A 72,089-nucleotide genomic window follows, 5' to 3' on the forward strand; every position below is an offset into this window, starting at 1 on the left:
TTGGTTGACCCATTTTCCCTTGCATAGGCCTTTGAGGAGCAAACTGTGGTTGATATTGATGTTGATGCATTGGTTGTTGAATAGGCCCTTGAAATTGAGGTTGCATGTTTTGAGGCCGCACTTGATGTAGCAGTGTAGGGCGTTGCAATTGCGGCCCTTGCGGTCTAATGTGTTGCACGCCAACTGGTAGTCTACTCATATTTTAAAATTGTTGAATTGGTTGACTTTGTTGACCCGCTTCGCCTTGTAATCCCAAATATCCTCCATCACCCCCATAGTAAAAATTTTCCTCTTCATATCCCCGAAACTCCTCTTCATACCCATCGTCGAATCCATCCCCTTGAATTCCCGAAGATTGCCCAAAGGGAAGAGTTGAATATTGAAAACCCGATTGGTTTTGTGGTATATAGGATGAAATAGCATGCACAATAGTTGAGTTTGGTGCGATTGTGAAGTTACAGGATGATTGACCCGTAGTTGGGGGAAAGAAATGGGAAAGTGGTGGGATTGTGGTAGAAGGGTTAAAGGTAATAGCGGGTTCAACTTGGGTAGTGATTGGTTGCGTGGCATTGGTTGGTGTGACTTCGGTAGTGGTGTTAGGTATAGTGGTGTTTGGTGATGGTTGTGTGACAGTAGGTGTGAAAGTTGAGGTCATTTGACCCGTTGTGGGTAGTACTTGAGATTCTTGCATGATGTTTCTTGGTGTAATAGGTGAGGTAGGTGAACCAACAATTCGATTTTCTCGTAATAAAAACCTGTTTTGCCTTCGCATTCTTTCAATTTCCGGATCGAACAATAGTGGTGACGACTTGTGAGAGCCTCTAGTATGCATACACCTATAGTACCTGCACACTAAACACAACCAGCGTAAACCCGAAAATAACAAAGCAAAACTATTAAACTAACACACGTTGCGCACTACTCCCCGGCAACGGCGCCAAAATTTGACGAGCTTGTCGTGGTACACGCAAATTTAATCCAAATAACAACTATAGATAGTGGTAAATGGGTATCGAACTCAGTGAGTATGTGGAAAATGTGTTGATTTTATAGCTTTGCACTTTAACTAAAATGAACCTAATTTGCAGAAAGTAAAGATCAATAACTTGGATTGTTTGGTTTTAAAACTAAAATTAACTAAATAACTTCAAATCAAAGGTTGGTTGTAAAGCAGATTAGGAGAAAGCGACCATCCTAAACTTCCGGTTTGCTTTTGACAATTGTGTTCAAATTCACTAGAAAGAATCACATAGACATGATTCATGTATGTATGATTGTTTGTTTGTGATAAAAGGGAACTAAGTACTCGGATTATGAAAACGCGAGGTTGTTACCCGATAACCAATTGACTAATATCCAACCCTAATCCCTCCCGTGATATCTCGATTGTCAGCGACACCAAGAACATACGGTTTAGAATATGATCATAACATCAATCAAAAATTTACAAACAAACATTCACACACCATAATAAACAAACAACATTGCAAGTCTATTATTCTAGAAATACGAATCCAAACACAAAAATCATAGACAAACCTTCAATTTAGGATGATCACCATAAGTTCAGCCGCACATAGCTTGGTGAATCATCACAGCAACAAGTTTAATGTTCATACCAATCAAAAACATAAACCAAATGTTTAGAAATTGTTTTGAACCAAGTAGAATCAGCCAAAATCGCCCCTAAGATGCCAGAGAAACGTCCAATGATGAGATAATGTGAAAAGACACCCAAAAACTGATTAAATGAGGCAGTTACGAATTTCCTCGCAGCTACCACTGTAAATGACGGTACCACCGTAATTTACGGTGGTCTTCAAAGTGTTACGGTAATTCTTTACTGAGTTACGGTGGAAGAAAATGAGCTTCAGGGCCACCGTAAATTACGATGGAGCCCTGAGTGTTGGGTTTTGTTTCTTCTTTTGTTCCATGCATGACCCGTTCCGTTCCATTCCAAACCGTCCAAAGCTGCGTTTTTTTCCATTTTAAGCTCCTGAACTGTACCTGAAACATATGTAACTGTAGTTATCTAATTCAAGACAATTACGCGATCAAGTGAAGGATAAATTCGTCTTTTAACATCATTAAGGGTTGTCCTATGGACCACCCGTCATAGGGTTGGGCTTTTGTGAATGAATAAAAAAGGTCTATTTTAGCAATAATAATAATAACAACAACAACAACAACAACAACAATAATAATAATAATAATCTATAATAAAAGAAACCAATGAAAGGACACGTATCATTCATTGAAGCCATCTATTTTTATAGATAATTAATATCAATTAAAAAATAATTATAAAATTAAATTTAATATAAATTTAAACAATTTGAATAGGAGATAATATAATATTTTATAATATTTATAACCTTGTTACAGTTTCCTTCTTACCTCAAAACTTTATCAAATTTTATCTTTACCTTTTCTTAGCCCCTAAGTTCAGGAAATGCAATTTTTAACCACTTAACTTTTTATGAACTTTGTAAATGTCACTTGACCCCCCTCGAGAGTTTTTGCCTTGACGATATAAATTCGAGTTAATCGGGTCGCGTATAATACGTTATGATTGTATGATATAAATTTGATTTACGTTATGTTTTGATCCACTCGCAGTGCAACTATAGGATATATTGTGTTCAATCGGATACGTCAAAACATGCGTTTTCATATGGTTAACACATCACATAACGCTGGGACTAATCCCTTCGATATAAATTACTATAATGTAAATGATTTATTATTTTATTAAACTAAAGTAGTTAAGGATAGAACCTATTTCGAAAATGTTTATAAGGGATAAAAAAAAATAGTAATCAATGTTTATTGGTTCTATACTTTTATTTCCCTGTTCAATTCTCAACTCAAATACGGTAATCACTATGTTTACGTGAAATTTATAAGAACCATCACCGCAATCACCCCATCCATCGTATATCGAGTATATCCGTTAGTTTTTTTTTAAGATATTACTACACAAAATTACATTTATGCCACTTGTGTAATACACGGGGTTTTTAAAAAATACAACTTTTTTATTATGTAGTATATAAAATTAGATTTATTCAATCCATATAATATAGAGGGTTTATAAAGATATAACTTTTTATTGCTTGCTCAACCCGTATAACACATGATATTCTTAAAAATATAAATCTTTTCATTATTTAATATGTAAAATTAAATTTACTCAACTCGTACAATACACAGGGGTCTCAAAGATATAACTTTTTATTATTTAATATATAAAATTACATTTATTTAACCCATGTAATACACGGGGTTCTAACCTAGTAAATTTATAAGAAACTAATGAAAGGACACATGTCATTCATTGAAGACATCTATTTTTTTAGATAATTAATATCAATTAAAAATAATTATAAAATTAAATTAAATTTAATATAAATTTAAACAATTTTTATAGGAGATAATATAATATTTTATAATATTTATAACTTTGTTACAGTTTACTTCTTACCTCAAAACTTTATCAAATTTTATCTTTACCTTTTCTTAGCCCCTATGTTCAGGAAATGCAATTTTTAACCACTTAACTTTTTATGAACTTTGTAAATGCCACTTTGACCCCCCCCCCTCGAGAATTTTTGCCTTGACGATATAAATTCGAGTTAATCGGGTCGCGTATAATACGTTATGATTGTATGATATAAATTTGATTTACGTTACGTTTTGATCCAATCGCAGTGCAACTATAGGATATATTGAGTTCGATCGGATACGTCAAAACATGTGTTTTCATATGGTTAACACACCACATAACGCTTGGACTAATCCCTTCGATATAAATTAATATAATGTAAATGATTTATTATTTTATTAAACTAAAGCAGTTAAGGATAGAACCTATTTCGAAAATGTTTATAAGGGATAAAAAAATATTAATCAATGTTTATTGGTTCTATACTTTTATTTCCGTGTTCAATTCTCAACTCAAATACGACAATAACTATGTTTACGTGACATTTATAAGAACCATCACCGCAATCACCCCATCCATCGTATATCGAGTATATCCGTTAGTTTTTTTTAAGATATTACTACACAAAATTACATTTATGCAACTTGTGTAATACACGGGGTTTTTAAAAAATACAACTTTTTTATTATGTAGTATATAAAACTAGATTTATTCAATCCATATAATATAGAGGGTTTATAAAGATATAACTTTTTATTGCTTGCTCAACCCGTATAACACATGATGTTATTAAAAAATGTAACTCTTTTCATTATTTAATATGTAAAATTAAATTTAATCAACCCGTACAATACACAGGGTTCTCAAAGATATAACTTTTTTATTATTTAATACATAAAATTACATTTATTCAACCCGTGTAATACACAGGGTTCTAACCTAGTAAATTTATAAGAACCCAGTGAAAGGGCACATGTCATTCATTGAAGACGTCTATTTTTATAGATAATTAATATCAATTAAAAAATAATTATAACATTAAATTTAATATAAATTTAAACAATTTGTATAGGAGATCATATAATATTTTATAATATTTATAACTTTGTTACAGTTTACTTCTTACCTCAAAACTTTATCAAATTTTATCTTTACCTTTTCTTAGCCCCTAAGTTCAGGAAAATGCAATTTTTAACCACTTAACTTTTTATGAACTTTGTAAATGCCACTTTGACCCCCCTCGAGAGTTTTTGCCTTGACGATATAAATTCGAGTTAATCGGGTCGCGTATAATACGTCATGATTGTATGATATAAATTTGATTTACGTAACGTTTTGATCCAATCACAGTGCAACTATAGGATATATTGAGTTCAATCGGATACGTCAAAACATGCGTTTATATATGGTAAACACATCACATAACGCTTGGACTAATCCCTTCGATATAAATTAATATAATGTAAATGATTTATTATTTTATTAAACTAAAGTAGTTAAGGATACAACCTATTTCAAAAATGTTTATAAGAAGTAAACAAAAATATTAATCAATGTTTATTGGCTCTATACTTTTATTTCCGTGTTCAATTCTCAACTCAAATACGGTAATCACTATGTTTACGTGACATTTATAAGAACCATCACCGCAATCACCCTATTCATCGTATATCGAGTATATCCGTTAGTTTTTTTAAAGATATCACTACACAAAATTACATTTATGCAACTTGTATAATACACGGGGTTTTTAAAAAATACAACTTTTTTATTATGTAGTATATAAAATTAAATTTATTCAATCCATATAATATAGAGGGTTTATAAATATATAACTTTTTATTGCTTGCTCAATCCGTATAACACATGATGTTCTTAAAATGTAATTTTTTTCATTATTTAATATGTAAAATTAAATTTTACTCAACCCGTACAATGCACAGGTTCTCAAAGATATAACTTTTTTTTATTTTTTAATATATAAAATTACATTTATTCAACTCGTGTAGTACACGGGGTTCTAACCTAGTAGTAATAATAATAAACCAAACATAAAATTTAACCGAACACCGAAATAAAAAAAGTTGACTTTAATGTAGATACAAAATTATTAACTAACAAGGTATTTATAAAATTATGATAACTCAACTTTATGAAATTGCAAAAGTACCCTCAACGTTTATAATTAAGTTAATGGTCATTTTCCATCACTACTTTTATTTTAATTCATTGGAAACTTATGACATCGAGCCACATATTCCGTGTTTAGTTATAAAACATGTCTTAAAAATAATTTTGAATGAGAATTCACTTATTGAAATTAATTATTTGCTCGTGCATTTTTCAATTCAATTATATCAGTCCACTCTCATATGGTTAAGCTATCTTGTCACAAATTAACCTATCGATTGATACGTTAAGATTATTTTATAATAATATTAAAACGGCATCCGAATAAAAGGTTACTTTGAGAGACCATTTTCTGATTGGATTAGTCATGTTTTCGGTTAACCTATGAACCATGTTACCTAAATACATATGACCATGATTGGTGAGTTCATAAGAAAAGGTTTTATATATAAATGCAATGTAAAAAAGTATGAGTCAAGACACTTAAACAGAAAATAGAATGGATTACTAGACTAAAAAGGGTTTTTTTTTTTTTTTTTTTTCACGCAAACATAACTAGAAGGTAGGTGATCTTCTTCTTATTAGATCACTAAAGTTTATGGATTAATTGGAATCATACAGACTTACGATACAAACTTATGATTAAATGAGTATAACTAACAATAGTAAACACATTTGGTTATGTAAAAACACATTAAGAAGCGGGGGTCAAGAAAAATATAGAAACCTTTACATAGATGTGGGAATCTTTGCTCCTTTTAGAGAGAGGTGCTGAGTTCAAATCCAGATAAGAGAGATTTAATACTAATTTGGTAATACTAACTACTAACCCGCTTAACAACATCCTAGCCGCACGTTGTCAAAAAAAAAAAAAAAAAAAAGGAGTTTACTTGGTGTAATAATACGATTGAAAAAGAGAAAAATGCCCGGATAGTCCCTGTGGTTTCACCTTTTTTCACCTATAGTCCCCAACTTTCTAAAACTACCTGAATAGTCCCCAAGTTTTCATTTTTTGTTCCCGGATAGTCCCTGGGTCTAACTTCAGTTACTTTTCTCTGTTAAAATGATGTGAAATGACAGAAATACCCTTTCCTTAAAAGGCCAAACCATAGGGACTATCCGGGCATCTTCTTCATTTTTTATTTATAAAACCCCACCACCACACTTCATCTTCAACCTCCACCCACCATCACTCTCCTCCACCCTTTCTCCTCTGCTATCCACCGCCCTCATCTGCCACCACCTTCCACCACCGTCCTCGTCTGCCATCAACCTCCACCATACTTTGAGACTAAGTCACTGATCTCATCAACCACAGTCTATCATCAAGCAATCTTAATTCAACAAAAACAATACATATCAGATCTGAATATGTGCCCAATCTAAATTCAAAACTTCAATTGACGGTAAACAAAACACAGTAAAGCTTTATCAGATTTCAGATTCAAATAAAAACATCATGTTCTTAAATCTTAATCAGTTAATCTCCAAATAAATAAATTAAACTATTAATTCATCAACAAACACAGATCTTAAACAAATCTACCGATTACAAGCATACGTCATCGATTAGTGTTCTAACTTCAACTACATGTTGTTTAACTACCTACCAGACTTTGTTATCATTGTAACTCCAACCACATGATGTTTAACCCCCAAACGATCATCATATTCCCACACAATTTCCAATCAAATCCCCAATTTACTACTTCTAGGGTTCTTGTTCATCAATTCGATTCACCAGATCACAATTCATAACAATGGCCACAGCAAGTTATCATCTACATACACCGTTCATAAATTCCAGTTGTTGTTACTCGACTGTTGCATGTTGGTGTGTCTTCAATCTACGGCACTTGTTTTACGGTTGCTAGTGTTCGGAACCCTAGGAAGAAGAAGGTTTCGACGGTTGTGAAGGCGGTGGCTGCTCCGCCGACTGGTGGTGCTCGTGGTGGTAGTAGCCGGAGTGGTGAGGAAGATTATGGGTGGTAAATGAAATTGCAGAAGGGAGAGAGGGGGGTTGGGGGATAGAGAGAGAATAATAATTCTGTTCATTGGAGGGTGGAGGAGAGTGATGGTGGGTGGAGGCGGTGATGGTGGAGGGTGGAGGGGAGTGATGGTGGATGGAGGTTGAAGATGAAGTGTGGTAGTGGGGTTTTATAAATAAAAAATGAAGAAGATACCCGGATAGTCCCTATGGTTTGGCCTTTTAAGAAAAGGGTATTTTTGTCATTTCACATCATTTTAACAGAGAAAAGTAACTGAAGTTAGACCCAGGGACTATCCGGGAACAAAAAATGAAAACTTGGGGACTATTCAGGTAATTTTAGAAAGTTGAGGACTATAGGTGAAAAAATGCGAAACCACAGGGACTATCCGAGCATTTTTCTCATTGAAAAATTGTTTACCACATGAATTTTGTTTTAAAAATATAGTAAAACGTTGACTTTGTTTAAAAAGTTATTCGTTTTAGATATATTTATAAGATTTTGATATCTCAAATTTGTTTATATTGCAAAAACTAGTATTAAGCCCCTGCATTGCAGCGGTTATTGTAAAACTGTGTCAAGTAGTACCAATGCTATATCACTGTCAGCGACCACCAACACCGGAAAAGTTCATAAAAACAAATTATATAAAAACGAAAAAAATAACGTCGAACGAAAAGAAGACGTAAAATCTTTGAATCACGAACGCTCGTTGCAGAGAAATTAAACCGAAAAGTAAAACATAAAAAAACTAAGTCAATCCATGACCCGCGCGTTGGTCAAACTTGTTAAACGGAGAAAAATAGATTTGCTGCGACGGGCCAATCAAATGGGAAAAAATATACGAAACAATTGTTGAACCCCACGCACGTTGCGGTGCATTAACTCACAAAATTTAGAACGAAACACAAAACTTGAGAAAGATGATAAGTATGGTGGACCAAAATTAAAAATAAAAAAGAGTTGGGGTTAAATTGTAAAAGATGAAAAACTTTGGGTTAAAAGTAAAAAAAACAAAGGATCTAATTTGCAAAATTAAAGTTATTTATTAATCTTAGATAAAGATAAGGATAAAAATAAATGATATCTATATATTAGTTATTAATATTAATATTAAGGCAAATTGGAAAATAATAATCCCAGCATTTTGAAATTGGCCAATAATAATCCCACCTCATCCATTTTTGGAAAATAATACTCCAAATGCTGATGTGGCACTTTTGTCGTTTAGTGACTGTGGAGTATTATTTTCCAAAAATGGACGAGGTGGGATTATTATTGGCTATTTCCTGACTTGGGATTATTATTGACCAATTTCAAAATGCTGGGATTATTATTTTCCAATTTGCCTAATATTAAAAGGAATTTATTAAATAATTATACATCTATCTATACTCTATAATAAAAGAAACTAACTTTGGGACACTTGTCGTTATTCTAGAGCATCCTTAATTGTAAATAATTATTATTTAATTTAAATTATTAAATACCAACTAAATTAATATAAATCTTATCAACCCTAAATTATTGGCATAAACTTAACTTCAAATCGTAAACCTTATCCTTCACATTGAGTATAAAATATTCAATTCAATATACTAAAGTCGCCTATATACTTTTTTTTCAACAAAATCTCTAACGTTTTTTTTTTTGAATATAAATATTAAATTTAATTAATATTAAAAGATTTCATAAGACACATGACATAATTAATTTTAGATTTTTATTTATTGTTTGTTAGTTTAATTTAAGAAACTGTATACATAATTAGGTTCTTAGTTTTTTTTTCCATTTTCTTAAATAATAGGCTATAATCTTGTGTATTGTACGGACGAAATCAGTAATAAAAAACTGTTTATTTACGTTTTTTTTAAACAACATTTCACTTGCTTCGGAAAGAACAGCGGATCTTATTAAAGAAATGACATACATCTGGATTACTAATAGATCAAGGTATAAGAAGATCAATTGGGATAGGTGGAAAGAGTTTAACATTCGTGATGTGATTTTGTAAGTTGTTTGTCGTCGTTTGTTTTGTTTCCTGTTTTGTTTTTGGGTTTCAGTTTCTAGCTGTCCCGCTCTTTCTTTAGTAATAAAGATTGCTGCTGTTCTAAAAAAAAGATAATCATGTTTAAATTGTAAAGTAATTTAAAGATATAATCATCATTATAAATCTAATATAACACTTTCGTAAAATCTATCTTTGGAAAGGTTTAAATAAAAAATATCCTTATAACTTATGAATTAAAATGTTTCATGTAAAAGTTGATTTTGTAGGATGATTTAGGATACCTAATCTAACAAAAAAATATTGGTTAGTTTAACATATATATTTAGAGGTCGAAAATTAAGGTAACTATTCTAAAATAAGAAATGTTGATAGTAACTAAATAAAATTTTATACCTTATTCTATTTTATTTTATTTCGGGTAGCTAAGACTTGAAGTTTAGTTATCGGAAGAAGTTACGTCTCAAGTGAAGTTATCTGATGGCAATCCTCGCCTCATAACAAGTAATGTCGACAGTATTCATAGAAGGATAGAGATGTTCCGGAAGCAGTCTTAAGGAAAGTTAGGGGTTGTTTGGGAACTTCTGAATGATTAACTTCTGAATCAGTAAAAGGTCTGAACCATTAAGAGTCAGTATAATGTTTAACCATTCAGAGGCAAATATCAGACCAATTCAAATTAGTGGTCTTAACCATTCAGACTATGTATTGCTTAACCATTCAGACATCTGTTCACAAAACAAACAGTCTGAACCATTAAGTTATGAACCAGTGAGAGGTAAGAGGTCTTAACCATTAAGAGCTAAACAAACAACCCTTTAGCCTGTCTATGCCAAGGCAGCGAGTAACTGGTTGGCAATGAGTAAGAGAACGAATTCCCCGCTGAGTCAGTTGACGAGAAAGTTTCTTAACTATTTATTATTTTTCTTTATAATATTTAATTTATGAATATTTCTTTTCTTCAGTATTTCCTTTTCAATGTTTTTATTATTTTTTGTTTATTTAATAATTTAATATTTTATTGACTTAATCCCGTGTAATACACGGGGTTCTAACCTAGTAAAATTTATGAGATTAAAGAAGAGAATGTCATGTGACATTATTTGGAGTCTTTTATTATAAGTTAGATTAGATACCCTCAATTTTGTAATAAGTTAATGGTCATTTTCCATCCGTACTTTTATTTAATTCATCGGAAATTTATGGCAACGAGCCACATATTCATTGTTTAGTTAATAACAGGTATAAGGAAACCAACGACCATTAAAAAAAGTTATATAAAACTTGTGTGCTCCTTCTTTTTTAACATCTGTTCATCTTTTATTCAACACGCCCTTATCAGTCACATCAGATATTGCTAACTACTTAAAAATAAATATTATTTTCTAGAGGGCATGTCTAAATATATCTTCTCTTTACCAGGGTTGTTCCTAGGTTTTTGGAGATTCTAAGCGAACTTCGAAATGGAGGCCTTTTTTTTTTTTTTTTTTTTTTGCAAAATTACCCTTTCAACGTATTTAGTAACAAAGCCCTCCTCCTTTACCCGGGCTTGGGACCGGCAATTATAAACTAAAAAGTTTATAGTTGACGAAGTAAAATTTTTTTTTTTTTGAAAGTTGTATGTTTTGTATAAATTAAGTATACATTTAAATAAAATTGATTTTTCTAGCTTTAACCGAGGCAAATTATTTGATGAAAGAATCGTAATCAAGTTCTTCTAAAAAATCTCTTTCAATTGACATAATAGCTAAACCGTTTAATCTTTCTTGTGACATTGTAGATCTTAAATAATTTTTTATTAGTTTTAATTTGGAAAAACTACGTTCTGCTAAAGCAACGGTCACAGGAATGGTTAACATAATTCTATACTATGCATTTGGAAAAGAATTAAAGTTTTTAATATAAGTTGTATATTAATAAGCGTGTCAGACTCTACATGTATTATGGTGGGGGGGGGGGGGGGCGCTTTGCGGGGAGTCTAAGCGGGGAGTGGTTACCGCACAGGGAGAGGTGCCGCCATCAAGGTTCACCGCATGAAGGGGATGGATTTGCGGTGAGAGGTTACCGCATGAGAGAGAGAGGAGAGAAAGAGAGGGTGATTGGTTGTTAATGTGGGTCCACTCTTTTTCCACCAATCATATTTTTTTCTTCTTTTTTTATAAAAAATAATTGTGTGAGTGGAGTGATGCCAACGTTTCAGTGCAAAATGGGGACTTAAGAGTGGAGTTGACGTGGTGCGTGCTAATTGGGTGTGTGTAAGAGAGGTCACTCCCCTAAGAGAGGAGTGCCCCTCTCACCCTTATATCTCTTAGCATTTTTAGTTCTTTAAATAAATCTAAACCATTAACATCCACATAATTATCATGTTTCCAAAACTTTTCAAGATCAATGCACTTCTTTTCTAAAGTTTCTTCATTAAAGGATTTTAACTTATTTATACTAAACAAAAAGCCAAAAATATTATCAAACTCTTTGAATTGCTCAAATCTACTTTCGAGTGAAACACAAGCTTGATCTACTATGTATAAAAAGTAATATGTTCTAAAAGAGTCTTTACTCAACATAATACATCTATCAATCAATTATATCAATCAACTGATTACTGATTTTTCTTAGGCGCTGGGTGTACCTTAACACATACATCTACGGTGTTAACGATGACATGACATGTTAACCGGCATTTGAAACCACTCCCTCCTTGTGTTAAATGATGTTAAAGGGATTATATGTTAACATGTTAATGTTATGTTATCAGATTGTCTTAATTTGTTTTCCTTTTTTACACCAAAACCATTAAAGTTTTTACACCCAAACCTTTAAATGAATAAAGTTAAGGGGATTAAACTATTTCCTTCATGTGAGGTAAAGTGAAATTGAGAAAAGCAAGTGATGTGACACCTATGTGGTGTTAAGAAAAGTTAAAGTATACCCCAACGCCTTAGTGATATAAAAATTGTTTTTTAAACATTGAAAACTTTTTTTTAGTTAATCATTAATTTAAGAGTTGCGGCGCATCTTGTTGTCTGTTTACCTATCATTCTTATGGTGGAAGAGGCATAAGCGGTAAGGTGTGCGGGGTGTGGGGGTTGCCGCTCGGGCACACCGCCGCCAGAACCCAAGGGGTTGCGGTGTGTGGTGAAAATCGGGGTGTAGTCAAAGATCCAAAAATTGAAAAGGTAGCCGTTTAACTAGCTAGCTGTTGAATAATGTATCCATTGAAATGTTTCTTATTTAACCATTTCCCACTTCTCTTACCACAATCCGAACTTCAATCAACCAAATCATTTCTTTCACAATACAAAAATCTCACCATATTTTTTAAAATGGCGGATGACATACCGCTGTTAATTCCATACGACATTAATGAAGACGATGATTCTTCCTCAAGCGATAGTAGCTTAATTTTTTTTTCAAAAATCTCATCGAGCAAGCCGAACTAGAAGACACGAGCACATCTAGTAAAAAAATTGTCCGTCATGATTGAGAGAAAGGCCACGAAACTCTTATGGCAGATAATTTTGTCGAGGAGCTTAAATTTAATGAAGAAGTTTTTCATCATAGGTTTCGTATGTCAAAAAGGCTGTTTTTAAAAATTGTGAGTGACGTGCAAGCGAATAACACGTAGTTTCAAGAGGGCGTGGATGGGAGAATGAAGAAGAGTTTTACGCCGTTGCAAAAGTTACGTCGGCAACTAAACAACTTGCAACCAGTAATCTTCCAGACGAGAACGACGAATATTTAAATATGGCCAAAAGGACTTCCCGTGAGTGTCTAGAATATTTTTTCCAAACGATGTGTAATTTATATGCTTCGGAGTTCTTACGTAGACCAACAAGCCACGAGGTTGTGCTTTTGTACCAAGCTCATGAGGAAAACATCACCTTCCTGTGATGTTGGGTAGCCTTGATTGAACACATCTTGTTTGGAGAATGTGTCCAACAGAGTTGCGGGGCCATTATATGAGAGGGGATCACAAGTACCCGACAGTTATGCTCAAAGCGGCGGCTTCTCAAGATTTGTGGATTTGGCATGCTTTTTGTGGTCCACCAGGTTCACAAAACGATATCAATGTGCTCCAACAATCTCCGTTATTTCTTATTCAACGAAATAGAACTACCCCAAAATGCCCATTTTACGTGAACAACCACTTGTACAAGCATGAATACTATTTTACCGATGGAATCTACCCTACTTGGTCCTTGTTTATGAAATCATTTTCATATCCTCACATTCCGAACGAAAAGAAGTTTAAGAGGCAACACGAGGCGGCAAGAAAAGACGAGGAACAGGCTTTTGGTGTTTTAAAGTCAAAGTGGGATATACTTAATTGAAGAATGCGTGCTATGAGTGTAAAAATGATTAGGTATGTCGTATATACGTGCATTATTATACATAACATGATTCTAAAAGACGACGAAAACACGATACCACCGGTATACATTCAGGATCCTCCAGTCAAGCCCGTTTTTTATGATACGGTTTTTAACGAGCTCATTGATGAAGATACGCATTGGAGACTAACAAATGATCTTGTGGAGCATCTTTGAGAACTAGATTTACCCTATCTTTTGCCGGATTCCTACGACAAATAGTTAAATTAGTTTTAGTGTTATTTTAATGCCATTTTATTTATTTTATTTTATTTTATTTTAATGTATCGTCTTATTTTTATTTTAATGTAATTTTATTTATTTTACTTTTATGTAATGTCTTTTTTAATTAAATGTAATTTGATTTTGTTTTATATATGTTTTATTTATTTTTAATGCATAATTTATAGAAAAAAAAAAGGATTCCCCATGTAAGGAGCACCCCTAATGTTTGAGTGCAAATGGGGAGTGAAGAGAGTGAGATGGAGAGGTTACCACTCACCACGTGAGGAGCACCCCTACCACCCCTATATAATCCTTAAATGAAAATTCTACCTATTATCATAAAAGAACTAATTTTAGATAATTGTATACTAATAAAAGATAAACTGAATGAACAGTACATTTCTTTTTAAACTTTTTTTATATGTGGTATTTAGTGGTTTTTTATATGTGTTATGGTTTTTTACATGTGTTATGTGGTTCTTTTATATATCTTAGACCGTGGCGTATGGTGGGGCGTGGGTTGGGGGCATGGTGCGACACGTGGAATATGTGGCACCCAAGACCAAAAGCCAATTTCAAAGGGGTATGGTGGGGCGTGGCTGGAGTGGCGTGGAAAAAAAACCAATTTCAAAGGGCTAGTGCTCTTGGCCAATGAGGTTCCGCAATGTCATGTTCGTAGCCCCGCCCAACGCCCGGGCTGAAACCCCACCTAAGGGGCCACGCCGAAACCCAAGCTCACCCGGGGTGGTGACGTGGGCGTTTGTACCCAACCTCCGCCCCATACCCCATAGTCTTATGTAGCTTGCGTTTGTTTTTTATCGATGTAATTCACGTGTCAGTATTTTTGATCATATCAAGATTTTTTTTCTCTATGGGTTGCTGTAACGAGTGTAGGTGACGTAACAAAATAAATCGATACCGATCAAATTCCCGCCGTGTTGGTATATTTTTAGTCATATCATGATTTTTTTCCTCTATTGGTTGCTATAACGAGTGTGAGTACCGTAATTAAACGAACTGATACCCACCCACCGCGCAACGCGCGAATTTAATAACACTAGTTTATGTAAAAAATCATGTATTCATTTTACATACATTTTTAATCAAAGCATATTTTATAAAATCGTTTACTTTGTCAAATCAATAAAATCATGATTTTACATTCAAAGTGATTTTAATCAACCATCAATAAAAAAATACCTCTATAAACAGTTTAACAATTATATATAAGTATATGGTACATTACGGTTTAACGTACTTCACGTACAACAACGTGCGTGATTTGTTCTATAACATGCGTGATTAACGTTTTCAATATACGTGATTATTGTGTTTTAACATGCGTGATTTTGGATTTTTCAATTATAACGTGCGTGATTTTAAAATGAACGTGCGTGATTTTAAAATGAACGTGCGTAATTACCTGTCGTACGTGATGTACGTTAAGCCGTAATGTACGTTAACCTTCCCCTCTCTCTCTCTCTCTCCCTCTCTCTCTCTCTCTCTCTCTATATATATATATATAGGAGAAGGATTATTTGGGAACCACTCTTTATTGCGAGAATCACGAGAACCAATGTGAACACAACCAAAAATACCTAAACAATAAAAAAAACACAAAAAAAATTTATGAAAAAATCGCTACTTTTCGTTATTATTTTTTTTTTAAATTTGGCTACTAAAAGTAGCGATTTAAATAAAAAATATTTAGAAAATTGTGTGTTTTTTAGATTTTTTGGAGGTTTTGTTTTTAACATTTAGCTTGGGGGGGGGGGGTAGGTTTTTTTAGGTTTTTGGTGGTGTAGTGGGTTTATTTTGTTGTGTTCACATTGGTTCTCGCAATAAAGGCGGTTCTCGCATGAACCCTACTCTATATGTGTGTGTATATATATATATATATGGGACCGCTAAAATGAGAACCACCTCGAGTTGTAAGAACCGTGAGAACTACACCGTACGGGGCGAGGTGGACCAAATTTTTTTTCATAAACGTAGATGCGTGTATTATAAACACATTTGTAAAAAAAATTCAAAAAAAAAAATGTCGTGTGTGTAGTTTTGAGCACCACAAGTTTGTGTTTACGGGTACCGTAAATCTTACCGGAAAATTTACGGTACCCGTAAACACAAACTTGTGGTGCTCAAAACTACGCACACGACATTTTTTTTTTGAATTTTTTTTACAAATGTGTTTATGATACACGCATCTACGTTTATGAAAAAAAAATTTGGTCCAACTCGCCCCGGATCAAGTAGTTCTCACGGTTCTTACAACTGGAGGTAGTTCTTATTTTAGCGCAATTCTATATATATAAAGAAAACCCTTATGAGTTTAAACAACTCAATCTTCACCATCCGTCTAGAAATTTTATGGTTGAGACTACATGTTACAAAAAGTAATTTTTCAGAAACATAAAACAGAATGACAAAAGTACATGTAACAGTTTTCTACTTTTTCACTTTTTTGTCTGACACACTAACATGTAACAAGTTTATATGTTACACTAATTTTTTTCTATGAAAACATGTAACATGTTTTTTACATGCACTACACATTGAAAACTTGTAAAATTTCAATTTGAAAATGTTACACTTCGTAAAACATGTGTCGAAATGTTGATGTACAATATTCCTTAACATGCGATAGCACAAATTGAAATTACACATGTTATAAAACTCAAAACCTTAATTACGCATGAACAAAACCATAATCACGCATGAACAAAACCATAAATCACGCATGAAAAAAAAATTATAACCATGCGTGATTATGGTTTTTCTTCATGCGTGATTATGGCTTTTTTGTTCATTCGTGATTAGGGTTTTGAGTTTTATAACATGCGTAATTTCATATTGTACCATCACACTTCAAGGAAAGGAACGTTGTTTTACACTTTCAATATATATATAAAGCATCGGAGAGAAGCTAGGTAGCAATATAAAACGTACATAAAACCTCACTGTGTAGGGGAATTTACAATTTTGAAACTACACCAATGGGTCCAATGTAGTTCAATTTGCCCGGTTGTTGACTCATAAAATCCTCTCGCCTTAATTTCTTGACAGGTGTTGTGATGTTTGCTTCTTTATTGTTGAACTAGCTTATAAACTCGTGTATTATACGGGTTAGCTATAAAAAATTAGATTAACTATTATTTTAATTTATAGATGTTATAAGTCTGATTATTACATGGGATGAATATCGAAAAAATGTAAATCATAAACTTCCATATAATCCTTATTACACAGTTAATGAAGGTAATAATATTATAACCTTATACATTCAAATTCATGAATTTTATCACACTGGTTGAGGAAATACAAAATATAATCTTATAAAAATGTGTAATATCGTTAATAAATGTAATAATATTATTACAATTTTATCACACAATTGAATATGTGCATTTTTTATGAGTATATTAGTTGTTTCATAAATTATAATATTATTTAAATCGTTCATGTGACAAATTCAATTGATTTTTGTTTATAAGATTTATGCGGAGGTGGGATATTATAAATTAAAATTATAACATTATTTGTATTTTTATATAACGCCTTTGTTATAATAATTATTATATTATTATATTAGGAAGTATGACTAATTTTCAAAACATATATATATATATATATATATATATATATATATATAGAGAGAGAGAGAGAGAGAGAGAGAAAGACTAGGGTTAAGTTCAAATGTGAACCTTCCTCTAATTGTGAACCACAAAAACCAATCTTGACCCTTGATATTTTTTTAGATCAAAATGGTAGGAATGTCAATTGCTAATTAAATATACTTTTTCTTTAATTTTAAACTATTTAATATTTAGATTTAGAAGAGAGAAAGTAATAATAAGGATAAAATTGGAGAAAAAATTAGTTAGTTAACTGGTGAGCGAAAAAAGGAAAGAGAAAGTAATAATAAGGATAAAATTGGAGAAATAATTATAATAAATAATGGAGATAAAATGTAATAATAAGGATAAAAGTAGGAAAAAAAAATTAGTTAATAATTTATCTTTATAACCTTTTCATTTATATTCTACACATAATAACAATCTAAAATTGAGAACTTTTATAATAAATAATAATAACTAGAATGTTCCCACCCCCGCTCTGTGGGGGGGGGGGGGAAACGAAATATCTTTACAAAAGTTTAGCAGATCCATCAAGCGTCCAAAATCACATGATTGTAGCTCTAGAGTATTATCTTACAGTTTACTTGTATGTTAAAAGTGCCGAGAGTACATCAAAATCATTCACCAAACCATCCTTATAATAAGGAGCAGAACAATAATTGTACATTGTGCATCAACCCTCTAGGATCGAATGCCAATTAATGACACAAATGATGTAAGACGTTGGTCCGAATTGAAGAAGACTAAACAGGTCTTTTCTCTGCCGTTGCCATTCAAATTAAGGTTCAAGCTTCTAAAATGGAAAACAATTGGTATAAAATAGACATAGTGTCGAATTTGTTCCATCCAAAACCAGAACATAGCAGTACAATATTCACTATAATATACCTTGGTTGTCCTCGTACGAACAAAACCAAACTTTGACATGTTTTTTTACCAACCAAAGAGAAAATTTATTCCATCCAAAACAACATCACCCTTAGCAAGCTACTAACGGGAGCCATATACAAAATGGTTTACCTTAACCTTCTTATCTTCTTCCATTGGTACGCCATTTTACATTGATTTTGTGTTATATTTGTTTCTATTTTTTTGTTATTCAGTTTTTTCCGACCTGAAACAGTTTACATGATTCAATGAAGTTTTTGAAGTAACAAAGCATAACATCACACTGATTGTGTGATGTATTAGGTCCCAATTTACGTTTTTCATTCACTTAATCGGTTTCTGAAATATTTTACATGAATCGATGAAGTTTTTGAAGTAGCAGTGTTGTTACAACAAATACGAGACCTTGAGTAGTGGACAGACTGGGTAGGCAAAAGGCTTCAAGGGTTGAAGTTTGCCTAACGCAGGTCGTGGGGTCCCCGTACGTTTGCTAGACGTAAAAGGAGGTTCACTAGTTATGTTTGTTATTTACTTAAGATCTTCGGTTGAAGGATGTTCAGCCTCGGATGCAGGGCAAGTAAATTGTGTGATTTGAAGTGAAGAAGTGAAACTTGCATGAAACAAGTTCTCGAGAGACAAGAAGAAAGATCATGGATCCAAGAAGATCTGAACTGATCCGGAATGTTTGAAATGAATGCAGTGAGATGTCTTTTATAGAGAAGGTTTTCTCCCAAAGGGGAAACCTTTGACTTAGTGAACCTTGCTGCAGTAGGAGGCTTACCCTTTTAGGGGTTGAAGGCTTTGGACCTGCGGATGAAAGGTTGTTCCCTTTTGCACACGTTTACTTTTTCGGCTGAGTTGGTGAGATATCAGTTGATGTAACTGATTACTGTGCATGGACTCTTTTGCTCACAATGCTTCGCGAGTTTTGAATCCTTTAACCGTTCAACCTCTTTAGTTGTTTTGTGTTTTAGTCATGTTATTGAAGCTTGGGGTACCCCCGTCATCAAGCAGAGTATAGCATCACGTTGATTTTGTGCTATATTTGCTTGTAATTTACGTATTTCATTCAGAATTTTCCGATCTGAAAATGATTCAATGAAAATTTTAACACAATCAATAACAAAAAGGGAAACATTTATATTTGAGCGGGGAAGCTGAGTTCGCAATGAACCCTAATAAGAGGCGTTCCTGTTCGTAAGATTTTTCGGGTGAAAAAGAAACAGAAAAACAACAAGCGGAGCTTGTAGACGAAGACGGTGGGAAGTAGGATTGAGACGTGGGAAAAGAGGAAGGGCACTCCACACGAAACCTACTTATGGGGTTTAAAAAATCAAGTTGGAAACGTAAAGGACTTAAATGTAAAGGACCATATATGCACAAATGTCACCCAAGTTTTATTTATGAATAGTATGGATAAAGATCAATTTTTTATTAAAATAAAATATAAATAAAATTGTGAAGTTGAAGGGGAGAGTGCTATGTGACATTAATTGAAATTCTTTATTAGAAGTTAGAGGGTTATCATCTCTTACTGAAGGGGTATGGTCCCAAAAACCCGCGCAAAATTTCCTCCAAGTCGCGCGAAGGACCATACTCCTTAATCAATTACATTTTCGATCTCAACCTCGCGCGGGTAGGGCAACACTCACCAACGCCGCGCGGGGTCTAAGCAAGACAAAGCAACAACTTAGCATCCTGAAGTCGAACCCCCAAGCGCCCATACCTTGCGCAGGCTAGTTCCATGTGCAGCAAGAGCCGTGCAGGGATGCGGCGTAAAAACGACTTAGAGTACAAAGGGTACAAGTGTCAGATGAAAAGAGCAATCCGCATCCTCCAGGCTCTGCTTAATCGTGCACCACGATCATCTGACGAGAAGGAGACAAAAAGTACTCAAGGACGCCTACGTGGCACCAATCACGGGGCAGAGACACCTGCCCCACGATCTCCACTAACTGGCTAATGACAGAGACCGACAACAGCGACACGTGGCTCCACTCATGGTGCGCCAGCACCGAGAAACGTCCAGAAGGCACTAACGGTCGACACCAGTGAAACAAAAGGCATATCTATTCCATTGTCGTCTTCGGGCCCAAGGCCCATCAGCCCACACCCTTTACACCACTCCGGCTATAAATAGAACACTTCATTCACAGGTTAATTCATTCTATTCCCTCGACTCTCACTCTTTACTCATTTTAATCTCATCGAGATAGTTACTTATTCTCACGTCGGAGCCTGGTTAAGAGGGAAACCCCCATATTCCCCTCTTAACGAGCTAACGGTGTTCTGTTTTACAGTATAATAAGTCATTAAGGAGCTCAAGAAATCAAAGAAGATTAACCCTTATGGTAGAAACATAAACCAAACTAATTATCCTTAAGATCAGTTACGTGTTTCTTCATTGGCGCCCACCGTGGGGCTCGAACCCACGACCACAAGGTTAAGAGCCATCCACCCAATCATAAGGTGCCATTTCAATTCCCTTTTCTTACACCACTCTTGCCCAAAAATCATAAGGGTGTTTCAACCAAACTATTAAAAAAAAAGAAAGAAAGGAAAATGCATAATTGGTTGAAAAGAGTGCCCCCCCCCCCCCCCTTATTGAACTCTCTCTCTCCTTCCCCTCATGCGGTGACTATCCACCGATTTTTGGGCTTGCCGCTCGGTGAAGGGGAACGGCGACGGTGTTTCCATGCGGTGAAGGGGTTCACCGCCCTTCACCCCGCTAATACCCCGTTCACCCTAAGAATGTCATGAAAATCATCTGCAAGGTTTACTTTTGCAAAGTTATGGCCGCTGTCTAATGGAGAACTTCTAAAATTTGTTCGACAATTTAGCATTGTTGTCGGTAGTTGCACCAAAACCAAATGCAAGACCATGCCATTCTTGCAAAATTAAAGTTCACAAGTGGATGATGGCACTTTTCAATGAACATTCACATTTTAATAAGATGAGTAAAAAAACATTTAAACTAAATTTACTAAATTAAACATAAAAATACAACCCAAAAAATTAAATTAAAATTCCTAAATTAAAATAAACAACTTATTTAGGTGGCTTAAGTACTCATCATGGATCGCGTCCCTTTTCATCTCAAACAACTCACGATTCTTTTATTATAGATGATTGGTTCTCATGGCAGTCAGCTTCATATCGGAATTTCTTTCCCGACGTTTCTTTAAATCAACGATGTTCGCGATACTTGCCGCTAATTTTTCCATGCCTTTCTTAACATGGTCGTCACCTCGCTTGTAAAATTTTCCACTTTACTGTTCCCTTTGTTGTTTTTTTTCCGGGTGAGTTTCCTCGTCATTATCAAGTTCATCATCGATGTTGTTGTTGAGATCGAAGCTTGCACAGACGTCAAAGCCATGTGATGGACTACCGTCATTAGACAAACTTGCTTTGCCCCTTTCATTGGACAAACTTGTACCGAACAGGTGTCATATCCTATAGTAACGATACTAAAGTTTAGCTAAATTCAAAATTGAATACCATATCCTATATTTTCGGTCAGTACCAATATGGTACAATTGTTAAAAGTCCTAAAGCGGTACCATACCTCATGGTACCGATACCAAGATTTAGCTAAATTCAAAACCGAATATCGTATCATATATGTTCAGTCATTACCTATACGGTATGAGACTTGCCATCCCTACCCTCATGGCCGCGGTTCCCCTCACAACAAGGCCCTGTGCCCCTAACTAAGCCTAGGTGTGATGGTGTTTGCGTCATGCGCACGTACCGAGGGCCTATAGACTAATGGTAACAAGGTGTTGAATGGTGCTCATCTCCCAAAATAGTGAAAGTTTAAATCCCATTGTAAGCAAATTGTGTAATTCAGGTGCAGTTGTATTGTTGTAAGCAGTGGTGGACACATAAATTATTTGTTGGGGGGTGCGGATGAGATGTTCAACTATATTTTCATTGGTGCGGTCGGATTTTTTTTACCTAAAATATACATTAGATTTTTTTTCAAGGGGTACGGCCGCTGTAACACCTCGAATTTTTGCGTCCAATAATGTGCTAACACGTGTCATTTGATTACACGTGACATTTATATTAAATAAAGGACAAATTTCGACAAACCTTGAAAGTATATAAATTCGAGGGTTATAAATGTCAACAAGGGTAAATATACTGTATAGTAACCCTAAATAATGCTTGAACCTTCAAACGAATAAATCATAGATCGTACGAAAGCGAAACACGAAAGAAAGTGAGAGATTACAAGCTACAGGGGTTAACTGTGTCAACATGTTTAATTATACCTCTGAATGACCCTTTAACGTTCCCAAGGCTTTGTAACGGTATTATACACTCACTAAAATATAACATATAAATTTCGCGAAGTTTCGTTATGAAACGAGAAAGTTACGATCGAATTCGTAGGAGAAGGGTTAAAAGCGTCAATAATGAAAGTGAAGGCTTTCTGAATAAATTAATAAACTAACCAGGGACTTAATAATGCGGGTAAATAACACGAGGCCCCTATCGGTAAATAACCGAGGGCCAAACCGCAAAGTTACCCCTTCAAACCCGAAAGGTCAGGTTAATAATTACGAAAGATTTCGTTATTAATTACCAGGATTTCGTAATCATTTCAAAAGATTTAAAATTTCTGGAAACCAAGCCTCTCGCGACCCGCGTGATGGTTAAGGTTAAGTTGAGGCGGGCCGCGAGCCTCCTGTTTTACGCGTCTGATATATGAATCTCAGGCGACCCGCATTAAAAATGCATGGAACTCCCATGCGGGCCGCGTGGGACGCCCAGATGCAGAAAGTTGTAACTACTTGCCTTTTGGAGCCTTTGAACGATCAAACACCAATGAATGAGGCATGGGCACCCTACACTTGACCCATATCACTTAGGGACACCTGCCCATGATCCATGATCAAATGTAGACTGAGTTGTGATGATCTTAGGTGCTTTCTTTGGCTATAAATAGCATACTTGTGAGCATATGTTCACCACACCTCAAACACACATCTCTGATCATTCTAAGAGCTCCCAAGCATCCATCTCTGCTCTATAAGCAAGAAACAACTTCTGTAAGTCGTTCACAATCAATATGGTCTTGCATTTCCATAGTTATAGCTTATAAACACAACCGTCGTAACTAACGGTTGTCATTACAATAACTTGCAAATGGTTCAGTCTTATGACGAATCAAAAGTGGTTTTGAGTTGGTATTTATGTGGGTAATAAACCTCTAAAAGGGTTCCCCCTGATCACCACTCTAACTATGTCAAATATCGAGTCAAACACGCACTTAAAAAGTCAACAGAAGGCCATTTTAGCGATTTATGCATAATCTGTAATGTACATACTAAGAAACCTGTTTTGACACTCATAAAATATGATATTAAGTATATAAACTTGTTTGCGCTCGTTTGAATCGATCATTTGCTATATTGAACCGGTTCGGAGCCGAATGTCGCAAAAGTTTGACTTTTGCATTGACTTCAGTTCTGACCCGTTTTAGTGAGCTATAGACATACCTTAGGACTCTCTTAGGACCAGGTTACATGATGGTATAAACCTCTGTGATCGGTTCATGAGTTATCCGAGTCTTTTACGCATTTCCGTTAATCGCCTAAAAGTTGACCGTAACGCCATTTTGAAAATAAAACGAGTATTTCGGACACGTGAACGGACCAGAACCTTGCTTATTAAATTATAAGCATGTCCTTAAAGTTTCACGTCAATCCGAGGTCTAGAATGAGAGTTATGCTAAATGGCGCATTTAAAGCAAACTTTAGTAATTAACGGCGCAATTAGCATAACACCTATCTAAACCAAGATTTCGTCACCAAAACTTTTACCCACTGTATTAAAATAATATTTTGGGAATTTTAAAGATTTTTAATAATTTTTACCTCGCTCATAACCTGCGGTTATGGCTACGGTTCGGTAAATACCGAATATGCCCTTTTCGGCCAAAACATGAGTTCTACAAGGTCTTTTGACCCGATTCCAGTTGCTACTGATTTTAAATAATAAATAAAGTATTTTAAGCTTTATAAGCTGTTCGGGAAACTCAGATTTCCAGTAGAACTCGAAAAGCTCTTTTAAAAGTCTTTAAAATGACCAAAAAGCCCCTACGGGGCATAATATTAACTTAAACTCATTACGGGCATCACGGAAGGTATCCTACTGATATGACAACCTCTTTAAGGCATATTGACTTAGGAAATAAGCATAAGACTCTCATGGTTAACCGTTTCGCCTATTGCGCGCACGGTTCGGCTTATGAAACTAGTTTTCATAATTTAGCCGATACGGGTCAAATTATATTATTTGAACCCCAAAATCCAGAGTGTGAACCTTAGACCTATATAAAACAAGTCTCTGAACTTGTTGGGTCAGAATCACACTCCATTCTCGGTTTTCGCCTTTTCGCGCGATTAAACCATATTCACATATCGGAACCAACCGGTCTAGGCTACGGCCATTATAAAGACTCGTTAGGATTCTAAGAGGTTAATTAAAACCTTCGTTCCAGATTAGGAGCCCCAGTAAAAGCTATCGGTGATTTAATCCAAATTAAAGGAATAATACTTGCAAAGGTAAATACTTTAACTTATTTCCCCTATATGGGCTTGGGTTACGGTATGTTAATACCGCTTGATTGAGCATTATATTTTTCCATCGCTTAGGTGGTTAATTAAATAATATGATCGGCTCATTTAAACAGTTTTGTTTCTTAAAAGCCTTTGGGGGGTTTAATGACCGTTGTCCCGGATATCCTTGGCATCATTTTACGAAATGGCCACGACCATCGACATCCCGGTGTAGGCGTACACCCGGTATATATTGTCGACATTAAATTAAAAGACGTAGCCGTTGGTTTTTATACTACGGTTTTACGCAATGTGGTGTGTCTATAAATCTTTAACCCGGCACGACCCGGGCTACTGAACGCATAAAAGAACATGTAAAACGTTCACAAGATTTTAATAATTTTCCCAAGTTATAAAAGAGTTTGTGCCTTGTGCATTCAAATCAATTTTAATAAACATTTTCAAATGTGTCAGTTGAATGTATTTACCAGTGTAAACTGACGTATTTTCCCCAAAAAGATTAAGTGCAGGTACTATACGAAATGGGCTGGTATAGGCGTCCTAAGCATCGTACATAGTCTCGCAAACTCGATGCTGCATCTGAATGAACAATAATTTATTATTATTTTGATCCGCTGTGGATATATTCGACTTCTGTAATACATTTGATATTACAACCAGAGGTTGAAGTATATATTTATCTTAAGCTTCCGCTGTGCATTTATATAATTGTGTGGTTTGACTATATTGTTGCCAACATCGTCACGGTAATCCCCCACCGGGCCCACTGGTGAGACACGTGGAAATCGGGGTGTGACAGCCGCCCACCCACGATTGTGGGTAGGTCTGGTTGTTGGTAGGGGTGTGAGTTTGAAGTAAAAAATGGCCAATGTAATTCAGGTGTAGTTGTAATTTACATGTCCAATGAGCTATAGCTCAATTGGCAAAGGAAGGAAATTGAAGATTTGGGATTGAGACAAGAGATCTAAAGTTTGAATCTGATCCCATCTAGGGTTTATCGCAGAGGATCTTTGGGGCGGTGGGGTTTCTCCGAAACTAGTGATGTTAGGCTTGGACTATGCAGCGTTGTCTGCCTGCGATCATAGAAGTATAGAATCACTTTTTACCATTGAGTTACCTCAAGCAGCCAATCTTTTATTTCGTTGTTTGTTAAAAAAAGGTTTATAGTAATTAAAAAATGAGTTTTTTTTTCCAAACTAGTGTTGGTGGAAAAACTATTTACCAAAATGGTGTTCCTTGAATACTATTTACCAAAATAGTGTTCCTTATTTATTTTGTATTTCCTCCTTTCTATTTTAACCAACAAATTAAACTTTTTTCTATATTTTCATTAAATTAAATAAATATCTATTCTTTTATTCTCGAAAGATTTATATATTTTTTTAATTAATCCAATATTTATTTATTTCTTTGATTTTAATTTTCCAACTAAGTCTGTATTTTTTTTTGCAATGATTCTTTGTAAATAGTAAAACTCTCATTATGATTTTGCTTATGTCTGATATTTCAATAATAAAATAAATTAGAACATGCTAATAAGTTATCATATATGTATCGTGTGTATGTGAATGTTCTTAGCAATAATTCTTTGTAAATAGTAAAACTCCCATTATCGTTTGCTTATATATGATATTGAATAATAAAATAAATTAAAAATGCTCATAGGAAATATGTATCGTGTGTATGTATATGTGGTATGGAACTATGTATGTATGTGTAATGAGAGATATATAAATTTTATGTAAACTATCAAAATAAAGAAGTAACCATAAAAACGATTACACCAAATCGATTCTAAAAAATAACAAATTCACAAAAGCTTAGTAATTTGCATAACATTGTTTTAGCACTTTTATAAGTTTTATTAACCATGGACTTCTTGATTTCTTTTGTTGTTCAATATGAATTGTGTATTCTTTTTAAATAGCTTTCGATTTATTTGAGCTAGTTGTTTCACTTTGGAATCAATACTCTTCTTTCAAGTGTGCACACATATAACTTTTAATTTAAAGTATAAACAGTTGAAAAAAACAATAATTATTGCTAAAAAATATAAATAGTTAGCCTGAGAATTAATTCAAAGAAATAAATAGATACTTGATTAATTTTAATAGAAATATAAAAGAAGTTTAATACGTTGGTTTAAAAAGAAAAGGGAAATACAAAATAAACAAGGAACACTATTTTGGTAAATACTTTTCAAGAAACACCATTTTGGTAAGGGTCTACATATTCACACACCCAATTGCCTATTTCCACACCCTTCAAGACGCCTCGTATAGACCTATACGAGGCGTATAACCTTTCTCAATTTCCAAGAGAATCTCTGATTATGTCATATTTTGTCTTATTTGCCTCGTATACGCCTCGTATAGGCCTATACTGGGCGTCTAGGCGAAAAAAGACTATTTAGCCCCTGATTTAGCCAATACTGGGGGTAAATTTGTCTTCTCTTATATGCCTCGTATAGGCCTATACTGGGCGTCTTGAAGGGTTTTTTTTTTTTTTTTTTTTTTTTTAACAAACATTTTATACAATATTAATCGTTTTAGCAAACTTTTATACAAAAACAAGTTTTTTTATTTTAAATAATTAATATTAGGACCCCTCGTTGGTGTTTTTTTAAGTTGAAAAATGGATGTTTTGGTAGGGTAATTTGATTGTTTTTTGAGGGTGGTGTTTTTTTGAGTAAAAAATGGGTGTTTTGGTGGGGTAATTTGAGTTGTTTTTTAATAAAAGTTTCATTTTTTTATAAAAATATTTTACCGTTTTCAAGATCGGCCTTTAAAAATATTCGATCGTAGAAATATTACATTGTTTTTAACATATAGTGTGGTATAGGTCTCGTATAGGTCCCTTATAGGTCTTGTATAGGCCTATCGACGTATACGGGCGTTGTATCATATCCTATATTATCGTATCGTATCGTATTGTATTGTGTCGTATAGTGTAGTATAAGTCTCGTATAGTTCTCGTATAGACCTATATGGGACCTATATGAGACTTATACTATACACTATACGATACAATACGATACCATACTATACGATACAATACGATACAATACAATACGATACTATCGTATCATATAGTGTAGTATAGGTCCCTTATAGGTCTTGTATAGGCATATCGACGTATACGGGCGTTGTATCATATCCTATAGTATCGTATCGTATTATATTGTATCGTATAGTGTAGTATAAGTCTCGTATAGCTCTCGTATAGACCTATATGGGACTTATACGAGACTTATACTATACACTATACGATACAATATGATACTATCGTATCATATAGTGTAGTATAGGTCCCTTATAGGTCTTGTATAGGCCTATCGACGTATACGGGCGTTGTATCATATCCTATAGTATCGTATCGTATTGTATTGTATTGTATCGTATAGGTCCCATATAGGTCTATACGAGAGCTATACGAGACTTATACTACACTATACGATACAATACAATACAATACAATACGATACTATAGGATATGATACAACGCCCGTATACGTCGATAGGCCTATACAAGACCTATAAGGGACCTATACTACAGTATATGATACGATAGTATCGTATTGTATCGTATAGTGTATAGTATAAGTCTCGTATAGGTCCCATATAGGTCTATACGAGAGCTATACGAGACTTATACTACACTATACGATACAATATAATACGATACGATACTATAGGATATGATACAACGCCCGTATACGTCGATATGCCTATACAAGACCTATAAGGGACCTATACTACACTATATGATACGATAGTATCGTATTGTATCGTATAGTGTATAGTATAAGTCTCATATAGGTCCCATATAGGTCTATACGAGAACTATACGAGACTTATACTACACTATACGACACAATACAATACGATACGATACTATAGGATATGATACAACGCCCGTATACGTCGATAGGCCTATACAAGACCTATAAGGGACCTATACGAGACCTATACTACACTATATGTTAAAAACAATGTAATATTTCTACGATCGAATATTTTTAAAGGCCGATCTTGAAAACGGTAAAATATTTTTATAAAAAAATAAAACTTTTCTTAAAAAACAACTCAAATTACCCCACCAAAACACCCATTTTTTTACTCAAAAAACATCACCCTCAAAAAACAATCAAATTACCATACCAAAACATCCATTTTTCAACTAAAAAAAACCCAACGAGGGGTCCTAATATTAATTATTTAAAATAAAAAAACTTGTTTTTGTATAAAAGTTTGCTAAAACGATTAATATTGTATAAAATGTTTGTTAAAAAAAAAACCCCTTCAAGACGCCCAGTATAGGTCTATACGAGGCATATAAGGGGCAAATGGTCATATATGAGGCCTATACGAAGGGTCCTATACGCCCAGTATAGGTCTATACGAGGCGTATTGAGGCAGTCAAACCAGAAGTGACATGAGTCAGACACTGATTTTGATGTAACCCTATACGCTTCGTATAGGCCTATACGAGGCAAAGGGTGTCTAAATAAGCAGATAAGGTGTCTGGATAGTTTGAGCCTTTGGTAAATAGTTTTTTCACCGACACTAGAATGGTAAAAAACTCTTAAAAAATACCTTGTTGAGTACATGTTGTGGTGCGCCGCCAAGCGCATCAAAAAGAAACGAGAGTGAAGTAGACGCACCAATTAGGATTAATTGCGTATTAAGATGTGTTTAGTTTAGTTTAATGGAAAATTCCATAGGCGTTGGGATTGTTTATTTGTTTCTAGTTCCCATCAAAATCTAATGAGGTGGCACTATTCATATTCTAAAATTATATGAAATGAAGTTGAAACTTCTTTTCTTTTTAATTTGTTTGGTTGATGATTAAGACTCTCCACTTATAATTATAATGTGTGGTTATCACACCTTTCTATTATTCTTATCAAATCAATTTAATTGCAGCTTATTTGTTATTGACTGATTAGCTGACTCATTATCAAAACATAATTTAGTTAGAACATTTGTAGTGGGGTTTTTTGGCCTTTTTTTTTTCCTAAAAAAGCCCAAGAACCGCCCGGGGGGGGGGGGGGGGTCAGAAAAAAAAAAAGGTCCGGAGTGTGCTTTTTTAAACGCTTTCTTCTTTTTGTTTGGCCAATAGCATTTTTTTGATGGCTTTTTTATTTAATTCTATTACACTTTTTTTTAACATAATGCCCCACAATACCTACATCCCCACTACACCCCTTTTGAACATAATGTCTCACAATGCTCACATGCTGACTGAACCGTCACATGACGGAAAATGCCCAAGGGTCTTCCCTCTCCCACTACACATAATTTTATTGCTTAAATAATATTTTTGTTTGAGTAAGCATATACGTCAAACGGCTTTGCTACATAGTTTTTTAATAAACTGAGAAAGAAATAAGCATATGTGTTTAACGAGTTCTCTCGTTATTGTACTTTGTTATCAAGACATGATAAAAAAGATAATTATGTCAACTCACAAATGTATAAATAATTATGAATGATTATGTCGTGACGAATGCTAAATTTCAAACGATAAATAATATATAAGATATTTAGTGGATATACCTTTATTGTGAAAGTGTGACGGTAATTATTATGATCCGTGATATTTAAGTTTTCATTATTCATACACCCTTGTATCTTATTCCTACATTTTTTTTTACTCTATATATCTTATTCCTATACTCTTTTCACTCTATCTATCTCTCTAGATTGAATATTAACTCCAAGTTGAAAAATTGTTGCCCCTAAAGCTAACATGTATATTTATTAAATATACTTATTTATATGTTAATCTCACAAGATTAATGTGTTTAGTTACTTTTTAAGAAGATATCACTACATGTTTGTACATATTCATGTTGTCAATATTATTAACGTAATTTCGTGTGTTTACTAACCCAATGGTAGCTCACGTTTTCTTAATACATTTCAACATATAAACATTTTCTAAATACTTGAATCACTTAAATGGTAAACGCATGTTCGTAATTCATTGTCATAAACATAAAGGCCCTGTTAGCATATATTCTTACACAACCTTTAGCTTTGGGGATGAAGCCAATGCTAGTACGATAAAAGATCTTTTGGTGTGACATTCCCGGCCATATTCCCGAGTAGGGATTTGGATGTTCGAAATCCGAAATATAAATACCTTGTTCAATTCCTCATGACAATGAACTGACAATAGAGGGCATTCGTTACTAGGTTTGGTTGTGGACTCGTGTGTTTAAATTTAATGTCTTGTATATATTTAAATGTTTATGAATTGTATCTTTTATCATAGAGTTAATTACACAAATGGGTCCTGTGGTTTATACCTAGTTTCGTCTTTAGGTGCTAACTTTTTTTTAACAGGTTTAGGTTTTATGGTTTCAATTTTATAACACCTTTGGGTACTAACACCAAAATTATCAATATAATGACTAAAATACCCTTCAATTCTTTTTAATTTTATTAATGTAACACCTTTGGGTACTAACACCTAATTTTATTTAAGTTTAAATCAATTTTACAAAATCAATTTTTTTTCATCTTTTTATTATATCTCTTAATTAACGTAGAATCTATTTATTTTTTTATAAGTAAATATTTATATATATTTTTTTAAGAAATGATAAATAATTTAGCACGATAGAAGTTGCTCAAAATCTTAAATAATTAAAAATTCAATAGGTATAATAATAGTTGGTAATGTGCAAATAAATTATTATTAAGATATTAGGTTAAAACTCCGTGTATTACACTTGTTTAATGTATAAAAATTAGTTTTAATTTTTGTAATTTTAAATATATGGGATTAAATAATATAAAACCAATAACAATTATAACAAAGGACTGGATCTCATCGGAACTAAAGTGTTCCCTAAGCACATAGATACACAAATAAAATAGAGACGTCATGGTTTAATCACACCGTCTCGAAATGTGCCAAGTAATTGATCGTGATAAACAAATCAGATTAGATTATACATTTTTACTATTTTACTACAAAATATATTAAATTAATTGTAGTTATTTTTAAACAGTTTTTCTCGATTATCCTACATATCTTGATATATTAATTTAACTAATTTTCAGTTATTATATTTGTGTGTTTTCAAGTTTGCTATGGATTTTAATAGATATTTATTGTATCATTTGTTTCATTATTTAATTTATATTTTAAAGAGTTTTTATATATTCATAATATTAGTTAGATATTTATCTAGTATTATTTAGTAATATTATTAATAAATAAAAAATGGAGCGGATGTTTTCTGACTTTTTTAATTTATATTTATAAATAAAAAATAAAAAAATAAATAGATTTTATGTTAATTAAGATATATAATAAAAAGATGAAAATAAAAAACAATAGATTTTGGAAATTGATTTAAACTTAAATAAAATTGGGTGTTAGTACCCAAAGGTGTTACACTGATAAAATTAAAAAAAATCGAAGGGTATTTTAGTCATTATATTGATAATTTTGGTGTTAGTACCCAAGGGTGTTACAAAATTGAAACCATAAAACTTAAACCTGTTTAAAAAAAAAGTTAGTACCTAAAGGCGAGACTAGGTATAAATCACTGGACCCATTTGTGTAATTAACTCAATTATCATATTTGTTTATTAAAATTTAAAACCTATGAAGCTCACCAAGTTACTTTATAGTTGACTCGTTTTGTTAACATGTTTTCAGGTAATGGAAAATAGCTTGTTGATCACACACACAGGATTGTATGGACTTAGCTATTTAAAGTCAAACGTCTTTTATTTTCTAGTTTTTGTTTCGAAAAACAGATATTATTATTTATTAACTATTGCAATTTAATAAAATTGACGTGAAGTTATCTTTATACATTGTGTTGTAATATCGTATTAATCGTGCTCAGTATTTCCGCCTTCGACCAGGTCTGACAAGTGATGTTAGGGTGTACGGGGCGCAATCGGTGAAGGCATCGGTGAAGCCTTTCCCCGATCGGGAACACCGCCGCCATCCCCGCGGGGTCCCGAATCGGGGTGGCTTTTGGGTGTGGGCTTGCCGAATGAATTTGCACGCTGAACGAGAATGGACCGTTTACCAACGGTCGGATTTTAAAAAAAAAAAAATCAATTTTTTTTAAAACAATATATATACTAACCAATCTTAATTCATTTTTTACCACATTCACAACAAACCAACACCAAAATTCTCAAATTTATATCTTTCAAACACAAAATGGATTCCAAGTTCCCGTTTCTTTCTACCCTACCCGACTTTCCCGACGATGGAGATGCGTCGTCAAGCGATAGTAGCTTAGTTTTCTTCCAAAATCTCATCCAACAAGCGGAGCTACTAGACACGGCATCGTCTAGTAAAAAAAAATATGCCCGTCGAGATCGTGTGGGGGGCCACGAGACACTCATGGCCGATTATTTTGATGAAAATCCAAAATTTAGTGAAGATACTTTTCGTCACAGGTTTCGTATGTCCAAGTCTTTGTTCCTAAAAATTGTTAGTGACGTGGAAGCGTATGACGAGTGGTTTCAAGAAGGCTTAGACGGGAGAATGAAGAAAAGCTTTACACCGTTGCAAAAGGTTACTTCGGCAATTAAACAACTTGCAACCGGTAACCCACCAGACGAGGGGGACGAGTATTTAAATATGTCTGAAAGGACCTCTCGTGAGTGCCTTGAATATTTCTGCGAGACGGTTTGTAAAAGGTATGGCGGTGAATGTATTTTTTTTTCTAGTTCGAATGTTTTTTTTTTAATTTAATGAAATGTCTTTTTTTTTTAATTTAATGAAATGTCTTTTATTTAATTTAAGGTATGGCGGTGAATTCCTACGTAGACCAACGAGCCACGACATCGCGCTATTGTATCAGGCTCATGAGGATAGGCATCACCTACCTGGTATGTTAGGGAGTCTGGATTGTACACACTTCGTCTGGAGAATGTGCCCCACAGAATTGCGTGGACAATACATGAGAGGCGATCATCAATACCCGACGGTTATGTTAGAAGCGGTAGCGTCTCAAGATTTGTGGATTTGGCATGCTTTTTGTGGGCCAGCGGGTTCACAAAACGATATCAACGTGCTGCAACAATCTCCGTTATTTCTTGCTCAACGAAATGGAACGGCGCCAAATTGTCCATTTCAAGTGAACAACCATTTATACAAACGCGGGTATTATCTTACTGATGGGATCTACCCTACCTGGTCCGTGTTTGTGAAGTCTTTTCCATATCCACACGACCCGAACGAAAAAAAATTCAAGAGGCAACACGAGGCCGCAAGAAAGGATGTGGAACGGGCGTTTGGTGTGTTAAAGTCGAAGTGGGGAATACTAAATCGTCCAATGCATTCGAAAACGGTGAAAAAAATAAGGTCCATCGTGTATACGTGCCTTATTTTACACAACATGATTATAAAAGACGACGGAAGGGCGATAGCACCGGTTCATATTCAAGATCCTCCAGTCGAACCCGTCTTCGATGATACAGCCTATACGGAGCTCATTGACGAAGACACGCATTGGAGGCTAAAACACGATCTCATTGAGCATCTCGGAAGTTTAGATTTGCCTCACCTTGAAGTTGATTCGGACGAGGAGTAGTTTGTTTTTATATTTTTTTAGGTTGAATGTATCTTTTTTTCTAGTTCGAATGTTTTTTTTTTTAATTTAATGAAATGTCTTTTATTTAATTTTTATTTTTACTAATCTTTTTTTAATTTATAAAACATGCATTATTTTAGAATTAAAAAAAAAAAAAAAAAAAAAACAACTCACCTAATAGGTGAGTGCCGCCATCAAAACAAGGTATTAGGGGAGTGTATTAGGGGAGTTGACGTGGCTTGATCTGATTGGCTATGTGTAAGATGGGGGACTCACCTATTAGGTGAGCACCCCTTACACCCTTAGGGGTGACACACACCCCATTATATTTTTATTCAAAATATTTCCTTTCAATAATAAGTAAAAATTACAAGTTACAATAATGAATATAAAAACTCTTTTTCTTCAAACAAAAGTAGTGGAATTCTCTGCATTCTACATTCTTCGGTTAACATTCATTGTATAGCGGCTTAGGGCGTACGGTGTGGGAGTGTCTAAACTCAAGTCATCGATCGGCAATGGGTGGCAAACCAATGCCAACCCATTTACCGCATGCAACTTTGACGAAATGGGAGTGAAATCGGTGAGGCAACACCGATTCGGGGAAGAGAGGAAGGAGAGAGAGAGGGGTGTGTGGGGTGGGGTCCATTCCTATCTCAACCATCACACCTTTTTTCTTTTTTTTTTTATTTAAAAAGTTTACCACTTCATCAAGTGTCTAAACCATTGCCAACACTTTTCACCAAAGTTTAAACACTTTTAACTGATTGACATGGCGCGCTCTGATTGGTCGGTTTTTGGTTTGCCACTCCAAAGTGTTTAACCACTCCCTACACCCTTAGTTCGTTATGACACCTGTATCGGCAAAGTTTGAAAAATTTTTAGTTAAATAATAAAAGATTTCGAAAAATAAAAAGTAACTCCAAAAATTATTTAGTAAAAATGAAAGAAAAGAAATTAAGAAAAAAACCAAATATAAAAAGCCAGGAAGAAAACAAAAAGGGGGAAATCATGGAACCGGTCTAGGAGAGGTACTAGGAGTCAAACCGCGCCACTCGAGTTAAAGACCCGTGATTTAACCATCATAGCAAGTGGGCGGTTGGGGTATTGGATCAAACGATAACACACATATATAACAAAAAAATGAAGGAAATTATGGAATCGATAGGGGACGGGGTTGCTTAGGATTAAACCCGCACCCATAGGTTAAATATGAGTGCTTTAGCCACAACAGGTGGTGCTTGGAGTATTGGATTGAATGATATTGTATAGGTATAAAAAAGGTGATGGTAGGCACTGTTTATGCTAGCCACCATTTATAATGTTTAGTATAAAGTATAATATAATACGACTAAAAATAAATAACATAAAAATATAATTTTTAAATAAAAAGTTTATTTAGACCTATAATATAATGTTTACACATTTGAAGACCTTGTATAAGATTAAAACATGTAAAAGCGTTTATAGATTAGTGGTATCAAAGGGTGTAGTAAAAAATATCCATTTTTAAGTGGTTAAGAGTTTTAGTCTCATGAAGGATATATATGTAAATTTATGAGTGACTTTAGAGAATAGAGAATGTATTAGTTAACCATTCTTTAAATATACAACATAAGAGTGTAAGTGCCTGTGAGTTAGCCGTTCTATAAATATAAAACAGAGTTAATTACATAGTTAGTCCTTATGGTTTGCACAAAGTAACATACTTAGGTTCTAATAGTTTAAAATTACATTATAGGGTATTAAATTTTCATTTTGGAACCTTTGAAGGTATTAAAGTTATTTGTAGGTTTAAAATCACATTCTATTAGTATCTAAGTATGTTATTTTGTGCAAACCACATGGACTAACTATGTTAATACCCTAGAAGTAAATACCTCCGAACGTTACAAAATGAAATATTAATACCCTAGAAGATGATTTTTTTTCTATTAGTACCTAAGTATGTTATTTTGTATAAACTAGAGGGACTAACTATGTAATTAACTCTATAAACATAAAAAAAAACAAATTTGTTAATGCATTTAGTGATCTATAAGATCTCCCCTTTAAACGTGTATAACACTTTAAATTGAAGAACTTCTAAACTAAAACTATCCCATATGTGTTAGTTATTATGTGTACAATGAGAAGCCGGTGTAGAAGTGAAGGGGTATGGTTCCAAAAAGTTGATTAGACCATCCAGGTCGTGTGCTGGACCATGCTCCTTACTCAATAAGCTGATTAATCCATAGACCTTGCGCGGGCTACTTAGGTAAAATCTGAACCCCGCGCAAGGCCCAAACAATAAATAACATCAGTTTCACACTTAGTATCCTGAAAAAGAGCCCTCAACTCCTACAACCTTGCACGGGCTAGTCACGTACACAACAAGGGTCGCGCAAGAGTTACGGCGCAGGGCCACTTTAGAAAGTACCAAAGGTACGAGTGGCAGAAGAACGAGCCAATCAGCGTCCACCAGACTGTGCTCTATCGTGCTCCACGACTAACAGTTGTGCAGGAGACAGAGAGTACACAAGGACGCCTACGTGGCACCAATCCGGGGGCGGCGACAACTGCCCTATGATCTCCACTTACCTGCTGATGGCAGAAGGACAGCGAGGCCGATAACTCGGACATGTGGCTCCAATCAAGGTGCGCCAGCACCAAAGAGCTTCTAGAAACCACTAACGGTCAATACTAGTGAGACAAAGAGGATATTCCTTGTTGTCGCCTTCCGGCCCAAGGCCCATCAACCCATCTCCTCCTACACCACTCCGACTATAAATAGGGACCTCCATACTCAGGTTAAACATTCCGTTCTCTCTACTCTCACTCTTAACACACATTTAATTTCCTCAAAGCAGTTACTTATTCTCACGCCGGAGTCTGGTTAAGAGGGAAGCCCCCCATATTCCCCTCTTAACGAGCTAACAGTTTTGTTGTTTTGCAGGAAGAATCGCCTAATACAAGCTCAGGAAGGATTAAGAAGATTAACCCTCATGTTTGAAACATAAACCCAACTAATAAACCTTAAAATTAGTTCTGTGTTTCTTCATTGGCGCCCACCGATTTTTACAATCACTTCATCTTCTTTTTTCCGAGTTTTCTTCTGTTCTCTTGATCATGGCTGATCAAGGGATAATTCCTGATTTCGGCTTCGGTACTCACTCTCAAGTAGGAACAGGGGAGGACAACTCGCACGTCCAAAACCATCCTACTGACGAGTTCATCGAAGGCGAAGCAACCAACACTGGGAGACTCCGTGCGAGCATCACGCAGATCACTCAAACGGGTACCCCAACGAGTAATGTGGCTGGACCCTCAAACTCAGCTCCAGCTCCAAATCCGAACATTTCGTCGTTATTAGGGCTACCAGAAGGCGAAACCTTAGCCTCTTGGAACGCTAAACAGATTGCTACTATCAATGCTGCTTACCAGTCATTGAGCGCACAACAAGCTATTCTGCAAGCGGAACCTTCATTGATGACACCTCCTGGACCAACACAGGGTGCGCGCCAGGCACCCTCTCAACAAAACATACAAGGGCAATTCAACAGACCTCCTCCCCAGAGAAGACCAAGCGTGCACGACACGCGCGACACATACGGGGAGACATGCAGTTACTACGACCATCCATCTAACGTGCAACAAAGGCTCCCAGTTCACAGCCGGCTAGGGCCACGCAACATGAACAATGAATGGGACGACACAAACCCAGATGATCCTACTTGGCAAGATGATGAAGGTTCCTCGGTCTTCAATCGTTTACAGAAAATCATGAATCTTACAGACCAGCTGAAGCCGCTAAACACTCGAAGTTTATCCCAAAAATTGCTCTAGCGGTGCTAGAAAAAGCAAAGCTACCACCAACAGTGGGAAAGTTCAATGGTCTCGCTGACCCCAATGATCATGTTCGAGTATTTAAAAGCGTTGGTGTTTTAGGAGGATGGACCATGCCAATGTGGTGCCATCTGTTCATTCAGACTCTCACAGGGGCTGCTCGCGCCTAGTTCGACAGCCTCCCATCTGGAAAAATCAGGTCATGGGTCGATTTTAGAAACCAATTTGTAACACATTTCAGCCAGCAGAGATGTTATCAGCGCGACACGTCCGAAGTGACAGACATCTGTCGCAGAGACAATGAGGGGTTAGAAGATTTTATCACTCGCTTCAACAAGGAGTGTTTAGAGATTGGAGATGTAAACGAACAATTAATGTGCGCCCACTTCAAAAAGGCCATCCGTTGTGATAGTCTAATCAGGACTATCATAGGAAAGGACGGTATGTCTAAAGAATGGGACAAACTCATGGCAGCTGCAAAGATTGTAGCGTAGACCGAAGAATCATTGGCTGGAACCAAAAGCTCTTTCACCGAAGATCGTTTTTCAAAAGCAAGCCCGCGTGACAATAGCAGGCGAAACAGAAACAGAAACCCTGGATGGGAGGGCGAACCAATCCAGCGGTTATGACGAAAGGCCTTGCTTTAAAGAAGACGCACGGGACACAACTGATCGCATCGGCTATCGAAAATCCTTCAAGAATGAAAATCAAGAGAAACATTGGACTCCGCTCACTAAGACCCCAAAAGAGGTGCTCATGATGGAGAACCACGACTTCAAGGCACCAAAGCTTATAACGAACAAGAAGTGGCAAGACCCGAACCTGTAATGCGATTTTCACAAGGATACAGGTCATTTGACATATGACTGTATCAGTCTAAGGCAAGAGATCGAGAAGGCGCTGAAGAGCGGCAAGTTAAGCCATCTAGTCAAGAATGTGCGCAAGGAGACGCGGCAGATTCAAAGAAATAATGATGGAAATCAAAAGAAGGTTAGGCGCCTGGAGACTCATATGGTCAATGGACCAAGGCACAGCGCAAGAAAAAAGCGCAAGCGCCCATTTGAACCAGCATGGCAAGAACAACAAGTCATATTTCCGGTAGTGTGCGGAGGACCACGTGCCACACGTCATGTGGTTATTACCGGCATCATAGGCCACTATGAAACAGAGTACGTCTTCATCGACCCAGGAAGCACAGCTGACATCATTTATGAACAATTTTTCAATCAGTTTGATGATGAAGACAAAGCGCGCCTCGAACCTGTCGATTATCCTCTATCAGGATTTTACAACGAGACAGCCTTCCCATTGGGCCAGATCAGCTTCCTCGTCACGCTATCTGACGGGAAGCATTCAAGAACTACAAACGTCAACTTTATGGTGATGCCAGTCAAGTTAAGGCATGACATCTTAATTGGGAGAGAAACCCAGGGAGAAATGAACATGGTAACCTCCACGCCCCATTCAGCCATTGGCTTTCCAATAGAGACAGGGGTGGCAAATATCTACTTAAAGAAAGAGGTGATGGCAGCAGAGGATGCGCGCCCAGTCAAAGCAGCCAAGATTTCACCAACCGAGCCAGAAAAGTGGGTCTTGAACCGCAAGTACCCAGAACAGACGGTGACGATTGGCCATGCAATCTCATCAAGTATCAGGACGCACCTCAAGCAACTACTGTTCAGAAACATGGACATCTTCGCCTGGACCTTGTTTGAACACTTATCCATCCATCGAGCCGAAGGTCCAAAGAAGGCGCAGCCTAGGAGCGGATAAGACCAAATCCATGAATGAACAAGTTTGTGAACTGCTAAAGGCAGGCATACTGAGGGAGGTGAGCTACCAAAGTTGGGTTGCAAACCCTTTCATGGTCGAAAAGTCTACCGGAGGATGGCGCATGTGTGTTGACTACACAAATCTCAATAAGGCATGTCCAAACGATTGCTATTCATTGCCTGAGATCGACAAGAAGATAGACTCTCTCACGCCATTCAGGTGGAAATGCTTCTTAGATTGCTACAAGGGGTATCACCAGGTCCAGATGAAGCTGGAACATGAAGATAAAACAGCCTTTCGCACCAATATCGGAATCTTCTGTTACACAAAGATGCTCTTTGGGCTCAAAAACGTTGGCGCAACCTACCAGCGACTAATGGATAAGATATTTCCTGATGACATTGGATAGCTGTAACACCTCGAAATTTTGTGTCCAATAATGTGTTGACACGTGTCATGAATTTACACGTGGTATTAAATACTAAATAAAGGACTAAAGTTGACAAACCTTGAAAGTATGTAAATTCGAGGGTTAAAAATGTCAACGAGGGGTAAATATGCTGTATAGTAACCCTAAATAATGCTCGTACCTTCAAACGAATGAATCATGGATCGTACGGAGCGAAATGCGGAAGAAAGTGAGAGATTACAAACTACAGGGGTTAAATGTGTCAACATGTTTAATTAATACCTCTGAGTGACCCTTTGACAAACCCGAGACTTTGTAACCGTAATTTACGCTCACTAGAATATACAATATGGGTTATAGTTGATAGACTGACTAAGTCAGCACATTTCTTACCCATCAAGGAGACTTATAGCTCCGACATGTTGGCCCAGTTATACGTTGATAAGATTGTAGACTTACATGGCATACCTGTGTCTATTATCTCTGACAGAGATACTAGATACACGCTACATTTTTGGAAAAGTTTCCAGCAATCTTTGGGCACACATTTGAATTGTAGTACGGCTTACCATCCTCAGACAGACGGTCAGAGTGAGCGTACTATTCAGACATTGGAAGACATGCTACGTGCATGTGCGATCGATTTGGGTGGTAGTTGGGATAAGAACCTACCATTAATCGAATTCTCCTACAACAATAGCTACCATACCAGCATTAAGGCTGCGCCCTTCGAGGCATTATACGGTAGAAAGTGTAGATCGCCCGTTTGTTGGGCGGAAGTTGGAGATGTCCAATTATCAGGACCAGAGATAGTCTTCGAAACGACGGACAAGATTGTCCAGATTCGAGACCGTCTCAAGGCTGCCCGAGATAGGCAGAAAAGTTACGCAGATCCAAAGCGTAAAGATTTTCACTTCGAAGTAGGTGATAAAGTATTGCTTAAAGTATCACCCTGGAAGGGAGTGATGCGTTTTGGTAAGAAAGGCAAGCTAAGCCCGAGATACATAGGACCTTTCGAGGTTACCGAACGTGTCAGGTCCGTTGCCTATAAGTTAAACTTACCTGAAGAGCTCAGTGGAATTCATAATGTGTTCCACATCTGCAATCTAAAGAAGTGCTTCGCCGATGAATCACTGGTAATACCACATACAAATGTGCACATAGATAAGAGCTTAAAATTTGAGGAAAAACCTGTGTCGATTGAAGATCGACAGGTAAAGAAGCTTCGAAGGAAGCATGTACCTATTGTAAAGGTCAAATGGGATGCCCGTAGAGGTCCCGAATTCACGTGGGAGGTTGAATCCACGATGAAAGAAAAATACCCTTATATGTTTCAATAAATCTCGGGTCGAGATTTATTTTAAGGGGGGAGGATGTAACACCTCGAAATTTTGTGTCCAATAATGTGTTGACACGTGTCATGAGTTTACACGTGGTATTAAATACTAAATAAAGGACTAAAGTTGACAAACCTTGAAAGTATGTAAATTCGAGGGTTAAAAATGTCAACGAGGGGTAAATATGCTGTACAGTAACCCTAAATAATGCTCGTACCTTCAAACGAATGAATCATGGATCGTACGGAGCGAAATGCGGAAGAAAGTGAAAGATTACAAACTACAGGGGTTAAATGTGTCAACATGTTTAATTAATACCTCTGAGTGACCCTTTGACAAACCCGAGACTTTGTAACCGTAATTTACGCTCACTAGAATATACGATATAAATTTCGCAAAGTTCCGTTTTAAAACAAGAAAGTTATGATCAATTTCGTATGCGAGGGGTTAAAAGCGTCAACAATAAAAGTTAAGGCTTTTCGGATAGTAATTAAACTAACCGGGGACTTAACGGCACGGGTAAAAGTCACGAGGCCCTTATTCGTAAATAATCGAGGCCCAAATCGCAAAGTTACCCCTTCGAAACCGAAAGGCCAGGCCAATGATTACAAAAGATTTGAAAATCTTGAATTACAGGCCTCAGGCGGGCCGCGTTAAAGAAAGCATGAAGCTAATGCGGGCCGCGAGCCATCTGCAGATTCGTTTCCTGACATAAGGATTCAGGCGGCCCGCGTCCAAGTTGCCCGATCCTTAATGCGGGCCGCGTCAAGGTGCCAGATGCAGAAAACATCACAGATTCACTGTTTGAGCTTGTAACCGACCTTGGATGCATTAATTGAAGCATGGGCGCCCCCTACATGTCCCCTAACACTCAGGGACAGCTGCTGATCATCCATGAGCAATTATAGGTTGAGTTGTAATGATCTTATGCCCAAAATTTCACTATAAAAGGCAAGGTAGTGCACCATTGTTCATCACACCTTCAAACAACTCATCTGCTCATTTCTGGAGCTCAAAAGCATTCTTCTAACATCTCTGGTCGTGCACCATGCTTCTGTAAGTATGCCTAACCCTTTGTGGCTTAGTTTTCCATAGTTTTAGCTTAAAAGTCAATCCGTCGTAATTAACGATTGACTTTACGATAAATCACAAATGGTCCAGTGGTTTGTCGAATCAAAGGTAGTTATATGTTGGTAATCATGTGGGCTTTAAACACCAAAAAGGGCACCCTCTGATTCCCACTCTAACTAGTCCGAATGTCGAGTCAAACGTGCTTAGAAAAAGTCAACAGAATGCTATTTTGCGAATTTATGCATAATCGGTTCGTTGTTTGTCCGAGTCTTTTACACCTTTCCGTTAAATGCTTAAAAGTTGACCGTAACGCCATTTTCAATTTAAAACAAGAATTTCGGACATGTGAAAGGACCATAACCTTAATTACTGATTTCTAAACATGTCCCTAAAATTTCATGTCAATCCGAAGTCCAGAATAGGAGTTATGCTAAATAGCGCAATTACGGAAAACTTTAGTAATTAAATGGCGCAATTAGCATAACGCCTATCTAAACCCAGATTTCGACACCAAACCTTTTACACACTGATGTACAAATTTATTTTGGGATTTTTAAAGATTTTTAGTTATTTTTAACCTGCTCATAACCTGCGGTTATGGCATCGGTACGGTAATTACCGAATATACCCTTTTCGGACATAACTTGAGTTCTACAAGGTCTTTTGACCCGATTCCAGTTGCTACTGATTTTAAATAATAAATAAAGTATTTTGGATTTTATAAACTGTTCGGAAAACTCAGATTTCCTGTAGAACTCAGAAACCTCTTTTATAATCTTTAAAATGACCGAAATACCCCTACGGGGCATAAAATGGATTTAAACTCGTTACGGGCATTATGGAAGGTGTCCTACTGATACCACAACCTCTTTAAAGCATATTGACTTAGGAAACCAGTGTAGGACTCTTACGGTTACCCGTTGCGCCTTTTGCGCGCACGGTTCGGTCTACGTAACTAGTTTACATAAACTAGCCGAAACGGGTCAAACCTTATTGTTATGACCTCAAAATCCAGAGTGTGGTTATTATACCCATATAAAACAAGTCTTCAAACTTGTTGGGTCCAAATCTGTGACAACTCGAATTTCCAAGATTTCTATTTCACATTTATTGCACGTTCATTGTTCGTGTAGTTAATTATTTGCACAATTGATTGCTATGGAATGGTATACGTTTTTATGCAATAAATCGTATTGTGTGATTGTGCATGGTTGTTTGATTAATTGTGATAGACTTGTCAATTATGTGAACTTGGTGGTGAAACTGTGAAATGCTTGTAAGACGGTATGCTTGTGTAAAATATGATTATTCAGGGTGTATTGAGTAATTAGTGAAAATTTAATTATACTTAACCCTAATCCTTCACTAAACCACACACACAAAAATCCAAGCACGTAGTTCACAATTCTCTGGCAATCATCACCAAATCATTGGCAAGACATCACAAGTTTGATTCCTCTCTTTCTCTAGGATCAACACAAGGTAATTGTTAATGATTGTTTGTTGATTATTTGATTGATATCAATTCTTGATTCTTGTAATTCTTGCAAACCCTTGTTCTTGATATGATGGTCCTGTATTTACTGAATTCAATCTTAATTATTGTGTTATAATGATGACTAGTCGGGAAATCGTTTGTTTGTATGAAGATGTTGATTGTTGGATTGTTTTCTGCCATGTATTGCACGAATCAGGGTTTTGGAATCGTATGAATACTGAAACGTAACCGATGGAATGATAGAACGTAATTGTTTCAATTGTGATTGCTTGTTTGTCTGAGTTTGTGAATGTGTTTAGTCCGACTTATGTGTAGATTATGTTTACCCGAGTTTTATCATAGAGTATGCAAGTCCGACCTTTATGGAATGATATAAGTCCGACCATTGTGAAGCTTTGAGGTCCGAGCTTCAACCCCCACACCCTGTCCGAGGTTTAAACCCTCTGTTATGATGATGTCCGAGTTTGGTAAGGGGTTAACATGTCCGAGTTTTAAACACTTATGCATATGGTCCGATGTTTGTCTAATGGGGTCCGAAGTTTATGATTGCTTGGAGATGTCCGAAGTTTTATATAAAACATAAGAGGTCCGAGCTTTGTAAAAAGAACTAAGGTCCGAGCTTTAATCCCCATAATGTGGTCCGACTTTTATGTTATATGTGTTGATGTCCGACTTTTTTTTGTAAACTGGAATGGGGTCCGACCTTGTAGAGGTCATCATGTCCGAGCTTTGTGAGACCCCCTTAGTCCGACTTTTGTTTGTAACAACACACCATGTCCGAGTTTAACCCCTTTCCCCCCTTTAATTTGGTCCGAGCTTCATGAAAAACTCATGTCCGAGTTTCATGAGGGTGACACAACTGGTCCGACTTTAAGTGGTAATATATATATATCCAACTTTTAAATGCTAAGGAGGTTCTTGTCTGACTTTTGTGAAGGAACCCCTCCCCCTTTTGTTCCGAATTCTTTGTATATAAGCATTATCATCCGAACTTTAAATTCTTGATGATCTTGTCTGAGTTTGATACGTGATGCTTTGGATGTTTACATATATTCTGAGTTTAAGGTGATACATGATCTAAGCCTCCTGTTAATACTAAATCAAAACCCTGGATGAAGAACATGTTGACTGATACTTGTTACTTGTTCCTGCATGTTAAGATACTGCTTGTACTGTATGATACAATATCGTATGTGATTGTTTGATCACCGAAGAGTTGCCAACCCTAATTGAGTTTATATACTTACGTCAAATATGTGCAATGTATCCTAGGTCGTGTGTAACGGACTTAGACAATTGTTAAACCCTAGAGCATAGCATACCGAGCAAACCAAGGTGAGTTCACACAGCCAAGGCATGGGGTTCCCGGGTGGGAATGGGATTTGATGAACTATTGTATATATTTCGCTGATAGAACTACGACTAGACTAGTAACACTTATTGAACTGATCTTCGCACACCTGCCAAGGGTTGGCCGCGATATTATGACTGACTTCGCACACCTGCCTTTGGAAGGCCGCGAACTGGAATTTACTAATCTTCGCACACCTGCCTGGTAGGCCGCGATACAGATAAACCTAGTCTAGAATACTCGGGATGAACATCCCCTAATATCTTCGCACACCTGCCTGGGAGGCCGCGATGGAAACTAATACGATACATGACATAACGAACGAACATACTACTACTCACGCTATACTATTACTGAACTGTTAACTGTGAACTCGCTCAACTAGTTGTTGATCCTCTGTTACATGCCTTGCAGATCGTTAGATACATGGAGCTTGCACAGGGAGGAGCAGGTCGTTGTGGAGCATGGATCGTGGATGCCATGTTAAAACATTTAAATATTTGAACTTATATTACACATTGGGTTTTTATACTTATGCTTCCGCTATACTTTGAAACTATGATTATGTTTTGAACACCTATCGTATTGAATGATTGGTTTACATTTATTATACTTGATATTAATTACATGTTCGATATGATTGGTGGCTTGATCCTGGTCAGTCACGCTCCCAAGCGGTGATACTCCGCAGGTGGATTTTGGGGGTGTGACAGATTGGTATCAGAGCCATTGGTTATAGAGAACTTGGTTTTAATATGGGAAAACGTTTTTATTAAAACCAGACTATAACCAGAACAGTGCTCTCAACGATCCACAACGACGCTTCGTTCCACGTGCAAGACTCGACATACTAGGTAATAAGGTTTATGTTTATTGCCTACATGCTAGAATTGCATAGAACTTTGCTCGTAGTATGCTTACATTACTCTGCTCACTACTTGTTATTGATTGAGAACACTTACGTGCTTACACTCTTCTGTCATCGCACTATTCGCGAACCTTTCTCACTTATGTTGCCTTTGATGTGAAGATCAATGGCCGGACGAATCAACATGACTCAAGCCCAGCTAGAGGCTCTCGTTCAAGCTCAAGTTGCTGCGGCACTTGCAGCTGCTCAAGCAGGTAGTATACCTTGCAGTATAGACACACACTAGGATCCTTAGATCCTACATTAACTCTCGTATTTAACTTTGTCCTATTCGTACACAATAGGTCAACACGCGCAGCAGCCTGTCTGCACTTTCAAGAACTTCATGGACTGTCGTCCAAGCTCATTCAGTGGCACCGAGGGGGCAGTGGGACTCCTCCATTGGTTTGAGAAACTAGAATCTGTGTTCAAAATGTGTGAATGCCCTGAGGCTCGCAGGGTCAAGTACGCCACTGGTACTTTGGAAGGAATCGCGTTGACTTGGTGGAACGCGCAAGTGCAGATCCTAGGGTTGGCAGCTGCTAACGCCACCCCTTGGAATGATTTCAAGGAATTGATCAAAAGGGAATACTGCACTCGTGAAGACATTCACAAGCTGGAAGATGAACTGTATCACTTGAAAATGGTTGGGTCAGAGATTGAAGCTTATACTAAGAGGTCGAACGAGCTGGCCGTTCTGTGTCCAACCATGGTGGACCCTCCATACAAGCGCATTGAGTTGTATCTCAAGGGGTTAGCGCCAGAGATCCAGAGCCATGTGACATCGGCTAATCTTGATAATATCCAGGCTGTTCAGCGCCTTGCTCATCGTATTACAGATCAGGCAGTGGATCAGAACAGGCTGCCAAAACGTGTCAAGGCTACCACTACTGCTGTCACTACTTCTGCCACTCCCAGTGACAACAAGAGGAAATGGGAGGGGGATTCCAGCAAGGGATCAGTTTCCGTTCAGTCTCAGCAGCGCAAGACAAATGACTACCAGAATCCGAGTCAGCAATCATCTGGCAGTCAGGGGCAGGGTGGATATCGGGGAATTCACCCACTGTGTAATAAGTGCAACAGACACCACAGCGGAAGATGTCGCAGGGAACGTTGTCAAAGATGCCTCAAGATGGGTCATGAGGCTAAGGATTGTAGAAGCTCTCGGCCAGCAAATCAGAACCAGCAACTCCCACCGCCAGCTCCACAGAACTAGCACCAGCAGCCACAGCGTGGAAACCGGGGATGTTTTCAGTGTGGGGCTGAAGGCCACTACAAACGTGATTGCCCTCAACTGAACCAGAATCAGAATCGCAATAACAACAACCAGGGCAACGGGAACAACAACAACAACAACGGGGGAAACAACAACAACAATGGCAACGAAGCTCGTGGTCGTATGTTCGTGCTGGGTCAGGGTGACGCAAGGAACGATCCCAACGTCGTTATGGGTAAGTTTCTTCTCGACGATATCTATGTTACTGTCTTATTTGATTCGGGTGCTGATACAAGTTATATGTCCTTGAAAATGAGTAAATTGTTAAAACGTACACCAACACCCCTAAACACCAAACATGTCGTAGAACTAGCAAATGGTAAGAGTGTAGAAGCTGCACATGTAATCAAGGGTTGTAGTATTGTTCTAGCGGGGCAGACCTTCTCGATTGATCTTATACCCATAGTTTTGGGTAGTTTCGACGTCGTCATCGGTATGGATTGGTTATCCCAACATCGCGCAGAGATTTTATGCAAGGAAAAGGTCATTCGTATTCCTCGCTCTAGTCAAGAACCTCTCGAAGTTCAAGGCGACAAGAGTGGTGCTGTGGTTGGCATCATCTCCTTCTTAAAGGCGCAGAAATGTTTACGAAAGGGGCACACTGCCATTCTGGCACTTGTCACTGACACATCAGCAAAGGAAAAGAAGCTGGAGGATATTCCAGTTGTACGTGACTTTCCTCAGGTGTTTCCTGAAGATTTACTCGGTTTACCGCCTCATCGCCAAGTCGAATTCCAGATTGAGTTAGCTCCTGGAGCAGCACCAATAGCCCGCGCACCGTATCGTTTAGCTCCAACCGAACTGGAGGAACTGTCGAAGCAGTTACAAGAGCTCTTGGAAAAGGGCTTTATTCGTCCAAGCTCTTCGCCTTGGGGAGCTCCAGTGTTATTTGTGAAGAAGAAAGACGGTACGTTCAGAATGTGCATCGACTACCGTGAACTCAATAAGGTGACGGTGAAGAACCGTTATCCTCTTCCGCGCATAGATGACTTATTCGACCAGTTGCAAGGGTCGTGTTATTACTCCAAGATAGATTTGAGGTCAGGTTACCATCAGCTGAGAGTCCGGGATGAGGACGTCTCCAAAACTGCATTCAGAACTCGCTACGGCCACTACGAGTTTCTTGTCATGCCATTCGGGCTTACGAACGCGCCTGCAGTCTTCATGGATCTTATGAACAGGGTGTGCAAACCCTATCTTGACAAGTTCGTCATTGTCTTCATCGAAGACATTCTGATCTACTCCAAGAGTCAGGAGGAACACGAGCAGCACTTACGTCTTATCTTGGAACTCCTTCGAAAGGAGCAACTGTACGCCAAATTTTCAAAATGTGACTTCTGGCTTCGTGAAGTCCACTTCTTAGGCCATGTGGTGAACAGGGATGGGATTCATGTTGATCCATCCAAGGTGGATTCGATCAAGAACCGGCCTGCACCGTGTACACCGACGGAAATACGCCAATTCTTGGGTTTGGCGGGGTATTACAGACGATTCATTAAAGACTTTTCGAAGATCGCGCAGCCGCTTACTATGCTGACACAGAAAGGTGTCACCTACCGTTGGGGAGATTCCCAAGAGACCGCTTTTCAGTACCTAAAGGATAGGCTTTGCAGTGCACCTATTCTCTCATTGCCGGAGGGCACAGATGACTTCGTAGTTTATTGTGACGCATCGATACAGGGTCTTGGTTGCGTATTGATGCAACGGGATAAGGTTATTGCTTACGCTTCGCGGCAACTCAAAGTTCATGAACGGAACTACACGACACACGATTTAGAGCTGGGAGCTGTTGTTTTCGCGCTTAAGATATGGCGACACTACCTGTACGGTACCAGGTGCACGATTTACACCGATCACAGGAGTCTCGAGCATATTCTTAAGCAAAAGGATTTGAACATGCGTCAACGAAGATGGGTCGAACTTCTGAACGATTACGAATGCGCTATTAAGTATCATCCAGGCAAGGCCAATGTTGTGGCTGACGCTCTCAGCCGGAAAGACACTCTACCTAGACGCGTACGAGCCTTACAGCTCACTATTCAGTCCAGTCTTCCCGCACAGATACGAACTGCTCAGATGGAAGCATTAAAGCCTGAAAACGTCAAGGCTGAAGCCTTACGCGGTTCAAGGCAACGCATGGAACAAAAGGAAGACGGCGCCTACTATGTAACGGGGCGTATTTGGGTCCCACTTTATGGCGGTTTACGAGAGCTTGTGATGGACGAAGCACACAAGTCTCGCTACTCGGTACATCCAGGGTCGGACAAAATGTACCACGACATCGGAACTACTTATTGGTGGCCTAGCATGAAGGCCCACATCGCCACCTATGTTGGCAAGTGCTTGACCTGTGCAAGAGTCAAGGTTGAATATCAGAAACCCGCAGGCCTACTTCAGCAACCCAGGATACCGCAGTGGAAATGGGAAGAGATTTCCATGGATTTTGTAACAGGCCTACCCAGATCCCAGCATGGAAATGATACTATATGGGTGATCGTGGATCGACTCACCAAGTCTGCACACTTCCTGGCTATAAAGGAAACGGATAAGTTCTCCACTCTTGCAGACATCTATCTTAAGGAAGTTGTTTCGAGGCACGGGGTGCCCACCTCCATCATTTCGGATCGGGATGCACGATTCACGTCAGAGCTATGGCAAGCGATGCATAAATCTTTCGGCTCACGGTTAGACATGAGCACAGCGTATCACCCTCAGACAGATGGGCAGTCTGAGCGAACGATTCAAACTCTTGAAGACATGCTTCGGGCATGTGTTATTGATTTCGGCAACGGCTGGGAAAAGCATCTCCCTTTGGTGGAGTTTTCGTACAATAACAGTTATCATACCAGCATACAAGCCGCTCCATTCGAGGCATTGTACGGGCGTAAATGCCGGTCACCTCTCTGTTGGGCAGAGGTGGGGGATAGTCAGATTACGGGTCCAGAGATTGTTGTGGATGCCACAGAAAAGATTGCTCAGATACGACAACGCATGGCGGCCGCACGCGACCGTCAGAAAGCCTACGCGGATAAGCGTAAGAAGCCATTGGAATTTCAGGTCGGGGACCGGGTTTTACTTAAAGTCTCACCCTGGAAGGGTGTGGTTCGATTTGGTAAACGAGGCAAACTCAATCCACGGTATGTTGGACCGTTCGAAATCACTGAAAGAATAGGCCCAGTAGCCTACCGATTGAACCTACCAGCTGAACTCGGGGCAGTTCACAATGTCTTTCACGTGTCGAATCTGAAGAAGTGCCTATCAGATGAGACCCTTATTATTCCTTTCAAAGAACTCACTATCGACGAGCGGTTGCAGTTCGTCGAGGAACCAGTTGAAATCACGGACCGGGATGTTAAGGTCCTCAAACACAAGAGAATCCCTCTTGTTCGAGTTCGTTGGAACTCCCGACGTGGCCCAGAGTACACCTGGGAACGCGAAGACCAAATGAAAGAAAAGTACCCCCAGTTATTCGGAACCAATGCAACCACTACTGAGACTGAAGCTACTACTGCGGAATTTCGGGACGAAATTCCAAATCAACGGGGGGATGATGTGACACCCCAGGAAAACCAGTGAATGATATAACTTACCTAGCTTCCTCAGTGAGTGCATACCAAATTTCGGGACGAAATTTCTTTTAAGTTGGGGATAATGTGACAACTCGAATTTCCAAGATTTCTATTTCACATTTATTGCACGTTCATTGTTCGTGTAGTTAATTATTTGCACAATTGATTGCTATGGAATGGTATACGTTTTGATGCAATAAATCGTATTGTGTGATTGTGCATGGTTGTTTGATTAATTGTGATAGACTTGTCAATTATGTGAACTTGGTGGTGAAACTGTGAAATGCTTGTAAGACGGTATGCTTGTGTAAAATATGATTATTCAGGGTGTATTGAGTAATTAGTGAAAATTTAATCATACTTAACCCTAATCCTTCACTAAACCACACACACAAAAATCCAAGCACGTAGTTCATAATTCTCTGGCAATCATCACCAAATCATTGGCAAGACATCACAAGTTTGATTCCTGTCTTTCTCTAGGATCAACACAAGGTAATTGTTAATGATTGTTTGTTGATTATTTGATTGATATCAATTCTTGATACTGAATTCAATCTTGATTATTGTGTTATAATGATGACTAGTCGGGAAATCGTTTGTTTGTATGAAGATGTTGATTGTTGGATTGTTTTCTGCCATGTATTGCACGAATTAGGGTTTTGGAATCGTATGAATACTGAAACGTAACCGATGGAATGATAGAACGTAATTGTTTCAATTGTGATTGCTTGTTTGTCTGAGTTTGTGAATGTGTTTAGTCCGACTTATGTGTAGATTATGTTTACCCGAGTTTTATCATAGAGTATGCAAGTCCGACCTTTATGGAATGATATAAGTCCGACCATTGTGAAGCTTTGAGGTCCGAGCTTCAACCCCCACACCCTGTCCGAGGTTTAAACCCTCTGTTATGATGATGTCCGAGTTTGGTAAGGGGTTAACATGTTCGAGTTTTAAACACTTATGCATATGGTCCGATGTTTGTCTAATGGGGTCCGAAGTTTATGATTGCTTGGAGATGTCCGAAGTTTTATATAAAACATAAGAGGTCCGAGCTTTGTAAAAAGAACTAAGGTCCGAGCTTTAATCCCCATAATGTGGTCCGACTTTTATGTTATATGTGTTGATGTCCGACTTTTTTTTGTAAACTGGAATGGGGTCCGACCTTGTAGAGGTCATCATGTCCGAGCTTTGTGAGACCCCCTTAGTCCGACTTTTGTTTGTAACAACACACTACGTCCGAGTTTAACCCCTTTCCCCCCTTTAATTTGGTCCGAGCTTCATGAACAACTCATGTCCGAGTTTCATGAGGGTGACACAACTGGTCCGACTTTAAGTGGTAATATATATATATATCCAACTTTTAAATGCTAAGGAGGTTCTTGTCTGACTTTTGTGAAGGAACCCCTCCCCCTTTTGTTCCGAATTCTTTGTATATAAGCATTATCATCCGAACTTTAAATTCTTGATGATCTTGTCTGAGTTTGATACGTGATGCTTTGGATGTTTACATATATTCTGAGTTTAAGGTGATACATGATCTAAGCCTCCTGTTAATACTAAATCAAAACCCTGGATGAAGAACATGTTGACTGATACTTGTTACTTGTTCCTGCATGTTAAGATACTGCTTGTACTGTATGATACAATATCGTATGTGATTGTTTGATCACCGAAGAGTTGCCAACCCTAATTGAGTTTATATACTTACGTCAAATATGTGCAATGTATCCTAGGTCGTGTGTAACGGACTTAGACAATTGTTAAACCCTAGAGCATAGCATACCGAGCAAACCAAGGTGAGTTCACACAGCCAAGGCATGGGGTTCCCGGGTGGGAATGGGATTTGATGAACTATTGTATATATTTCGCTGATAGAACTACGACTAGACTAGTAACACTTATTGAACTGATCTTCGCACACCTGCCAAGGGTTGGCCGCGATATTATGACTGACTTCGCACACCTGCCTTTGGAAGGCCGCGAACTGGAATTTACTAATCTTCGCACACCTGCCTGGTAGGCCGCGATACAGATAAACCTAGTCTAGAATACTCGGGATGAACATCCCCTAATATCTTCGCACACCTGCCTGGGAGGCCGCGATGGAAACTAATACGATACATGACATAACGAACGAACATACTACTACTCACGCTATACTATTACTGAACTGTTAACTGTGAACTCGCTCAACTAGTTGTTGATCCTCTGTTACATGCCTTGCAGATCGTTAGATACATGGAGCTTGCACAGGGAGGAGCAGGTCGTTGTGGAGCATGGATCGTGGATGCCATGTTAAAACATTTAAATATTTGAACTTATATTACACATTGGGTTTTTATACTTATGCTTCCGCTATACTTTGAAACTATGATTATGTTTTGAACACCTATCGTATTGAATGATTGGTTTACATTTATTATACTTGATATTAATTACATGTTCGATATGATTGGTGGCTTGATCCTGGTCAGTCACGCTCCCAAGCGGTGATACTCCGCAGGTGGATTTTGGGGGTGTGACAGATTGGTATCAGAGCCATTGGTTATAGAGAACTTGGTTTTAATATGGGAAAACGTTTTTATTAAAACCAGACTATAACCAGAACAGTGCTCTCAACGATCCACAACGACGCTTCGTTCCACGTGCAAGACTCGACATACTAGGTAATAAGGTTTATGTTTATTGCCTACATGCTAGAATTGCATAGAACTTTGCTCGTAGTATGCTTACATTACTCTGCTCACTACTTGTTATTGATTGAGAACACTTACGTGCTTACACTCTTCTGTCATCGCACTATTCGCGAACCTTTCTCACTTATGTTGCCTTTGATGTGAAGATCAATGGCCGGACGAATCAACATGACTCAAGCCCAGCTAGAGGCTCTCGTTCAAGCTCAAGTTGCTGCGGCACTTGCAGCTGCTCAAGCAGGTAGTATACCCTGCAGTATAGACACACACTAGGATCCTTAGATCCTACATTAACTCTCGTATTTAACTTTGTCCTATTCGTACACAATAGGTCAACACGCGCAGCAGCCTGTCTGCACTTTCACGAACTTCATGGACTGTCGTCCAAGCTCATTCAGTGGCACCGAGGGGGCAGTGGGACTCCTCCATTGGTTTGAGAAGCTAGAATCTGTGTTCGAAATGTGTGAATGCCCTGAGGCTCGCAGGGTCAAGTACGCCACTGGTACTTTGGAAGGAATCGCGTTGACTTAGTGGAACGCGCAAGTACAGATCCTAGGGTTGGCAGCTGCTAACGCCACCCCTTGGAATGATTTCAAGGAATTGATCAAAAGGGAATACTGCACTCGTGAAGACATTCACAAGCTGGAAGATGAACTGTATCACTTGAAAATGGTTGGGTCAGAGATTGAAGCTTATACTAAGAGGTCGAACGAGCTGGCCGTTCTGTGTCCAACCATGGTGGACCCTCCATACAAGCGCATTGAGTTGTATCTCAAGGGGTTAGCGCCAGAGATCCAGAGCCATGTGACATCGGCTAATCTTGATAATATCCAGGCTGTTCAGCGCCTTGCTCATCGTATTACAGATCAGGCAGTGGATCAGAACAGGCTGCCAAAACGTGTCAAGGCTACCACTACTGCTGTCACTACTTCTGCCACTCCCAGTGACAACAAGAGGAAATGGGAGGGGGATTCCAGCAAGGGATCAGTTTTCGTTCAGTCTCAGCAGCGCAAGACAAATGACTACCAGAATCCGAGTCAGCAATCATCTGGCAGTCAGGGGCAGGGTGGATATCGGGGAATTCACCCACTGTGTAATAAGTGCAACAGACACCACAGCGGAAGATGTCGCAGGGAACGTTGTCAAAGATGCCTCAAGATGGGTCATGAGGCTAAGGATTGTAGAAGCTCTCGGCCAGCAAATCAGAACCAGCAACTCCCACCGCCAGCTCCACAGAACTAGCACCAGCAGCCACAGCGTGGAAACCGGGGATGTTTTCAGTGTGGGGCTGAAGGCCACTACAAACGTGATTGCCCTCAACTGAACCAGAATCAGAATCGCAATAACAACAACCAGGGCAACGGGAACAACAACAACAACAACGGGGGAAACAACAACAACAATGGCAACGAAGCTCGTGGTCGTATGTTCGTGCTGGGTCAGGGTGACGCAAGGAACGATCCCAACGTCGTTATGGGTAAGTTTCTTCTCGACGATATCTATGTTACTGTCTTATTTGATTCGGGTGCTGATACAAGTTTTATGTCCTTGAAAATGAGTAAATTGTTAAAACGTACACCAACACCCCTAAACACCAAACATGTCGTAGAACTAGCAAATGGTAAGAGTGTAGAAGCTGCACATGTAATCAAGGGTTGTAGTATTGTTCTAGCGGGGCAGACCTTCTCGATTGATCTTATACCCATAGTTTTGGGTAGTTTCGACATCGTCATCGGTATGGATTGGTTATCCCAACATCGCGCAGAGATTTTATGCAAGGAAAAGGTCATTCGTATTCCTCGCTCTAGTCAAGAACCTCTCGAAGTTCAAGGCGACAAGAGTGGTGCTGTGGTTGGCATCATCTCCTTCTTAAAGGCGCAGAAATGTTTACGAAAGGGGCACACTGCCATTCTGGCACTTGTCACTGACACATCAGCAAAGGAAAAGAAGCTGGAGGATATTCCAGTTGTACGTGACTTTCCTCAGGTGTTTCCTGAAGATTTACTCGGTTTACCGCCTCATCGCCAAGTCGAATTCCAGATTGAGTTAGCTCCTGGAGCAGCACCAATAGCCCGCGCACCGTATCGTTTAGCTCCAACCGAACTGGAGGAACTGTCGAAGCAGTTACAAGAGCTCTTGGAAAAGGGCTTTATTCGTCCAAGCTCTTCGCCTTGGGGAGCTCCAGTGTTATTTGTGAAGAAGAAAGACGGTACGTTCAGAATGTGCATCGACTACCGTGAACTCAATAAGGTGACGGTGAAGAACCGTTATCCTCTTCCGCGCATAGATGACTTATTCGACCAGTTGCAAGGGTCGTGTTATTACTCCAAGATAGATTTGAGGTCAGGTTACCATCAGCTGAGAGTCCGGGATGAGGACGTCTCCAAAACTGCATTCAGAACTCGCTACGGCCACTACGAGTTTCTTGTCATGCCATTCGGGCTTACGAACGCGCCTGCAGTCTTCATGGATCTTATGAACAGGGTGTGCAAACCCTATCTTGACAAGTTCGTCATTGTCTTCATCGACGACATTCTGATCTACTCCAAGAGTCAGGAGGAACACGAGCAGCACTTACGTCTTATCTTGGAACTCCTTCGAAAGGAGCAACTGTACGCCAAATTTTCAAAATGTGACTTCTGGCTTCGTGAAGTCCACTTCTTAGGCCATGTGGTGAACAGGGATGGGATTCATGTTGATCCATCCAAGGTGGATTCGATCAAGAACTGGCCTGCACCGCGTACACCGACGGAAATACGCCAATTCTTGGGTTTGGCGGGGTATTACAGACGATTCATTAAAGACTTTTCGAAGATCGCGCAACCGCTTACTATGCTGACACAGAAAGGTGTCACCTACCGTTGGGGAGATTCCCAAGAGACCGCTTTTCAGTACCTAAAGGATAGGCTTTGCAGTGCACCTATTCTCTCATTGCCGGAGGGCACAGATGACTTCGTAGTTTATTGTGACGCATCGATACAGGGTCTTGGTTGCGTATTGATGCAACGGGATAAGGTTATTGCTTACGCTTCGCGGAAACTCAAAGTTCATGAACGGAACTACACGACACACGATTTAGAGCTGGGAGCTGTTGTTTTCGCGCTTAAGATATGGCGACACTACCTGTACGGTACCAGGTGCACGATTTACACCGATCACAGGAGTCTCGAGCATATTCTTAAGCAAAAGGATTTGAACATGCGTCAACGAAGATGGGTCGAACTTCTGAACGATTACGAATGCGCTATTAAGTATCATCCAGGCAAGGCCAATGTTGTGGCTGACGCTCTCAGCCGGAAAGACACTCTACCTAGACGCGTACGAGCCTTACAGCTCACTATTCAGTCCAGTCTTCCCGCACAGATACGAACTGCTCAGATGGAAGCATTAAAGCCTGAAAACGTCAAGGCTGAAGCCTTACGCGGTTCAAGGCAACGCATGGAACAAAAGGAAGACGGCGCCTACTATGTAACGGGGCGTATTTGGGTCCCACTTTATGGCGGTTTACGAGAGCTTGTGATGGACGAAGCACACAAGTCTCGCTACTCGGTACATCCAGGGTCGGACAAAATGTACCACGACATCAGAACTACTTATTGGTGGCCTAGCATGAAGGCCCACATCGCCACCTATGTTGGCAAGTGCTTGACCTGTGCAAGAGTCAAGGTTGAATATCAGAAACCCGCAGGCCTACTTCAGCAACCCAGGATACCGCAGTGGAAATGGGAAGAGATTTCCATGGATTTTGTAACAGGCCTACCCAGATCCCAGCATGGAAATGATACTATATGGGTGATCGTGGATCGACTCACCAAGTCTGCACACTTCCTGGCTATAAAGGAAACGGATAAGTTCTCCACTCTTGCAGACATCTATCTTAAGGAAGTTGTTTCGAGGCACGGGGTGCCCACCTCCATCATTTCGGATCGGGATGCACGATTCACGTCAGAGCTATGGCAAGCGATGCATAAATCTTTCGGCTCACGGTTAGACATGAGCACAGCGTATCACCCTCAGACAGATGGGCAGTCTGAGCGAACGATTCAAACTCTTGAAGACATGCTTCGGGCATGTGTTATTGATTTCGGCAACGGCTGGGAAAAGCATCTCCCTTTGGTGGAGTTTTCGTACAATAACAGTTATCATACCAGCATACAAGCCGCTCCATTCGAGGCATTGTACGGGCGTAAATGCCGGTCACCTCTCTGTTGGGCAGAGGTGGGGGATAGTCAGATTACGGGTCCAGAGATTGTTGTGGACGCCACAGAAAAGATTGCTCAGATACGACAACGCATGGCGGCCGCACGCGACCGTCAGAAAGCCTACGCGGATAAGCGTAAGAAGCCATTGGAATTTCAGGTCGGGGACCGGGTTTTACTTAAAGTCTCACCCTGGAAGGGTGTGGTTCGATTTGGTAAACGAGGCAAACTCAATCCACGGTATGTTGGACCGTTCGAAATCACTGAAAGAATAGGCCCAGTAGCCTACCGATTGAACCTACCAGCTGAACTCGGGGCAGTTCACAATGTCTTTCACGTGTCGAATCTGAAGAAGTGCCTATCAGATGAGACCCTTATTATTCCTTTCAAAGAACTCACTATCGACGAGCGGTTGCAGTTCGTCGAGGAACCAGTTGAAATCACGGACCGGGATGTTAAGGTCCTCAAACACAAGAGAATCCCTCTTGTTCGAGTTCGTTGGAACTCCCGACGTGGCCCAGAGTACACCTGGGAACGCGAAGACCAAATGAAAGAAAAGTACCCCCAGTTATTCGGAACCAATGCAACCACTACTGAGACTGAAGCTACTACTGCGGAATTTCGGGACGAAATTCCAAATCAACGGGGGGATGATGTGACACCCCAGGAAAACCAGTGAATGATATAACTTACCTAGCTTCCTCAGTGAGTGCATACCAAATTTCAGGACGAAATTTCTTTTAAGTTGGGGATAATGTGACAACTCGAATTTCCAAGATTTCTATTTCACATTTATTGCACGTTCATTGTTCGTGTAGTTAATTATTTGCACAATTGATTGCTATGGAATGGTATACGTTTTGATGCAATAAATCGTATTGTGTGATTGTGCATGGTTGTTTGATTAATTGTGATAGACTTGTCAATTATGTGAACTTGGTGGTGAAACTGTGAAATGCTTGTAAGACGGTATGCTTGTGTAAAATATGATTATTCAGGGTGTATTGAGTAATTAGTGAAAATTTAATTATACTTAACCCTAATCCTTCACTAAACCACACACATAAAAATCCAAGCACGTAGTTCACAATTCTCTGGCAATCATCACCAAATCATTGGCAAGACATCACAAGTTTGATTCCTCTCTTTCTCTAGGATCAACACAAGGTAATTGTTAATGATTGTTTGTTGATTATTTGATTGATATCAATTCTTGATACTGAATTCAATCTTGATTATTGTGTTATAATGATGACTAGTCGGGAAATCGTTTGTTTGTATGAAGATGTTGATTGTTGGATTGTTTTCTGCCATGTATTGCACGAATTAGGGTTTTGGAATCGTATGAATACTGAAACGTAACTGATGGAATGATAGAATGTAATTGTTTCAATTGTGATTGCTTGTTTGTCTGAGTTTGTGAATGTGTTTAGTCCGACTTATGTGTAGATTATGTTTACCCGAGTTTTATCATAGAGTATGCAAGTCCGACCTTTATGGAATGATATAAGTCCGACCATTGTGAAGCTTTGAGGTCCGAGCTTCAACCCCCACACCCTGTCCGAGGTTTAAACCCTCTGTTATGATGATGTCCGAGTTTGGTAAGGGGTTAACATGTCCGAGTTTTAAACACTTATGCATATCGTCCGATGTTTGTCTAATGGGGTCCGAAGTTTATGATTGCTTGGAGATGTCCGAAGTTTTATATAAAACATAAGAGGTCCGAGCTTTGTAAAAAGAACTAAGGTCCGAGCTTTAATCCCCATAATGTGGTCCGACTTTTATGTTATATGTGTTGATGTCCGACTTTTTTTTGTAAACTGGAATGGGGTCCGACCTTGTAGAGGTCATCATGTCCGAGCTTTGTGAGACCCCCTTAGTCCGACTTTTGTTTGTAACAACACACTATGTCCGAGTTTAACCCCTTTCCCCCCTTTAATTTGGTCCGAGCTTCATGAACAACTCATGTCCGAGTTTCATGAGGGTGACACAACTGGTCCGACTTTAAGTGGTAATATATATATATATCCAACTTTTAAATGCTAAGGAGGTTCTTGTCTGACTTTTGTGAAGGAACCCCTCCCCCTTTTGTTCCGAATTCTTTGTATATAAGCATTATCATCCGAACTTTAAATTCTTGATGATCTTGTCTGAGTTTGATACGTGATGCTTTGGATGTTTACATATATTCTGAGTTTAAGGTGATACATGATCTAAGCCTCCTGTTAATACTAAATCAAAACCCTGGATGAAGAACATGTTGACTGATACTTGTTACTTGTTCCTGCATGTTAAGATACTGCTTGTACTGTATGATACAATATCGTATGTGATTGTTTGATCACCGAAGAGTTGCCAACCCTAATTGAGTTTATATACTTACGTCAAATATGTGCAATGTATCCTAGGTCGTGTGTAACGGACTTAGACAATTGTTAAACCCTAGAGCATAGCATACCGAGCAAACCAAGGTGAGTTCACACAGCCAAGGCATGGGGTTCCCGGGTGGGAATGGGATTTGATGAACTATTGTATATATTTCGCTGATAGAACTACGACTAGACTAGTAACACTTATTGAACTGATCTTCGCACACCTGCCAAGGGTTGGCCGCGATATTATGACTGACTTCGCACACCTGCCTTTGGAAGGCCGCGAACTGGAATTTACTAATCTTCGCACACCTGCCTGGTAGGCCGCGATACAGATAAACCTAGTCTAGAATACTCGGGATGAACATCCCCTAATATCTTCGCACACCTGCCTGGGAGGCCGCGATGGAAACTAATACGATACATGACATAACGAACGAACATACTACTACTCACGCTATACTATTACTGAACTGTTAACTGTGAACTCGCTCAACTAGTTGTTGATCCTCTGTTACATGCCTTGCAGATCGTTAGATACATGGAGCTTGCACAGGGAGGAGCAGGTCGTTGTGGAGCATGGATCGTGGATGCCATGTTAAAACATTTAAATATTTGAACTTATATTACACATTGGGTTTTTATACTTATGCTTCCGCTATACTTTGAAACTATGATTATGTTTTGAACACCTATCGTATTGAATGATTGGTTTACATTTATTATACTTGATATTAATTACATGTTCGATATGATTGGTGGCTTGATCCTGGTCAGTCACGCTCCCAAGCGGTGATACTCCGCAGGTGGATTTTGGGGGTGTGACAGATTGGTATCAGAGCCATTGGTTATAGAGAACTTGGTTTTAATATGGGAAAACGTTTTTATTAAAACCAGACTATAACCAGAACAGTGCTCTCAACGATCCACAACGACGCTTCGTTCCACGTGCAAGACTCGACATACTAGGTAATAAGGTTTATGTTTATTGCCTACATGCTAGAATTGCATAGAACTTTGCTCGTAGTATGCTTACATTACTCTGCTCACTACTTGTTATTGATTGAGAACACTTACGTGCTTACACTCTTCTGTCATCGCACTATTCGCGAACCTTTCTCACTTATGTTGCCTTTGATGTGAAGATCAATGGCCGGACGAATCAACATGACTCAAGCCCAGCTAGAGGCTCTCGTTCAAGCTCAAGTTGCTGCGGCACTTGCAGCTGCTCAAGCAGGTAGTATACCCTGCAGTATAGACACACACTAGGATCCTTAGATCCTACATTAACTCTCGTATTTAACTTTGTCCTATTCGTACACAATAGGTCAACACGCGCAGCAGCCTGTCTGCACTTTCACGAACTTCATGGACTGTCGTCCAAGCTCATTCAGTGGCACCGAGGGGGCAGTGGGACTCCTCCATTGGTTTGAGAAGCTAGAATCTGTGTTCGAAATGTGTGAATGCCCTGAGGCTCGCAGGGTCAAGTACGCCACTGGTACTTTGGAAGGAATCGCGTTGACTTAGTGGAACGCGCAAGTACAGATCCTAGGGTTGGCAGCTGCTAACGCCACCCCTTGGAATGATTTCAAGGAATTGATCAAAAGGGAATACTGCACTCGTGAAGACATTCACAAGCTGGAAGATGAACTGTATCACTTGAAAATGGTTGGGTCAGAGATTGAAGCTTATACTAAGAGGTCGAACGAGCTGGCCGTTCTGTGTCCAACCATGGTGGACCCTCCATACAAGCGCATTGAGTTGTATCTCAAGGGGTTAGCGCCAGAGATCCAGAGCCATGTGACATCGGCTAATCTTGATAATATCCAGGCTGTTCAGCGCCTTGCTCATCGTATTACAGATCAGGCAGTGGATCAGAACAGGCTGCCAAAACGTGTCAAGGCTACCACTACTGCTGTCACTACTTCTGCCACTCCCAGTGACAACAAGAGGAAATGGGAGGGGGATTCCAGCAAGGGATCAGTTTTCGTTCAGTCTCAGCAGCGCAAGACAAATGACTACCAGAATCCGAGTCAGCAATCATCTGGCAGTCAGGGGCAGGGTGGATATCGGGGAATTCACCCACTGTGTAATAAGTGCAACAGACACCACAGCGGAAGATGTCGCAGGGAACGTTGTCAAAGATGCCTCAAGATGGGTCATGAGGCTAAGGATTGTAGAAGCTCTCGGCCAGCAAATCAGAACCAGCAACTCCCACCGCCAGCTCCACAGAACCAGCACCAGCAGCCACAGCGTGGAAACCAGGGATGTTTTCAGTGTGGGGCTGAAGGCCACTACAAACGTGATTGCCCTCAACTGAACCAGAATCAGAATCGCAATAACAACAACCAGGGCAACGGGAACAACAACAACAACAACGGGGGAAACAACAACAACAATGGCAACGAAGCTCGTGGTCGTATGTTCGTGCTGGGTCAGGGTGACGCAAGGAACGATCCCAACGTCGTTATGGGTAAGTTTCTTCTCGACGATATCTATGTTACTGTCTTATTTGATTCGGGTGCTGATACAAGTTATATGTCCTTGAAAATGAGTAAATTGTTAAAACGTACACCAACACCCCTAAACACCAAACATGTCGTAGAACTAGCAAATGGTAAGAGTGTAGAAGCTGCACATGTAATCAAGGGTTGTAGTATTGTTCTAGCGGGGCAGACCTTCTCGATTGATCTTATACCCATAGTTTTGGGTAGTTTCGACGTCGTCATCGGTATGGATTGGTTATCCCAACATCGCGCAGAGATTTTATGCAAGGAAAAGGTCATTCGTATTCCTCGCTCTAGTCAAGAACCTCTCGAATTTCAAGGCAAAAAGAGTGGTGCTGTGGTTGGCATCATCTCCTTCTTAAAGGCGCAGAAATGTTTACGAAAGGGGCACACTGCCATTCTGGCACTTGTCACTGACACATCAGCAAAGGAAAAGAAGCTGGAGGATATTCCAGTTGTACGTGACTTTCCTCAGGTGTTTCCTGAAGATTTACCCGATTTACCGCCTCATCGCCAAGTCGAATTCCAGATTGAGTTAGCTCCTGGAGCAGCACCAATAGCCCGCGCACCGTATCGTTTAGCTCCAACCGAACTGGAGGAACTGTCGAAGCAGTTACAAGAGCTCTTGGAAAAGGGCTTTATTCGTCCAAGCTCTTCGCCTTGGGGAGCTCCAGTGTTATTTGTGAAGAAGAAAGACGGTACGTTCAGAATGTGCATCGACTACCGTGAACTCAATAAGGTGACGGTGAAGAACCGTTATCCTCTTCCGCGCATAGATGACTTATTCGACCAGTTGCAAGGGTCGTGTTATTACTCCAAGATAGATTTGAGGTCAGGTTCCCATCAGCTGAGAGTCCGGGATGAGGACGTCTCCAAAACTGCATTCAGAACTCGCTACGGCCACTACGAGTTTCTTGTCATGCCATTCGGGCTTACGAACGCGCCTGCAGTCTTCATGGATCTTATGAACAGGGTGTGCAAACCCTATCTTGACAAGTTCGTCATTGTCTTCATCGAAGACATTCTGATCTACTCCAAGAGTCAGGAGGAACACGAGCAGCACTTACGTCTTATCTTGGAACTCCTTCGAAAGGAGCAACTGTACGCCAAATTTTCAAAATGTGACTTCTGGCTTCGTGAAGTCCACTTCTTAGGCCATGTGGTGAACAGGGATGGGATTCATGTTGATCCATCCAAGGTGGATTCGATCAAGAACTGGCCTGCACCGCGTACACCGACGAAAATACGCCAATTCTTGGGTTTGGCGGGGTATTACAGACGATTCATTAAAGACTTTTCGAAGATCGCGCAGCCGCTTACTATGCTGACACAGAAAGGTGTCACCTACCGTTGGGGAGATTCCCAAGAGACCGCTTTTCAGTACCTAAAGGATAGGCTTTGCAGTGCACCTATTCTCTCATTGCCGGAGGGCACAGATGACTTCGTAGTTTATTGTGACGCATCGATACAGGGTCTTGGTTGCGTATTGATGCAACGGGATAAGGTTATTGCTTACGCTTCGCGGCAACTCAAAGTTCATGAACGGAACTACACGACACACGATTTAGAGCTGGGAGCTGTTGTTTTCGCGCTTAAGACATGGCGACACTACCTGTACGGTACCAGGTGCACGATTTACACCGATCACAGGAGTCTCGAGCATATTCTTAAGCAAAAGGATTTGAACATGCGTCAACGAAGATGGGTCGAACTTCTGAACGATTACGAATGCGCTATTAAGTATCATCCAGGCAAGGCCAATGTTGTGGCTGACGCTCTCAGCCGGAAAGACACTCTACCTAGACGCGTACGAGCCTTACAGCTCACTATTCAGTCTAGTCTTCCCGCACAGATACGAACTGCTCAGATGGAAGCATTAAAGCCTGAAAACGTCAAGGCTGAAGCCTTACGCGGTTCAAGGCAACGCATGGAACAAAAGGAAGACGGCGCCTACTATGTAACGGGGCGTATTTGGGTCCCACTTTATGGCGGTTTACGAGAGCTTGTGATGGACGAAGCACACAAGTCTCGCTACTCGGTATATCCAGGGTCGGACAAAATGTACCACGACATCAGAACTACTTATTGGTGGCCTAGCATGAAGGCCCACATCGCCACCTATGTTGGCAAGTGCTTGACCTGTGCAAGAGTCAAGGTTGAATATCAGAAACCCGCAGGCCTACTTCAGCAACCCAGGATACCGCAGTGGAAATGGGAAGAGATTTCCATGGATTTTGTAACAGGCCTACCCAGATCCCAGCGTGGAAATGATACTATATGGGTGATCGTGGATCGACTCACCAAGTCTGCACACTTCCTGGCTATAAAGGAAACGGATAAGTTCTCCACTCTTGCAGACATCTATCTTAAGGAAGTTGTTTCGAGGCACGGGGTGCCCACCTCCATCATTTCGGATCGGGATGCACGATTCACGTCAGAGCTATGGCAAGCGATGCATAAATCTTTCGGCTCACGGTTAGACATGAGCACAGCGTATCACCCTCAGACAGATGGGCAGTCTGAGCGAACGATTCAAACTCTTGAAGACATGCTTCGGGCATGTGTTATTGATTTCGGCAACGGCTGGGAAAAGCATCTCCCTTTGGTGGAGTTTTCGTACAATAACAGTTATCATACCAGCATACAAGCCGCTCCATTCGAGGCATTGTACGGGCGTAAATGCCGATCACCTCTCTGTTGGGCAGAGGTGGGGGATAGTCAGATTACGGGTCCAGAGATTGTTGTGGACGCCACAGAAAAGATTGCTCAGATACGACAACGCATGGCGGCCGCACGCGACCGTCAGAAAGCCTACGCGGATAAGCGTAAGAAGCCATTGGAATTTCAGGTCGGGGACCGGGTTTTACTTAAAGTCTCACCCTGGAAGGGTGTGGTTCGATTTGGTAAACGAGGCAAACTCAATCCACGGTATGTTGGACCGTTCGAAATCACTGAAAGAATAGGCCCAGTAGCCTACCGATTGAACCTACCAGCTGAACTCGGGGCAGTTCACAATGTCTTTCACGTGTCGAATCTGAAGAAGTGCCTATCAGATGAGACCCTTATTATTCCTTTCAAAGAACTCACTATCGACGAGCGGTTGCAGTTCGTCGAGGAACCAGTTGAAATCACGGACCGGGATGTTAAGGTCCTCAAACACAAGAGAATCCCTCTTGTTCGAGTTCGTTGGAACTCCCGACGTGGCCCAGAGTACACCTGGGAACGTGAAGACCAAATGAAAGAAAAGTACCCCCAGTTATTCGGAACCAATGCAACCACTACTGAGACTGAAGCTACTACTGCAGAATTTCGGGACGAAATTCCAAATCAACGGGGGGATGATGTGACACCCTAGGAAAACCAGTGAATGATATAACTTACCTAGCTTCCTCAGTGAGTGCATACCAAATTTCGGGACGAAATTTCTTTTAAGTTGGGGATAATGTGACAACTCGAATTTCCAAGATTTCTATTTCACATTTATTGCACGTTCATTGTTCGTGTAGTTAATTATTTGCACAATTGATTGCTATGGAATGGTATACGTTTTGATGCAATAAATCGTATTGTGTGATTGTGCATGGTTGTTTGATTAATTGTGATAGACTTGTCAATTATGTGAACTTGGTGGTGAAACTGTGAAATGCTTGTAAGACGGTATGCTTGTGTAAAATATGATTATTCAGGGTGTATTGAGTAATTAGTGAAAATTTAATTATACTTAACCCTAATCCTTCACTAAACCACACACACAAAAATCCAAGCACGTAGTTCACAATTCTCTGGCAATCATCACCAAATCATTGGCAAGACATCACAAGTTTGATTCCTCTCTTTCTCTAGGATCAACACAAGGTAATTGTTAATGATTGTTTGTTGATTATTTGATTGATATCAATTCTTGATACTGAATTCAATCTTGATTATTGTGTTATAATGATGACTAGTCGGGAAATCGTTTGTTTGTATGAAGATGTTGATTGTTGGATTGTTTTCTGCCATGTATTGCACGAATTAGGGTTTTGGAATCGTATGAATACTGAAACGTAACCGATGGAATGATAGAACGTAATTGTTTCAATTGTGATTGCTTGTTTGTCTGAGTTTGTGAATGTGTTTAGTCCGACTTATGTGTAGATTATGTTTACCCGAGTTTTATCATAGAGTATGCAAGTCCGACCTTTATGGAATGATATAAGTCCGACCATTGTGAAGCTTTGAGGTCCGAGCTTCAACCCCCACACCCTGTCCGAGGTTTAAACCCTCTGTTATGATGATGTCCGAGTTTGGTAAGGGGTTAACATGTCCGAGTTTTAAACACTTATGCATATGGTCCGATGTTTGTCTAATGGGGTCCGAAGTTTATGATTGCTTGGAGATGTCCGAAGTTTTATATAAAACATAAGAGGTCCGAGCTTTGTAAAAAGAACTAAGGTCCGAGCTTTAATCCCCATAATGTGGTCCGACTTTTATGTTATATGTGTTGATGTCCGACTTTTTTTTGTAAACTGGAATGGGGTCCGACCTTGTAGAGGTCATCATGTCCGAGCTTTGTGAGACCCCCTTAGTCCGACTTTTGTTTGTAACAACACACTATGTCCGAGTTTAACCCCTTTCCCCCCTTTAATTTGGTCCGAGCTTCATGAACAACTCATGTCCGAGTTTCATGAGGGTGACACAACTGGTCCGACTTTAAGTGGTAATATATATATATCCAACTTTTAAATGCTAAGGAGGTTCTTGTCTGACTTTTGTGAAGGAACCCCTCCCCCTTTTGTTCCGAATTCTTTGTATATCAGCATTATCATCCGAACTTTAAATTCTTGATGATCTTGTCTGAGTTTCATACGTGATGCTTTGGATGTTTACATATATTCTGAGTTTAAGGTGATACATGATCTAAGCCTCCTGTTAATACTAAATCAAAACCCTGGATGAAGAACATGTTGACTGATACTTGTTACTTGTTCCTGCATGTTAAGATACTGCTTGTACTGTATGATACAATATCGTATGTGATTGTTTGATCACCGAAGAGTTGCCAACCCTAATTGAGTTTATATACTTACGTCAAATATGTGCAATGTATCCTAGGTCGTGTGTAACGGACTTAGACAATTGTTAAACCCTAGAGCATAGCATACCGAGCAAACCAAGGTGAGTTCACACAGCCAAGGCATGGGGTTCCCGGGTGGGAATGGGATTTGATGAACTATTGTATATATTTCGCTGATAGAACTACGACTAGACTAGTAACACTTATTGAACTGATCTTCGCACACCTGCCAAGGGTTGGCCGCGATATTATGACTGACTTCGCACACCTGCCTTTGGAAGGCCGCGAACTGGAATTTACTAATCTTCGCACACCTGCCTGGTAGGCCGCGATACAGATAAACCTAGTCTAGAATACTCGGGATGAACATCCCCTAATATCTTCGCACACCTGCCTGGGAGGCCGCGATGGAAACTAATACGATACATGACATAACGAACGAACATACTACTACTCACGCTATACTATTACTGAACTGTTAACTGTGAACTCGCTCAACTAGTTGTTGATCCTCTGTTACATGCCTTGCAGATCGTTAGATACATGGAGCTTGCACAGGGAGGAGCAGGTCGTTGTGGAGCATGGATCGTGGATGCCATGTTAAAACATTTAAATATTTGAACTTATATTACACATTGGGTTTTTATACTTATGCTTCCGCTATACTTTGAAACTATGATTATGTTTTGAACACCTATCGTATTGAATGATTGGTTTACATTTATTATACTTGATATTAATTACATGTTCGATATGATTGGTGGCTTGATCCTGGTCAGTCACGCTCCCAAGCGGTGATACTCCGCAGGTGGATTTTGGGGGTGTGACAAAATCACATTCCATTCCCGGTTTTCGCCTTTCACGCGATTAAACCGTAATTATCCTTTGAAACTGACCGGTCTAAGCTACTGCTAAATTAAAGACCCGTTAGGATTCTAATAGGTTGTTTTAAACCTTCGTTCCAGAATAGGAGACCAGTAAAAGATATTTGCAATTTATTCGATTAAGGATTAATACTTGCTCAGGTAAATACTTTTAACTTATTTTTCCGTTATACGGGCTTGGGTTACGGTATTTAAAATACCGCTTGGTCGGGCAATTGACCCCAACTCATTAGTAGTTGGGTATTATCAATGTGACCCGTTTAAAAACTTGTTTTGTTGGCTTTACGCCTTTGGGAGCTTAATGACCATGTCCCGGATATCCTTGGCATCATTTTACGAAATGGCCACGACCCCGACACACGGGTGTAGGCGTACACCCGTAATGTGTCCATATTATTAAAGGTATAACCGTTGGTTTTCCCGCCACGGCTTTATGCTTAGTGGCGTGTCTATTAACCTTTAACCCGGCACGACCCGGGCGACCGAACGCATAGTAACATGTAATTCTTTTACAAGATTTAATCATAAATTATCCCAAGTTATAAAGAGTTTGTGCCTTGTGCATTCAAATCAATTTTATTAAACATTTTACAAAAGTGTCGGTTGAATGTATTTACCAGTGTAAACTGACGTATTTTCCCTAAAAAGATTAAATGCAGGTCCTAAGCGTAATTGGCTGGATATTTCTCCTTAGCATCAATAAAGAGTCCCGCAAGCCTAAGATGCCTACGTCTGTTGAACAATACCTATATTTTAATTTGATCCCCTGTGGATTTTATTTCAACGATTGTGATACTTTGATATTACATTCAGTGGTTGAAATATATTTATCTTATTGCTTCCGTTGTGCATTTATATATTGTGGTTTGACTATATTGTTGCCAACTACGTCACGGTAATCCCCCACCGGGCCCACCGGTGAAACACGTGGAAATTGGGGTGTGACAGGTTGGTATCAGAGCCAACGTTGAGTGAATTAAACACTAGTCTTTTGTGTTTAATCTCAATGACACAATTGCACATATTCGAGTCTAGACAAGAACATAGGACAAATTCGAATTGTTATTCCAGTTTGTCTTTTATTGTTTATTGTGATTTAAAGTTTTGAAAGCAGGAAATATGCCACCGGCAATCAGAAGAGGAAGAGGAGGAAGAGGCAAAGGGCCGATCACTACTCACAATGATCACGAGGCCGGACCTTCGAACATGCGAGCTCCTTCGACTACAAGGAGTGAAGAACCTCAGAGACGTAGAAGGAACATCTTTGAACCTGTAAGACATTCTACCTCGCACAGTTCAACACCTTCATACCGTCACTCTTTTGGACCAAACTCAGAAAATGAACCCAATAACCCTCAACCTTCGTTTATACCTCTCCAGCGATCTCTTTCGCACCATTCTTATGGCGATCCTTCTCCTTTCTTCCGAGGACAGTTCGACCCAGCTCATTATGTCCAAGAACCAATAGGATATAACCCTTTGGGACCAGAGGATCATTTTTCTGAAGATAATGCGGTAGATATGGATGAAGACACGGATCCCATAGAACCTGCAAGAGGTACTCCCAATCATCCAATCGAGATCTCGGATGGGTCATCCTTTCATGGAACACCCTATCAAGGTACCGACAGTTATCAGGCGAGGTTTGACCAATGTGATTGGTACTTCACACCTTCTCATCACTTCTCGCCTCATGACCAACAGCAGCAACAGGATCCTTCTGAGGATTCGCGGTTCCTAGCGTAATGCCACCGCCTCCACCGCCACCAGTTCAGCAAGCACCTCCAGATCCGCCAAGGCGTAGGAGATCAGGCGCACGGATGTCCACCCGAGGAGGGGAATTCCATTTCAGCACCCCTCGCCACTCGAGTGCAAGTCACTTTCCACCAGTGCCTGAAGAACCACAATTAGGGGAACCTTCGGGTCACCCTGCAGAGGTGAATTCTGCACCAGTTCCACCACCTCCGCCACCTTTCGGATATGACAATCCGATACCAGCGTATGGCGGTTCCACCGCATACAATCCATTTGAGCAGCCGACTCACACGCACTACAACTATAACTATGATGCCGATCCATACGTGGTAGCGGCTAATTATAATGCCCTCCATGGAACCTCTTGGAGACCAGATTACTCAGCTCATGGGTATCCAACACCTCCTAGACCTCCGGTTCAGCAACCGTCGTAGCAGCCACGTTTCTCTCCACCGGAGCAAGAAGAAATCCTCCACCGTCTAAACCGAGTGGAACGAGACTTTGAGCAAGAACGTAAAAGTAATCGTGGATTCCTTAAAGGCCTAGCAAACCTACTAAAAGGAAGGAAGAAACGAGATCATTAGTCTCTTTATGTATTACAGTGTTTACTATTACAAGCAAAACCCCTGCGAGGACATTTGTTTTGAGTATTTTAGTCCCTGCGAGGACATTTATCGTGTTTAGTCCCTGCGTGGACAATTGCATTTCAGTCCCTGCATGGACTTATCTTTTAGTCCTTGCGCGG

Source organism: Helianthus annuus, chromosome 4 (assembly GCF_002127325.2).
Source record: "Helianthus annuus cultivar XRQ/B chromosome 4, HanXRQr2.0-SUNRISE, whole genome shotgun sequence".
NCBI classification, from domain to species: Eukaryota; Viridiplantae; Streptophyta; class Magnoliopsida; order Asterales; family Asteraceae; genus Helianthus; species Helianthus annuus.